At 52.1% G+C, this 69273-nt stretch overlaps 4 protein-coding genes and 3 long non-coding RNA genes across 7 annotated transcripts; all 7 read left to right on the forward strand.

Annotated features, from left to right (window-relative positions):
- The first annotated feature begins 225 nt into the window (after nucleotides 1-225).
- LOC112060699 (killer cell lectin-like receptor subfamily B member 1) lies at nucleotides 226-4702 on the forward strand. The gene is made up of 6 exons (XM_065563143.1): nucleotides 226-320; nucleotides 1277-1366; nucleotides 2103-2279; nucleotides 2976-3130; nucleotides 3688-3800; nucleotides 4483-4702. The coding sequence occupies exons 1-6, from the start codon at nucleotides 233-235 to the stop codon at nucleotides 4604-4606; spliced, it is 747 nt and encodes a 248-aa protein (XP_065419215.1). The 5' UTR covers nucleotides 226-232; the 3' UTR covers nucleotides 4607-4702.
- Nucleotides 4703-5715: 1013 nt separating this feature from the next.
- On the forward strand, nucleotides 5716-11197 carry LOC135974694 (uncharacterized). The gene is made up of 3 exons (XR_010591805.1): nucleotides 5716-5899; nucleotides 6639-6773; nucleotides 11102-11197. It is a non-coding gene; the product is annotated as an uncharacterized LOC135974694 (long non-coding RNA).
- A 3225-nt stretch (nucleotides 11198-14422) lies between these two features.
- On the forward strand, nucleotides 14423-16213 carry LOC135974695 (uncharacterized). The gene is made up of 3 exons (XR_010591806.1): nucleotides 14423-14574; nucleotides 15168-15280; nucleotides 15959-16213. It is a non-coding gene; the product is annotated as an uncharacterized LOC135974695 (long non-coding RNA).
- Nucleotides 16214-17114: 901 nt separating this feature from the next.
- Nucleotides 17115-24779, forward strand: LOC135974840 (killer cell lectin-like receptor subfamily B member 1C). Its single transcript, XM_065563870.1, has 5 exons — nucleotides 17115-17376; nucleotides 17951-18049; nucleotides 22478-22627; nucleotides 24433-24587; nucleotides 24756-24779. Exons 1-5 carry the CDS (start codon nucleotides 17301-17303, stop codon nucleotides 24777-24779), a joined length of 504 nt encoding a protein of 167 aa, XP_065419942.1. The 5' UTR covers nucleotides 17115-17300.
- Nucleotides 24780-25164: 385 nt separating this feature from the next.
- On the forward strand, nucleotides 25165-26143 carry LOC135974696 (uncharacterized). Its single transcript, XR_010591807.1, has 2 exons — nucleotides 25165-25281; nucleotides 25965-26143. It is a non-coding gene; the product is annotated as an uncharacterized LOC135974696 (long non-coding RNA).
- A 2012-nt stretch (nucleotides 26144-28155) lies between these two features.
- On the forward strand, nucleotides 28156-36126 carry LOC135974697 (uncharacterized). The gene has a single exon (XM_065563144.1). It carries the CDS (start codon nucleotides 29367-29369, stop codon nucleotides 34617-34619), a length of 5253 nt encoding a protein of 1750 aa, XP_065419216.1. The 5' UTR covers nucleotides 28156-29366; the 3' UTR covers nucleotides 34620-36126.
- LOC101942300 (killer cell lectin-like receptor subfamily F member 1) lies at nucleotides 34745-44768 on the forward strand. The gene is made up of 5 exons (XM_065563871.1): nucleotides 34745-34757; nucleotides 38364-38534; nucleotides 39398-39552; nucleotides 41875-41987; nucleotides 44387-44768. The coding sequence occupies exons 1-5, from the start codon at nucleotides 34745-34747 to the stop codon at nucleotides 44508-44510; spliced, it is 576 nt and encodes a 191-aa protein (XP_065419943.1). The 3' UTR covers nucleotides 44511-44768.
- Nucleotides 44769-69273: the final 24505 nt, after the last annotated feature.

Genomic DNA, 69273 nt, shown 5'->3' on the forward strand with positions numbered 1-69273 from the left:
GGGCAGCGGATCCCCCTCAGAGAGTGGAAGATGAGGGTGTCCGGGGCTGGCTGGGAGCTTTCGCTTGACCGAGCCAACATCTGCCAAAGCAGAGAGAGGAAATTCAGGACAGATCCTCTGACCGCGGCCCCCCCAACCACAGGGCTGCAGCCCAGCGGCTCAGTTTCCTGTGTGATCTCAGCCCAGCCCCTCTCCCCCTGCCCACGACTTCCCTGCATCCTCTCACTCGGGCATGATGGAGGATGAGGAAGGATATACGGCATTGAACCTGCGGCCCAAGCGGGGTGGCTCGGGTGGCCCGTCCCCAGCCGGGAACAAAGGTAGGGATTTCAACCCACTCCTCTCACCTACGGGCTCCATCTCCTGGCAGCAGGGGAAGAGCCGGGGCTGGGACCCCAGAGACAGGCCAGGGGACGGCAGAGTCTGGCCATGTGGCTATATCACAGGGTGGGGGAGCGCCGAAGACAGAGGTAAAGAGCGTGGGGGATCCCCCAAGTGACAGAGCGAGAGTGGGACCGCTCACGGGGAGCTTTCCCCTCTGGAAGCCAAAAAGGTGGGTCAAATGGGGGAAACTGAGGCACGGATCGGGGGGGAAAAAATCTTTCATAAGGACACACCCACTATACCCCATTTCCCTCCCCCAGCTGGAAATATAGCCCAGTTGTCCTGGCTCCCAGCCCCCTCCCCCAGTGCTCTGACCCACTAGACCCCACTGCTCTGCCAGGGTTGAGAATATAACATAGGAGTCCTGGCTCCCAGACACATCCTGCTGTAACCACTAAACCCCACTCCCGTCCCAGAGCCAGGGATAAAACCCAGGCATCCTGGCTCCCAGCCCCCACTGCTCTAACCCACTAATTCTCACTCCCTTCCAAGAGTAGGGGCTAGAACCCAGGCGTCCTGGCCCCCAGCCCTACTGCTCCAACCTACTAGACCTCGTTTCCTGCCCATATCTGGTAATAGAAACCAGGGTTTCAGGTGGGGTTTGCAGAGTTTCAAAAACAGTGGTTCTTGCGATTCATGGAGCACAGCCCTGCTCTCAGAGCCATCGGTGGAGGCTCTCTGCAAACTCAGGCAGCGTTGCTGTATCAGTAACACTTGGGGTCACATTTTCAATCTTTTCTCCCCAGCCGTGAGGGCTGAAAACAATCTTTCCCTTCTAAATGAAAGCTGAGACCCTGGTATAATCACCTGACTCCTGGAGCTGGAGCCTGAGGCCAGGATCTAGAGTGGCTGGGCCTTAATTCAGCCCGGCTCTGCTTGTGTTTCATTACAGGTTCCCGTCAGTGTCCTGGCTGGCTTCAGGTCACTCTAGGGGCTGGGAATCTCATCCAGGCAGTCGTTGTGCTATTGCTGGCGGTGTGTGGTGAGTCACCAAAGGCTGTAACTTTATCTGTCGGGGTGCGTCAGTCTGCAGCGTGGATCCGACACTGGGGGAGGGACGGCCAGTGACATTGAGAGGCGGCACATTGAAAACTGATGCTCTGTCACAATTAGTGTGTGGATCTCACTGGGGCCATGAGCTTAGCAGGGCTCAGTGAAGGATCTGGACACATATAAGAGGAACGAGACCAGCCAGAGGGCCAGGAAGTACCCAAGTGCTTTCTCAGGGGCTATAAACCCTCCTGCTTCAGGGCATCAATCAACCCCTAACTGATGGGCAGGAAGGGTCTGACTTCGGGGGCAAGTTCTCATTGCCCACTAGGGGGTGTCTTGCCCCTTGCTCAGGAGTAGCTGGGGCTGTCCACCCTTGGAGATGGGATACCAGGTTAGATGGGCCCCAGGCCTGCTTTAGTCTGGCCATCCCCACGCAGCCAGTTGTGGGAGGTGTTTGAGGGTGAGAATGCGTGAAACACTGGCTGGGTTTGCAAAGAAGCCCAAGGGACTTAGGCACCTAATTCCCAGTGATTTTCAATGCCAGACACTTTTTCAGACCGTGTCCCTTTAGGGCTGCTCCGAAGTCCATTGGAGTCAGTGGCGATGGGGCTGAACAGGCTTTGGGGCAGGCCCTGTGTCCCCGCAGGGCTCTGCGCTGGCGCTTTTATCAGCAACTCCCACAACATTGACCGGTCGCCCTCACTCCCACCGACGCTGCTTTGCAGTTTCCCACTTGGTGTCTGAGAAGGGACCGACCCCGGCAGCCCCTGGGAGCGACGGAGCCGGGAGCAGAGATACAGCGACAGCCCCTGGGAGCGCAGACACCTGCACGGCAGAATGCAGCACCTGCCTGGAGCGTTTCCGATCCCAGTTGTGCCACCCGGCCCCGCCCGGCCCAGCAGGTAACCCCAGCTCGTGTGTCTCTGAGCCGCCCTCCGCCCCGGGCACGGCCAGTGGGAACCCAGCTGCCGTCCCAGCCCCTGGGGATCCTGCAGGGCAGGGACACGCCGCCCCCTGCTGGCTGCACCGATCTAGCCACCAGCCCCGCTCGGTGCCAGGCCATGAATGTACCTGCCTCAACTGGGACTGTGCATGGGGCAGCGACATCTACTGGCCATTCTGGGTAATACCCAGCTATTAAGATTTTAATAACAATGTAATACAAAGCTGACCAATTTTTTTTCAATGTGTGTGTGTGTGGGGGGAGGTTTCACATGTTATTAGTGAGACTGTCTTATGGTCCCAGCCCCTCCCATTCCCTGGCATCTGGACCCCATGTCCCCTCCCAGTCCCCATCACCCCTGGGCCACAACCTCCCCCCCTGTTCCCATCTTAACACCACCCCTTCCTCCCAGTTACTTCAAGACCCTTCTAGGCCATTCTGGCCGTGTAAAGGGGCCTGAAAGTGGGTCCATACTTTAAGTATGTGCTCTAACTGAAACCAGGAGACAGGCTGGGCTGGCCCAGCCCAGATTTCATGGAGCACAAAGGGGACTCAAACCAATTTGAACCCTGTTCCTGCCCCAGTCGCAGGAAGGGAGTAGCCGGGAATGAGGCCCAGAGCGCTCAGAGCATTAATGACGCCTGTCTCTCTGCAGGGGGCCCCGGGTGCAAACTCTGCCCCACAGATTGGCAGCTGCGCGGGGACAAGTGCTACTGGTTCTCCAGAGGACGTAACACGTGGAACGCGAGCCGTGTCGACTGCTCAGCGAGGGGCTCCCAGCTGCTGGTGATCCGGGACCGGGAGGAGCTGGTAAAGGGGATGATACCTTCCTGCTGGAGCTGCCCCTGCAGGGCTGGGCCTTGGGGACAGAGTCCGAGGGCGCATAGGCTACATGATAGGGCTGGGATTTTCAAAGGGATTGGGACACCTGGTTCACACTAATTGTTGATAATGGGGTGTCCACACCCTCTAGGCAGCTTTGACAATCCCAACCTTAATCACTAGCCCAGGATCAGGGACACACAAAAGCAGCTTAAAGCTACCGGTACCCTCCCCCTTCTGGGGTGTGCCCAACACAGCTCAGCTGGAGAGAGGCGCTGGGTGTGTGTGAGGATGGGGGCTACAGAGAGACGGGGGATGGATGGATGGATGGATGGATGGATGGATGGGTGTGTATGGGGGATAGTTGAATAGATAGATGGGTGTGTATGGGGACAGATGTATGGGGATGGATAATGGGTGTGTATAGGGTTAGATGGACAGATAGACAGACGTTCTGGTCCTGAAGTTGTTGACAACCTGGATTCACAAGACAAATCCCCAACAGCCCGTCTAGTCACCATCTACCTGTCACACACTCACTGCAGGAGTTCATAAAGGACCTGACACAAGGTTCAAATCAGTTCTGGGTCGGACTGTCCGTCTCTTCCCCGGAGAAGGCCTGGATCTGGGTGGACGGCTCCTGGCTGGATCAGACCCAGTGAGTGATTCCTTGAGTCAAACACTTTCCCTCCCCTCCGTGGGCAGAAGAGGCCAGGGCCAGGGATGGGGGAGGTTTGGGGGGAAGGTCGGGAGCTCAGGGGGAGCTGTGTTCAGTGTCAGACGATGCTGAGACCCCAGGAGGGGGGCTGGGAGGCCCTGCTGAGAGGGGGGCTGGGTGGGAGCAGACAGGCATGGGGCAGGGAGAGATTTGCGCATCCCCCAGCACAGAGATGGTGGCTGGAGCCCTGGGGGCGGGGCATGTGGCCCAGAGACAGGATGTGGAGTGAGAAGAGCAAAGGGGCCAGGCCAGAGCCCTGGGGATCCCCCAGACAATGGGGCGGGGGGGGGGGGGGGACGGAGCAGCTAGAGAGGCAGGAGGGGACCAGGAGGGGGCAGCATCAGCCCAGCCTGGTGGGGAGGAGACGCGGAGTAGGGGAGGGAGGTGGACAGGGTCTAGCCCAGCAGGGAGGATGAGGCTGGAGCAGGTCCCTGGGCTCTGGGCAGGGAGAGGCTGTTCGAGACCCTGGCCAGGGCCATGACATTGGGGAGAGGGTGCAGCCCCCAGGGCAGAGCTGGGGGAGACGACGGCTGCGGATCCCGTTAGAACAGGGAAGAGCCGCTACCGACTGCGTGTGATGGACCCACACGCACTGACAGGGGCCCTCTCCTTTGTCCCGCAGGTTCCCAGTGTCAGGCCGGGGTGAGTGGAACCACTGTGGGGAGCTGTGGGGGAATCGGATTTCTTCTGAATCCTGCAGATCTGTACGTCAGTGGATTTGCCAGAGAGATGCCGTCCCGCTCTGAGTGGGGCATCCTTGGCCCGTTAACAATGGCAAGGAGCCTTTTATCAATAAAAGCATCATGAGAGATATTTGACGTTATCTAGTGCCTGTCATGTGAGGACCTCAAAGCACCACCCAGCACTCAGTCAGACTCATCATCCCCATTACATGGATGGGGAAACTGAGGCACTGATAGCAGAATTGACCCGGGTAGGGTTGCACAGACAGTCAGTTGCAGAGCTAGGAATTATGCTCCCAACACTGGACTCCCAGTCCCCCTGCTCTAACCCCCACCCTTTGCGTAGAGCTAGGAGACAACCCCGCAGTCCTGACACCCATCCCCCCAGCTCTGACTCACTAGACCCCACTCCCCTCCCGGAGCGGGGGATAGAATCCTACTGTAACAATGGGGCAGCTGCCCCCTCTCGGCGCACTTGTCTCAGGCTCTCGGCAGACTCAGGCAGCGTTGCTGGGTCAGTTCCGCTCGGGGCAGCTCACACCTGTCAGGGCGACTGGCTCAGGCTCTCCGCAGACTCAGGTGCTAATGGTCCACAGGAGCTGGGGCCCTGGGCTCGGGGCCACACGGGAGCCCTGGTTGCACCCTCCTACCTTTGGAGATCTGGGACTTGCTTTCCTGGCCACGTCAACACCCTTTTGGGGGGATCTTGTGGGGGCAGCTGCACTGAGCACAGTCAGGCTTTGGGGGCACCAGCAACCTCCGCTCCACCGTAAGGAGGTTTCTGAAAGGCGCAGGACTCGGAAAGGGCAGATCTGGGGACGTGGGGGGTTCGGGGCTGCCGTGTGACAATCTGCCTGGGGACAGAGCATGAAACAGTCCCTGCTGCTGTGTAAAGGGGACGATGACCCCCCCGGGGTGGTAGAGGTTCAGTCCATCGCTGGGGGGGATGGGCTCAGAGGCTCTAGTGACGGGGGCCAGAGAAGCCCCTGGACAGACTGTGCCCCTCACCCCGGTATCAGGGCGGCTGCAGCTGAAGGGGGTGGGGCGTCCGTGGCTGGCTGTGAGTACTGTTGTGGCTGAGTAGGGGGGCGGAGCTGAGGCCGGTGGGGCTGACCGGCCCCCTGCCGCCCACACGTGTCCGGGGGCAGTGACTCAGTTTCCTGTGAGGTCTCACACCTGGGCCTCTCTCAGAGGTGTGGAGGCTTCTGCTGCAGCAGGAGGGCAGCCCTGCCCTACCCCCGCTGCCCTGGGGAGCTCGACTGCTGCTTTGCCTGGGGACGATGCAGGACGAGGAGGGCGACACGGGGCTGGACCCGTGGCCCCAGAGGGGCAGCCTGTCCGCAGCTGGGAACCAAGGTAGTGACTGTAACCCCCTCCCCTCCTCTACCCTCCCCGCCATGGTATCAGATCTGTGTCCCAACTGGGGCAGCGCCTGTCTCTCGCTGTGTGTCTGTGCAGCGCCCGGCACAACGGGGCCCTGATCTCAGCTGGGGCAGGGACTGTCTCTCGCTGTGTGTCTGTGCAGCGCCCGGCACAACGGGGCCCTGATCTCAGCTGGGGCAGGGACTGTCTCTCGCTGTGTGTCTGTGCAGCGCCCGGCACAACGGGGCCCTGATCTCAGCTGGGGCAGGGACTGTCTCTCGCTGTGTGTCTGTGCAGCGCCCGGCACAACGGGGCCCTGATCTCAGCTGGGACAGGGACTGTCTCTCGCTGGGTGTCTGTGCAGCGCCCGGCACAACGGGGCCCGGATCTCAGCTGGGGTCTCTTGCCACTGCTGTCGCAATAATGGAGTTTGTTTTTCCCTGCAATGTCAAAGGGACAGATCTGCAACTGGTGTAAATCAGGAGAAATTCTGCTGAAATCAGTGCACTTGGAGTAATTCTCACCAGCTGGGATCTGGCCCCATGTACTGCACTGGGGCTACGGCAGATTGAGAGCGGCGGAGATCTGGCCAGGAGCAGTTAAGGATAGAAAAAGTGTGTCTGTGACAATTGATCTGCCTGATTTGAGCTCCGTGGAGCAGGGTCGGGTGACACCAGCTGAGGATCTGCCTCTAATGCTAGCAGTGAAATAACCCCTGATCCTTCCCCCGCAGCTGCTGACCCTGCGTCCCCAACTCTCCCTGTTCCAGCTCCCCCTCCTGATCTCCGCGGGTACAGACACTGCTTAGTGGCACTGGGCGCCGGGTGCATCTCTCTGATCTTGACTGTGATCGTGCTGAGCCGTGTGGGTAAGTGCCTGGGAACAGACTCCCTGCGTCCCGGTCTCTGGGACTTGAGATTACGCCAGATCCGGTGTGCCCCACGCCCCCTGCCTTGAGTTCTGCCTGAGGAACGCAGGATCGGGCCCTGTGTGTTCTGTACTCCCCCAGTGTCCCCTGTACTCACTGGTCCCACACCCACTTTCACGGCCCGGGGAAGTGTCCCATACACAGGATCCAGCCATCAGCTCCGGTGATAGACTCCGAGCATGCAGGTGTGAGATCTTTCACTCTGACATGGGCATGTTCCACACACTTCACTTCTCAGTCGGTTAATGTAGCACCAGACAGTCCTGTCTGTCTCTCCAGCTGGGTGAAATATTTTTCCAAACAAAACGTCGTGTAGTAGAAAAGTGGCCTTTTTTCTACCTTGAAATTCAACACAAAACTGTTTATCAAAATCATTTTGGAAATGTTTCTTTTCTTGTTTATCAATTCCACACACCCCCTTGCTTTCTTTTTGATCACAATTCTTTCCCCGTCCTCCTTTAAAAACAAAACAAAACCCAACAACCTTTTTCTTTCTGAAAATGATTTGCAAGAGAGGAAAGATGGGGAAGAAAAAAGTGGGGTGGGGAGAGAAGAAAAAAATGAAAACCAAAAGTCACGTTAAAACATTTTAAAAATCCAGTGGGGGGGGAAATGTATTCCCCCGCCCCCTACTTGAATGTCTCCCCCCCACATAAAACAATAAATAAATGAAAAACCTGCCCCCCCCCGTACAAGAACCCACTCGGGGCTCATCCCTCTGTGGGGCACCACACCGCCTCGCTACGCCGTTTCGGCTGGGTTGGGGAACACCCAGCCTGTGGCCCAGACCTCCAGGCAGGGCCGCACAAGGAGTACCGTATACGCCCCGGCCCTGGGTTAGGGCGGGGCAGCAAACAGATAGTCAGAGGCTCAGGCCCTCAGGCAGGGACTGAGCAAATAGTTCAAGAGCAACCCAAGGATCCTGGTTCTGAGCGTCTGGGGCGCCCCCCCCCCCCCCAAAAAAAAACAGTTAAAAACACGATGAAGGAAAAATCAAAGACAGGAAAAACACAAACAAAAACCCCAATAAATAAAGAAATCCAAACCATGGAGGAGAAACCCCAACGTTAAAGAAAAACAATGAACAATTTAAAAAAAAATAAAAAAAAATAAAATTAATGGAGCTATCCTATCTCCTAGAACTGGAAGGGACCTTGAAAGGTCATCAAGTCCAGCCCCCTGCCTTCACTAGCAGGACCAGGTACTGATTTTGCCCCAGATCCTTAAGTGGCCCCCTCAAGGATTGAACTCACAACCCTGGGTTTAGCAGGCCAATGCTCAAAGCACTGAGCTATCCCTCCCCCCATTTACAAAAAATGATAAAAATTTTTAAAAAATGTAAAAACCCCCCAACAGCTCAGTCCCATGACCCCCCTCCCCGCCGCAATCTCCCCCCTTAAGGGTCCAAAAGGAAAAGGAAAAACGAACCATTTCCCGCCTGTGCTAGTCTGGGATGCAGGAGCCCTGTGCCCAGTTCCTGGTTCGACTATAGATTCTCTGCGTGGTCTCTTAGCACTCGATTGCCACAGGGGTTACGGTGCAGAGAGGGGTCAGGTGAGTTTTTTCTTAAAGCGCCCAGGTGCCTAAGGCCCTTGAGGCCAATGGGAATTAGGCACCTAGGGCCCAGGGAGTTAGACACCCTCAATAGCTTTGAGGAGCTGGGCCTACGTGCGTCTCTGCAGCTTTTGGTAGGGTGAGCACCTTTGCAGAAGGGAAAAGCAGGACACATGCAGGATCCCCTCCCCCTCCATGGCCCCGTCCCCCGGCCAGGCTGCGTAAGAGCCATCCAGGGAGCACAGGCTGCTGCAGGGATCCACCCAAGAGCAGCCCCCAGCCCGTGTCCCCACCCTGGGGTACATTGCCCGGGGCAGGTGGAGGGACGGGGCCTCGTGCGGGATGAGGCGGAGCAGAGGGTGGGGACTCATGGCCATGGGGTGGGGCTAAGGCCCCCCTCCCTCCAAAGAGGCTAGTGCTGTCCCTGAGCCTCAAGTGACACTGCAGGGAATCCAGGCCCGGGACTTGAACTTGCATTTCGGGAGTGTCCAGCCCCATTCAGGGCGGCCAGTCACTCTTGCTTTAGGTGCAGCCTAAACACCTTGACTAACCTGCCCTGTCTTCCTTCCCTGCCTCACAGGGACTGTGGGTGAGGGACACAGATCACAAGTTGGCCGGACAGTCCCCTCGATAGACAGGCTGTGCCCCTCCCCCTGGTCTCAGGGCAGCTGTAGGCTGCAGTGGAGGGGGAAGGGGGCCCATGGCTGGCTGGGAGCCCTTTCCTGACTGCGTCAACCTCTGTAGCAGCAGAGAGCCCCTGAGGCCGGATGCTCTGACCCCCTCCTGACACCTACAGGGCTGCAGCCCAGCCTCTCGGCTTCCTGTGCGTTCTCATATCCCAGCCCGAGCCTCCAATCTCTATGGCAGGACGCAGGGTGAGGAGGGGTACATGGTACTGAACATGCAGCCCCAGAGGGGCAGCTCAGGTGGCCTGTCCCCAGCCTGGAACCCAGGCTGGTCCTCTCCAGCTCAAGGTGCTCTGTGCCTCAGTTTCCCCACCTGCACAATGGGGATAACAGCCCTGTGCCCTGCCTCATGGTGTTGGGAGGCTAAATCCAGTACAGACTGTGAGGTACTGTGATACTGCCATGATGGGGGCTGGGTAACTTAAATAGATGCACACACTGGCTGGGTTTGCAAACAGGCCCAAGGGATTTAGGCACCAAACTCCCACAGACTTTCAATTTGCACGTTTTTAGACCCTGGCCCTTTGGGGCTGCTCCAAATCCCATTGGAATCAGCGTCTGAACAGGCTTTGGGTCAGGCCCTGTGTCTCTGCTGGTGATTTTACCCAGCAACCTCCTGTAACTTGTGCAACAGAGGTTGGTCCTGGCAGAAGTCACCAGACTCGGAGACCTCCTGGACCGTACGACGGAGGAGACTGGGCGGATCCCCTGACGCTCGCTCAGAGCATGGGGCTCTCCAGCCTCCGTACTCCCCGGCGTGTGCTTCAGGAGGTGAGGGCAGCTTTATCGTCCGCTTCTTGGGCTTACCTACAGCGAGTCCTGTGGGAGGGCGCTCCCCGCCCACTCTGCACCCCAGGCCCTCCGGAGCTTTTCATCAGGCCCCCGCCCCGTGGACCCACCCAGCCTTCCCACCCCTTCACCGTGAGCCAGCTGGTTCTACCACTGATTCCCCGAGTGACCCTGGGCTGGTCCCTTAAGGCTGGAATTCCACAGGGGTTTCGGTACCTAACAATGCATCTAGGCGCCTAAAACCAACCCACTAGGTGCCTAACGCCTATTGAAGTCAATGGGAATTGGGCTCCTAGGGCCCAGGTTCTCAAATGTATTTCGGTGCCCAACACCCAAGGGAGTTAAGTATTTAAATCCTGTCGAGGATCTGGGCCTAGGTGCTTCTGAAAACCCCACTTGGGGCCCCTCTTCAGCTTTAAGTGCCTAAACCCCTTGAATAATCTGTCCCCATGAGCCTCCCCTTCTTCACAGGGAATGTGGGTGAGGGACAGAGACAGCAAGTGACAGGGGCCAGATAAACACCACAACAGACAGGCTGTGCCCCTCACCTTGGGATCAGGGTGGCTGCATCGGAGGGGGAGGCGTCTGGGAGCCCGGTTTTGTCTGAATCAACTTCCGTAGCAGCAGAGAGCCCCTGAGGCCGGACGCTGTGACCACCACCCTGATGCCCACGTGGCTGCAGCCCAGAGTCTTGGCTTCCTGTGTGATCTCACACCCCCGCCCACGTTGGTCCCGGCACCTTCGCTCACCAGGGCAGGACACACAGTGAGGAGGGCTACACTGTATTGAACCTGCAGCCCCAGAGGAGCAGGTCAGGTGGCCTGTGCCTAGCCCAGAACCCAGGCTGGTCCTCGCCACTGTGAGGAACTCTGTGCCTCAGTTTCCCCACCTGTACAATGGGGATAACAGCCCTGTGCCCTGCCTCACAGAGTGGGGTTGGGAGGAGAATCTAGCAAAGACTCTGAGGTTCTGATACTGTTTGATGGAGGCTGGATAACTTAGATACAAACACTGGCTGGGTTTGTAAAAGGCCCAATGGATTTAGGCACCCCCCATTTTCAATCCCAGCCACATTTTTAGACCATGTCCCTTTGGGGTTGCTCCGAAGCCCACAGGAGTCAGAGGAGATGGAGCTAAACGGGCTTTAGGTCAGGCCCTGTGTCTCCATGGGGCTCTGTGCCGGTGCTTTTACCAAGCAACCCCCCATCACATTGACCTCCCACCGACACTGCTTTGCAGCTTCCCACTTGGTATCAAAGAAGGGACAGACCCCGGCAGCCCCTGATTGCGAAGGAGCCGGGAGCAGAGATACAGCGACAGCCCCTGGGAGCGAAGGAGCCGGGAGCAGAGACCCCAGCACAGCAGAATGCAGCACCTGCCTGGAGCGTTTCCGATCCCAGCTGTGCCACCCGGCCCCGCCCAGCCCAGCAGGTAACCCCAGCTCGTGTGTCTCTGAGCCGCCCTCCACCCCGGGCACGGCCAGTGGGAACCCAGCTGCCGTCCCAGCCCCTGGGGATCCTGCAGGGCAGGGACACGCCGCCCCCTGCTGGCTGCACCGATCTAGCCACCAGCCCCGCTCGGTGCCAGGCCATGAATGTACCTGCCTCAACTGGGACTGTGCATGGGGCAGCGACATCTAGTGGCCGTTCAGGGTAATACGCAGCCATGAAGATTTTAATAACAATGTCATACAGAAAACTACAAGGAGTCCGGTGGTAGTAGGGTTACCATACGTCCGGATTTCCCCGGACATGTCCTCCTTTTGTGTGCTAAAAATAGCGTCCGGGGGGAATTTGTAAAGCACTCACAATGTCCGGGATTAGCAGAGAGTGGCTGGGAGGGCTGCAGGGAAGTCCCGGGCTGGACTCGGGAGCAGCTGTAGAGGAGCCGGATCTGCCCTGCATTCTGAGCCAGCAGCTGCCTTGCAGCCCAGTCCGGCAACACTGTGCAGGGCCAGACCGGGTTTTGTTGTGCAGGGCCAGACCGGGTTTTGTTGTGCTCGGGAGCTCAGCCACGTGTCCGGCTCGGCTGCACAGAGCCCAACTCTGTTCTGAGCAGCAGGGTAAGGAGGTCAGGGGGCAGGAAGGTTCTGGAGGTGGAGGTCAAGAAACAGGGGGGGCTTTTTGGGGGCAGTGGAGAAAGTTTTGGGCAGTCAGGGTACAGGTAGGGGGTAGGGTCCTGGGGGGCAGTTGGGGGGGGTCTTAGGAGGGGGCAGTTAGGGGACAAGGAGCGGGGGGGGGGGTAGGGGGCTGGGAGTTCTGGGGGGGAGCTGTCAGGGGGCAGGAGTGGGGAGATGGATCGGAGCAGTCAGGGGACAGGGAGCAGAGGGGTTTAGATGGGTTGGGAGTTCTGGGGGGGGCTGTCAGGGGGCAGGAGTGGGGAGAGGGATCGGAGCAGTCAGGGGACAGGGAGCAGAGGGGTTTAGATGGGTTGGGAGTTCTGGGGGGAGCTGTCAGGGGGCAGGAGTGGGGAGAGGGATCGGAGCAGTCAGGGGACAAGGAGCGGGGGGGGTAGGGGGCTGGGAGTTCTGGGGGGGAGCTGTCAGGGGGCAGGAGTGGGGAGAGGGATCGGAGCAGTCAGGGGACAGGGAGCAGAGGGGTTTAGATGGGTTGGGAGTTCTGGGGGGGGGCTGTCAGGGGGCAGGAGTGCGGAGAGGGATCGGAGCAGTCAGGGGACAGGGAGCAGAGGGGTTTAGATGGGTTGGGAGTTCTGGGGGGGGGCTGTCAGTGGGTGGGGAGTGGTTGGATGGGGCGTGGGAGTCCCAGGGGTCTGTCTGGGGGTGGGGGTGTGGATAAAGGTTGGGGCAGTCAGGGGACAAGAGGCAGGGAGGCTTAGATAGTCCTGGGGGGCAGTTAGGGGCAGGGGTCCCAGGAGGGGGTAGTCAGGGGACAAGGAACGGGGGGAGGGTTGGGAGGTCAGGGGGGGGGCGGGAAGTGGGAGGGGCAGGGGCGGGGCTAGGGCGGGGCTCCTCCCGTCCTCTTTTTTGCTCGCTGAAATATGGTAACCCTAGGTGGTAGGGTGACCAGATGACCCGATTTTATAGGGACTGTCCTGATTTTTGGGTCTTTTTCTTCTATAGACTCCTATTACCCCCCCCCCCACCCCCTGTCCTGATTTTTCACACTTACTGTCTGGTCACCCTAACCGGTGGAACCTTAAAGATTAACAGATTTTTTGGGGCAAAAGCTTTTGTGGGTAAAAACCCCACTTCTTCAGATGCATGGAGTAAAAATTACAGATGTAGCATTATTATACTGACACATGGAGAGAAGGGAGTTACCACACAAGTGGAGAACCAGTGTCGACAGGGCCAATTCAATCAGGCCCTGTCTGATACAACCGAATTTAGCCAAGCTCTAAGATACAACCACATTTGCTCCAACCCCTCAGACAGAGACAAACACCTACAGGATCTCTATCAAGCATTCTTAAAACTACAATACCCACCTGGGGAAGTGAGGAAACAGATTGACAGAGCGAGACGGGTACCCAGAAGTCACCTACTACAGGACAGGCCCAACAAGGAAAATAACAGAACATCATTGGCCGTCACCTACAGCCCCCAGCAAAAACCTCTCCAGCGAATAGGGACTGGGAGTGGCTGGCTCATTACAAGAACAACTTTGCCTCTCCTGGAATTGACACCTCCTCATCTATTATTGGGAATGGACCAAATCCACCCTGATTGAATTGGCCCTGTCAGCACTGGTTCTCCACTTGTGAGGTAACTCCCTTCTCTTCAAGTGCCTGTATAATAATTCCTGCATTCGTAATTTTCACTCCATGCATCTGAAGAAGGGGGTTTTTTACCCACGAAAGTTTATCCCTAAATAAATCTGTTAGTCTTTAAGGTGCCACCGGACTCTGCATTGTTTTTGTGGAAACAGACTAACACAGCTACACCCTGATACTTGACACAATGTAATACAAAGCTGGCCAATTTTTTTCTGTGTGTGTGTGTGTGTGAGGGGGGCGGGGGTTTCACATCTTATTAGTGAGATTGTCTTATGGTCCCACCCCCTCCCGTTCCCTGGCATCTGGGCCCCATGTCCCCTCCCATTCCCCATCACCCCTGGGCCACAACCTCCCCCCGTTCCCAGCTTAACACCATCCCTTCCTCCCAGTTCCTCCAAGACCGTTCTAGGCCATTCTGGCAGTGTAAAGGGGCTTTAAAGTAGGTACATAGGCTACTGAGAATCTCCCCTGTCCTGGGGGGGGGGGGGGGCTCTCCAGCTGGTGTGGAGCTGGGGTAAGGGCCCTCACCCACCCTGTTCTCAACTCCTAAAATGGGGGGCAGATTGGTAGTGTGGCTAGAGTGCAGTGCCCTGTGGGTGTTCCCTGCTCCCCAGGGCCCATATGGGAGCACTGGATAAGGCAGAGCAGCCCCGAGGCTGCTGTAGCTGACATGAGGAGCCAGGCAGGGCCTGACCCAGCCCCAGGGAGCACAAAGGGGACTCAAACCCATTTTACCCCATCCCTGCCCCAGTCGCAGGAAGGGAGTAGCCGGGAACGAGGCCCAGAGCGCTCAGACAATTAATGACGCCTGTCTCTCTGCAGGGGGCTCCGGGTGCAAACTCTGCCCCACGGACTGGCAGCTGCGTGGGGACAAGTGCTACTGGGTCTCCAGAATAGGTAAAACGTGGAGCGAGAGCCGCGCCGACTGCTCAGAGAGGGGCTCCCAGCTGCTGGTGATCCGGGACCAGGAGGAGCTGGTAAAGGGGATGATACCTTCCTGCTGGAGCTGCCCCTGCAGGGCTGGGCCCTGGGTACAGAGTCCAAGGGCGCATAGGCTACATGGTAGGACATGGATTTTCAAAGCTGCTTGGGGGATTTGGACATTCTGTTAGCATTGTTAATAATGGGGTGTCCAAACCCCCTAGGCAGCTTTCACAATCCCAGCCTAAATCACTAGCCCCAGGATCAGGGGCACACAAAGGTGGCTTAAAGCCACCCGGTACCCTCCCCGCTCTGGGGTGTGCCCAGCACAGCTCAGCTGGAGAGAGGGGCTGGGTGTGTGAGGATGGGTGGCTACAGAGAGACGGGGGATGGCTGGGGATGGATGGATGGAGAGAGGGGTGTCTATGGTGGATAGTTGGATGGATAGATGGGTGTGTATGGGGGATAGTTGGATAGATAGATGGGTGTGTATGGGGATAGATAAATGGGGTGGATAATGGATGTGTATAGGGATAGATGGACAGACAGACAGACGTTCTGCTCCTGAAGTTGTCAACAACCTGGATTCACAAGAAAAGAGCCCGACAGCACGTCTGGTCACCAGCTGCCTGTCACACACTCACTGCAGGAGTTCCTAAAGGACCTGACACAAGGTTCACATCTGTTCTGGATTGGACTGTCCGTCCCTTCCCCGGAGAAGGCCTGGACCTGGCTGTACGGCTCCCGGCTGGATCAGAGCCTGTGAGTGATTCCTTGAATCAAACACTTTCCCTCCCCTCTGTGGGCAGAAGGGGCCAGGGCCAGGGGAGGTTTGGGGGGAAGGTCAGGAGCTCAGGGGGAGCCGTGTTCAGTGTCAGACGATGCTGAGACCCCAGGAGGGGGGCTGGGAGGCCCTGCTGAGAGGGGGGCTGGGTGAGAGCAGACAGGGCCATGGGGCAGGGAGGGATTTGCGCAGCGTCCAGCACAGAGATGGTGGCTGGAGCTCTGGGGGCATGAGAGGTGGCCCAGAGACGGGATGTGGAGGGAGAAGAGCAAAGGGGCCAGGCCAGAGCCCTGGGGATCCCCCAGATAATGGGGCGGGGGGAGGGGGGCAAACGGAGCAGCCGGAGAGACAGGAGGGGACCAGGAGGGGGCAGCGTCGGCCCAGCCCGGTGGGGAGGAGACCCAGAGCAGGGGAGGGAGTTGGACAGGGTCTAGCCCAGCAGGGAGGATGAGGCTGGAGCAGGTCCCTGGGCTCTGGGCAGGGACAGGCCATTCAAGACCCTGGCCACGGCCCTGATAATGGGGAGAGGGGGCAGCCCCAGGGCAGAGCTGGAGGAGACAACAGCTGCGGATCCCGTTAGAACAGGGAAGAGCCGCTACCGACTGCGTGTGATGGACCCACACGCGCTGACAGGGCCCCTCTCCTTTGTCCCGCAGGTTCCCGGTGTCAGGCCCGGCTGAGGGGAACAGCTGTGGGGCGGTGAAGGGGAATCGGATTCATTCTGACCTCTGCGGCTCTGCACTTCGGTGGATTTGCCAGAGAGACGCAGTTGCACTCTGAACGGGGCATCCGTGGCCCTTTAATAATGGCAAGGAGCCTTTCATCAATAAAAGCATCATGAGAGATCTTTGGCACGTTATCTAGCGCCTGTCATGTGAGGATCTCAAAGCACCTCCCAGGCTCAGTCAGATTCATCATCCCCATAACATGGATGGGGAAACTGAGGCACTGATAACAGAATTGACCCGGGTAGAGTTGCACAGAGCGTCAGTTGCAGAGCTAGGAATTATTGTCCCAACACTGGAATCCCTGTCCCCCTGCTCTAACCACGCCCCTAGCATAGAGCTAGGAGACAACCCCGCAGTCCTGACACCCATCCCCCCAGCTCTGACTCACTAGACCCCAGTCCCCTCCCGGAGCAGAGGATCGACTCCTACAGTAACAATGGGGCAGCTGCCCCCTCTCGGCGCATTTGTCTCAGGCTCTCGGCAGACTCAGGCAGCGTTGCTGGGTCAGTTCCGCTCGGGGCAGCTCACACCTGTCAGGGCGACTGGCTCAGGCTCTCTGCAGACTCAGGTGCTAATGGCCCACAGGAGCTGGGGCCCTGGGCTCGGGGCCACACGGGAGCCCTGGTTGCACCCTCCTACCTTTGGCGATCTGGGCCTTGCTTTCCTGGCCACGTCAACACCCTTTTGGGGGGATCTTGTGGGGGCAGCTGCACTGAGCACGGTCAGGCTTTGGGGGCACCAGCAACCTCCGCTCCACCGTAAGGAGGTTTCTGAAAGGCGCAGGACTCGGAAAGGGCAGATCTGGGGACGTGGGGGGTGGGGGGGGGCTGCCGTGTGACAATCTGCCTGGGGACAGAGCATGAAACAGTCCCTGCTGCTGTGTAAAGGGGATGATGATCCCCCCTGGGTGGCAGAGGTTCAGTCCATCGCTGTGGGGGATGGGCTCAGAGGCTCTAGTGATGGGGGCCAGAGAAGCCCCTGGACAGACTGTGCCCCTCACCCCGGTATCAGGGCGGCTGCAGCTGAAGGGGGTGGGGCGTCCGTGGCTGGCTGTGAGTACTGTTGTGGCTGAGTAGGGGGGCGGAGCTGAGGCCGGTGGGGCTGACCGGCCCCCTGCCGCCCACACGTGTCCGGGGCAGTGACTCAGTTTCCTGTGAGGTCTCACGCCTGGGCCCCTCTCAGAGGTGTGGAGGCTTCTGCTGCAGCAGGAGGGCAGCCCTGCCCCACCCCCGCTACCCTGGGGAGCTCGACTGCTGCTTTGCTGGGGACGATGCAGGACGAGGAGGACGACACGGGGCTGGTCCCGCGGCCCCAGAGGGGCAGCCTGTCCGCAGCTGGGAACCAAGGTAGTGACTGTAACCCCCTCCCCTCCTCTACCCTCCCCGCCATGGGATCAGATCTGTGTCCCAACTGGGGCAGCGCCTGTCTCTCGCTGAGTGTCTGTGCAGCGCCCGGCACGACGGGGCCCTGATCTCAGCTGGGGCAGGGACTGTCTCTCGCTGGGTGTCTGTGCAGCGCCCGGCACAACGGGGCCCGGATCTCAGCTGGGGTCTCTTGCCACTGCTGTCGCAATAATGGAGTTTGTTTTTCCCTGCAATGTCAAAGGGACAGATCTGCAACTGGTGTAAATCAGGATAAATTCTGCTGAAATCGATGCACTTGGAGTAATTCTCACCAGCTGGGATCTGGCCCCATGGACTGCACTGGGGCTACGGCCGATTGAGAGCGGCGGAGATCTGGCCAGGAGCATTTAAGGATAGAAAAAGTGTGTCTGTGACAATTGATCTTCCTGATTTGAGCTCCGTGGAGCAGGGTCGGGTGACACCAGCTGAGGATCTGCCTCTAATGCTAGCAGTGAAATAACCCCTGATCCTTCCCCCGCAGCTGCTGACCCTAAGCCCCCAACTGTCCCTGTTCCAGCTCCCCCTCCTGATCTCCGCGGGCACAGACACTGCTTAGTGGCACTGGGCGCCGGGTGCATCTCTCTGATCTTGACTGTGATCGTGCTGAGCCGTGTGGGTAAGTGCCTGGGAACAGACTCCCTGCGTCCCGGTCTCTGGGACTTGAGATTACGCCAGATCCGGTGTGCCCCACGCCCCCTGCCTTGAGTTCTGCCTGAGGAACGCAGGATCGGGCCCTGTGTGTTCTGTACTCCCCCAGTGTCCCCTGTACTCACTGGTCCCACACCCACTTTCACGGCCCGGGGAAGTATCCCATACACAGGATCCAGCCATCAGCTCCGGTGATAGACTCCGAGCATGCAGGTGTGAGATCTTTCACTCTGACATGGGCATGTTCCACACACTTCACTTCTCAGTCGGTTAATGTAGCACCAGACAGTCCTGTCTGTCTCTCCAGCTGGGTGAAATATTTTTCCAAACAAAACGTCGTGTAGTAGAAAAGTGGCCTTTTTTCTACCTTGAAATTCAACGCAAAATTGTTTATCAAAATCATTTTGGAAATGTTTCTTTTCTTGTTTATCAATTCCACACACCCCCTTGCTTTCTTTTTGATCACAATTCTTTCCCAGTCCTCCTTTAAAAAAAAAAAAAACCCAACAACCTTTTTCTTTCTGAAAATGATTTGCAAGAGAGGAAAGATGGGGAAGAAAAAAGTGGGGTGGGGAGAGAAGAAAAAAATGAAAACCAAAAGTCACGTTAAAACATTTTAAAAATCCAGTGGGGGGGGGAATGTATTCCCCCGCCCCCTACTTGAATGTCTCCCCCCCACATAAAACAATAAATAAATGAAAAACCTGCCCCCCCCCGTACAAGAACCCACTCGGGGCTCATCCCTCTGTGGGGCACCACACCGCCTCGCTACGCCGTTTCGGCTGGGTTGGGGAACACCCAGCCTGTGGCCCAGACCTCCAGGCAGGGCCGCACAAGGAGTACCGTATACGCCCCGGCCCTGGGTTAGGGCGGGGCAGCAAACAGATAGTCAGAGGCTCAGGCCCTCAGGCAGGGACTGAGCAAATAGTTCAATAGCAACCCAAGGATCCTGGTTCTGAGCGTCTGGGGCGCCCCCCCCCCCAAAAAAAACAGTTAAAAACACGATGAAGGAAAAATCAAAGAGAGGAAAAACACAAACAAAAACCCCAATAAATAAAGAAATCCAAACCATGGAGGAGAAACCCCAACGTTAAAGAAAAACAATGAACAATTTAAAAAAAAATAAAATAAAATAAAATTAATGGAGATATCCTATCTCCTAGAACTGGAAGGGACCTTGAAAGGTCATCAAGTCCAGCCCCCTGCCTTCACTAGCAGGACCAAGTACTGATTTTGCCCCAGATCCTTAAGTGGCCCCCTCAAGGATTGAACTCACAACCCTGGGTTTAGCAGGCCAATGCTCAAACCACTGAGCTATCCCTCCCCCCATTTACAAAAAATGATAAAAAATTTTTAAAAATGTAAAAACCCCCCAACAGCTCAGTCCCATGACCCCCCTCCCCGCCGCAATCTCCCCCCTTAAGGGTCTAAAAGGAAAAGGAAAAACGAAACATTTCCCGCATGTGCTAGTCTGGGATGCAGGAGCCCTGGGCCCAGTTCCTGGTTCGACTATAGATTCTCTGCGTGGTCCCTTAGCACTCGATTGCCACAGGGGTTACGGTGCAGAGAGGGGTCAGGTGGGTTTTTTCTTAAAGCGCCCAGGTGCCTAAGGCCCTTGAGGCCAATGGGAATTAGGCACCTAGGACCCAGGGAGTTAGACACCCTCAATAGCTTTGAGGAGCTGGGCATACGTGCGTCTCTGCAGCTTTTGAATGCATCCGGAGAAGTGAGGTTTTTACTCACGAAAGCTCATGCCCAAATAAATCTGTTAGTCTTTAAGGTACCACCAGACTCCTTGTTGTTTCTGCAGCTTTTGGTAGGGTGAGCACCTTTGCAGAAGGGAAAAGCAGGACACATGCAGGATCCCCTCCCCCTCCATGGTCCCACCCCCCGGGCAGACTGCATAAGAGCTATCCAGGGAGCCCAGGCTGCTGCAGGGATCCACCCAAGAGCAGCCCCCAGCCCGTGTCCCCACCCTCGGGTACATTGCCCGGGGCAGGTGGAGGGACGGGGCCTCGTGCGGGATGAGGCGGAGCAGAGAGTGGGGACTCATGGCCATGGGGTGGGGCTAAGGCCCCCCTCCCCCCAAAGAGGCTGGTGCTGCCCCTGAGCCTCAAGTGACACTGCAGGGAATCCAGGCCCGGGACTTGAACTTGCATTTCGGGAGTGTCCAGCCCCATTCAGGTCGGCCGGTCACTCTTGCTTTAGGTGCAGCCTAAACACCTTGACTAACCTGCCCTGTCTTCCTTCCCTGCCTCACAGGGACTGTGGGTGAGGGACACAGATCACAAGTTGGCTGGACAATCCCCTCGACAGACAGGCTGTGCCCCTCCCCCTGGTCTCAGGGCAGCTGCAGGCTGCAGTGGAGGGGGATGGGGGCCCATGGCTGGCTGGGAGCCCTTTCCTGACTGCGTCAACCTCTGTAGCAGCAGAGAGCCCCTGAGGCCGGATGCTCTGACCCCCTCCTGACACCTACAGGGCTGCAGCCCAGCCTCTCGGCTTCCTGTGCGTTCTCATATCCCAGCCCGAGCCTCCAATCTCTATGGCAGGACGCAAGGCGAGGAGGGGTACACGGTACTGAACATGCAGCCCCAGAGGGGCAGCTCAGGTGGCCTGTCCCCAGCCTGGAACCCAGGCTGGTCCTCTCCAGCTCAAGGTGCTCTGTGCCTCAGTTTCCCCACCTGCACAATGGGGATAACAGCCCTGTGCCCTGCCTCATGGTGTTGGGAGGCTAAATCCAGTACAGACTGTGAGGTACTGTGATACTGCCATGATGGGGGCTGGGTAACTTAAATAGATGTAAACACTGGCTGGGTTTGCAAACAGGCCCAAGGGATTTAGGCACCAAACTCCCACAGACTTTCAATTGCAGCACATTTTTAGACCCTGGCCCTTTGGGGCTGCTCCAAATCCCATTGGAATCAGCGGCTGAACAGGCTTTGGGTCAGGCCCTGTGTCTCTGCTGGTGATTTTACCCAGCAACCTCCTGTAACTTGTGCAACAGAGATTGGTCCTGGCAGAAGTCACCAGACTCGGAGACCTCCTGGACTACGACGGAGGAGACTGGGCGGATCCCCGACGCTCGCTCAGAGCATGGGGCTCTCCAGCCTTCGTACTCCCCGGCGTGTGCTTCAGGAGGTGAGGGCAGCCTTATCCTCCGCTTCTTGGGCTTACCTACAGCAAGTCCTGTGGGAGGGCGCTCCCCGCGCACCCTGCACCCCAGGCCCTCCGGAGCTTTTCATCAGGCCCCTGCCCTGTGGACCCACCCAGCCTTTCCACCCCTTCACCATGAGCCAGCTGGTTCTACCACTGATTCCCCGTGTGACCCTGGGCTGGTCCCTTAAGGCTGGAATTCCACAGGGGTTTAGGTATCTAACAATGCATCTAGGCACCTAAAACCAACCCACTAGGTACCTAACGCCTATTGAAGTCAATGGGAATTGGGCTCCTAGGGCCCAGGTTCTCAAATGTATTTAGGTGCCCAACACCCAAGGGAGTTAGGCACCTAAATCCTGTTGAGGATCTGGGCCTTGGTGCTTCTGAAAACCCCACTCGGGGCCTCTCTTCAGCTTTAACTGCCTAAACCTCTTGAATAATCTGTCCCCATGAGTCTCCCCTGCATCACAGGGAATGTGGGTGAGGGACAGAGACAGCAAGTGACAGGGGCCAGATAAACACCACAACAGACAGGCTGTGCCCCTCACCTTGGGATCAGGGTGGCTGCATCGGAGGGGGAGGTGTCTGGGAGCCCGGTTTTGACTGAATCAACTTCCGTAGCAGCAGAGAGCCCCTGAGGCCGGACGCTGTGACCACCGCCCTGATGCCCACGTGGCTGCAGCCCAGCGTCTTGGCTTCCTGTGTGATCTCACACCCCCGCCCACGTTGGTCCCGGCACCTTCGCTCACCAGGGCAGGACACACAGTGAGGAGGGCTACACTGTATTGAACCTGCAGTCCCAGAGGAGCGGGTCAGGTGGCCTGTGCCTAGCCCGGAACCGAGGCTGGTCCTCGCCACTGTGAGGAGCTCTGTGCCTCAGTTTCCCCAATTGTACAATGGGGATAACAGCCCTGTGGCCTGCCTCACAGAGTGCGGTTGGGAGGCAAAATCTAGCAAAGACTCTGAGGTTCTGATACTGCTTTGATGGGGGCTGGATAACTTAGATACAAACACTGGCTGGGTTTGTAAAAGGCCCAAAGGATTTAGGCACCCCCCATTTTCAATCCCAGCCACATTTTTAGACCATGTCCCTTTGGGGTTGCTCCGAAGCCCACGGGAGTCAGAGGAGATGGAGCTAAACGGGCTTTAGGTCAGGCCCTGTGTCTCCGTGGGGCTCTGTGCTGTGCTTTTACCCAGCAACCCCCCATCACATTGACCTCCCACCGACACTGCTTTGCAGCTTCCCACTTGGCATCAAAGAAGGGACAGACCCCGGCAGCCCCTGATTGCGAAGGAGCTGGGAGCAGAGACCCCAGCACAGCAGAATGCAGCGCCCGCCTGGAGCGTTTCCGATCCCAGCTGTGCCACCCGGCCCTGCCCGGCCCAGCAGGTAACCCCAGCTCGTGTGTCTCTGAGCCGCCCTCCGCCCCGGGCACGGCCAGTGGGAACCCAGCTGCCGTCCCAGCCCCTGGGGATCCTGCAGGGCAGGGACACGGCGCCCCCTGCTGGCTGCACCGATCTAGCCACCAGCCCCGCTCGGTGCCAGGCCATGAATGTACCTGCCTCAACTGGGACTGGGCCTGGGGCAGCGACATCTAGTGGCCGTTCAGGGTAATACCCAGCCTTGAAGATTTTAATAACAATGTCATACAATGTAATACAAAAAAACCAACAAGGAGTCTGGTGGTAGGGTGACCACATGTCCCGATTTTATAGGGACAGTCCCGATTTTGGGGTATTTTTCTTGTATAGGATCCTATTACCCCCAACCCCCGTCCTGATTTTTCACACTTACTGTCTGGTCACCCTAACCGGTGGCACCTTAAAGATTAACAGATTTATTTTGGCAAAAGCTTTTGTGGGTAAAAACCCCACTTCTTCAGATGCATGGAGTGAAAATTACAGATGGCGGCATTATTATACTGACACATGAAGAGAAGGGAGTTACCACACAAGTGGAGAACCAGTGTCGACAGGGCCAATTCAATCAGGCCCTGTCTGATACAACCGAATTTAGCCCAGCTCTAAGATACAACCACATTTGCTCCAATCCGTCAGACAGAGACAAACACCTACAGGATCTCTATCAAGCATTCTTAAAACTACAATACCCACCTGGGGAAGTGAGGAAACAGATTGACAGAGCGAGACGGGTACCCAGAAGTCACCTACTACAGGACAGGCCCAACAAGGAAAATAACAGAGCGACTAGGGACTGGGAGTGGCTGGCTCATTACAAGAACAACTTTGCCTCTCCTGGAATTGACACCTCCTCATCTATTATTGGGAATGGACCAAATCCACCCTGATTGAATTGGCCTTGTCAGTACTGGTTCTCCACTTGTGAGGTAATTCCCTTCTCTTCAAGTGCCTGTATAATAATTCCTGCATTCGTAATTTTCACTCCATGCATCTGAAGAAGTGGGTTTTTTACCCACGAAAGTTTATCCCCAAATAAATCTGTTAGTCTTTAAGGTGCCACCGGACTCCGCGTTGTTTTTGTGGATACAGACTAACACAGCTACACCCTGATACTTGACACAATGTAATACAAAGCTGGCCAATTTTTTTCTGAGTGTGTGTGTGTGTGTGAGGGGGGCGGGGGTTTCACATCTTATTAGTGAGATTGTCTTATGGTCCCACCCCCTCCCGTTCCCTGGCATCTGGGCCCCATGTCCCCTCCCATTCCCCATCACCCCTGGGTCCCAGCCTCCCCTCCTGTTCCCAGCTTAACACCATCCATTCCCCCCAGTTCCTCCAAGACCGTTCTAGGCCATTCTGGCAGTGTAAAGGGGCTTTAAAGTAGGTACATAGGCTACTGAGAATCTCCCCTGTCCTGGGGGGGGGAGGTGGGGCTCTCCAGCTGGTGTGGAGCTGGGGTAAGGGCCCTCACCCACCCTGTTCTCAACTCCCAAAATGGGGGGCAGATTGGCAGTGTGGCTGGAGTGCAGTGCACTATGGGTATTCTCTGCTCCCCAGGGCCCATACGGGAGCACTGGATAAGGCAGAGCAGCCCCGAGGTTGCTGTAACTGACACCACGAGCCAGGCAAGGCCTGGCCCAGCCCCAGATTTCAGTGAGCACAAAGGGGACTCAAACCCATTTGAACCCTGTTCCTGCCCCAGTCGCAGGAAGGGAGTAGCCGGGAATGAGGCCCAGAGCGCTCAGAGCATTAATGACGCCTGTCTCTCTGCAGGGGGCTCCGGGTGCAAACTCTGCCCCACGGACTGGCGGCTGCGCGGGGACAAGTGCTACTGGGTCTCCAGAGTAGGTAAAACATGGAGCGAGAGCCGCACCGACTGCTCAGAGAGGGGTTCCCAGCTGCTGGTGCTCCGGGACCAGGAGGAGCTGGTAAAGGGGATGATACCTTCCTGCTGGAGCTGCCCCTGCAGGGCTGGGCCCTGGGTATAGAGTCCAAGGGCGCATAGGCTACATGGTAGGATAGGGATTTTCAAAGCTGCTTGGGGGATTTGGACATTCTGTTAGCATTGTTAATAATGGGGTGTCCAAACCCCCTAGGCAGCTTTCACAATCCCAGCCTAAATCACTAGCCCCAGGATCAGGGGCACACAAAGGTGGCTTAAAGCCACCAGCACCCTCCCCCTTCTCGGGTGTGCCCAGCACAGCTCAGCTGGAGAGAGGGGCTGGGTGTGTGAGGATGGGTGGCTACAGAGAGACGGGGGATGGCTGGAGACAGATGGATGGAGAGAGGGGTGTCTATGGTGGATAGTTCGGATGGATATATGGGTGTGTATGGGGGATAGTTGGGTGTGTATGGGGGTAGATAAATGGGGTGGATAATGGATGTGTATAGGGATAGATGGACAGACAGACAGACGTTCTGCTCCTGAAGTTGTTGACAACCTGGATTCACAAGAAAAGAGCCCGACAGCACGTCTGGTCACCAGCTGCCTGTCACACACTCACTGCAGGAGTCCCTACTGGACCCGACACAAGGTTCACATCTGTTCTGGATTGGACTGTCCATCTCCTCCTCGGAGAAGGCCTGGACCTGGCTGGACGGCTCCCGGCTGGATCAGAGCCTGTGAGTGATTCCTTGAGTCAAACCCTTTCCCTCCCCTCCGTGGGCAGAAGGGGCCAGGGCTAGGGATGGGGGAGGTTTGGGGGGAAGGTCGGGAGCTCAGGGGGAGCCGTGTTCAGTGTCAGACGATGTTGAGACCCCAGGATGGGGGCTGGGGGGCCCGGCTGAGAGGGGGGCTGGGTGAGAGCAGACAGGGCCATGGGGCAGGGAGGGATTTGCGCAGCGTCCAGCACAGAGATGGTGGTTGGAGCCCTGGAGCGGGGAAGGTGGCCCAGAGACGGGATGTGGAGTGAGAAGAGCAAAGGGGCCAGGCCAGAGCCCTGGGGATCCCCCAGACAATGGGGTGGGGGGAGGTGGAGACACAGAGCAGCCAGAGAGGCAGGAGGGGACCAGGAGGGGGCAGCGTCGGCCCAGCCCGGTGGGGAGGAGACGCGGAACAGGGGAGGGAGTTGGACAGGGTCTAGCCCAGCACGGAGGATGAGGCTGGAGCAGGTCCCTGGGCTCTGGGCAGGGAGAGGCCGTTCGAGACCCCGGCCAGGGCTCTGACAGTGGGGAGAGGGGGCAGCCCCAGGGCAGAGCTGGAGGAGACGACGGCTGCGGATCCCGTTAGAACAGGGAAGAGCCGCTACCGACTGCGTGTGATGGACCCACACGCGCTGACAGGGGCCCTCTCCTTTGTCCCGCAGGTTCCCGGTGTCAGGCCCGGCTGAGGGGAAGAGCTGTGGGGCGGTGAAGGGGAATCGGATTCATTCTGACCTCTGCGGCTCTGTACTTCGGTGGATTTGCCAGAGAGACGCAGTTGCACTCTGAACGGGGCATCCGTGGCCCTTTAATAATGGCAAGGAGCCTTTCATCAATAAAAGCATCATGAGAGATATTTGACGTTATCTAGTGCCTGTCATGTGAGGATCTCAAAGCACCTCCCAGGCTCAGTCAGATTCATCATCCCCATAACATGGATGGGGAAACTGAGGCACTGATAACAGAATTGACTCGGGTAGGGTTGCACAGAGCGTCAGTTGCAGAGCTAGGAATTATTGTCCCAACACTGGAATCCCTGTCCCCCTGCTCTAACCCACGCCCCTAGCATAGAGCTAGGAGACAACCCCGCAGTCCTGACACCCATCCTCCCAGCTCTGACTCACTAGACCCCACTCCCCTCCCGGAGCGGGGGATCGACTCCTACTGTAACAATGGGGCAGCTGCCCCCTCTCGGCCCAGTTGTCTCAGGCTCTCGGCAGACTCAAGCAGCGTTGCTGGGTCAGTTCCGCTCGGGACAGCTCACACCTGTCAGGGCGACTGGCTCAGGCTCTCCGCAGACTCAGGTGCTAATGGCCCACTGGGCTCGGGGCCACACGGGAGCCCTGGTTGCACCCTCCTACCTTTGGAGATCTGGGACTTGCTTTCCTGGCCACGTTAACACCCTTTTGGGGGGATCTTGTGAGGGCAGCCGCACTGAGCACGGTCAGGCTTTGGGGGCACCAGCAACCTCCGCTCCACCGTAAGGAGGTTTCTGAAAGGCGCAGGACTCGGAAAGGGCAGATCTGGGGACATGGGGGGTTCGGGGCTGCCGTGTGACAATCTGCCTGGGGACAGAGCATGAAACAGTCCCTGCTGCTGTGTAAAGGGGACGATGACCCCCCCGGGGTGGCAGAGGTTCAGTCCATCGCTGTGGGGGATGGGCTCAGAGGCTCTAGTGACGGGGGCCAGAGAAGCCCCTGGACAGACTGTGCCCCTCACCCCGGTATCAGGGCGGCTGCAGCTGAAGGGGGTGGGGCGTCCGTGGCTGGCTGTGAGTACTGTTGTGGCTGAGTAGGGGGGCGGAGCTGAGGCCGGTGGGGCTGACCGGCCCCCTGCCGCCCACACGTGTCCGGGGCAGTGACTCAGTTTCCTGTGAGGTCTCATGCCTGGGCCCCTCTCAGAGGTGTGGAGGCTTCTGCTCCAGCAGGAGCGCAGCCCTGCCCCACCCCCGCTGCCCTGGGGAGCTCGACTGCTGCTCTGCCTGGGGACGATGCAGGACGAGGAGGGCGACACGGGGCTGGTCCCGCAGCCCCAGAGGGGCAGCCTGTCCACAGCTGGGAACCAAGGTAGTGACTGTAACCCCCTCCTCTCCCCTGCCCTCCCCGCCATGTTATCCATGTCCCAGCAGCAGGGTCAGGGCTGGGCTGCCACCCCAGGGAGGGGCCGGGGGCAGGGTCCGCATGGAGCTGGGATATTATGGGCATATGACAGACTAGAGGGTTTGATCCTACTGATCCCAGCTCCCCTCTGAGCACCTGACTCCCAGCCCTCCCTGCTCTAACCCACTGCACCCCACTCTTCCCCCACAGGTGGGATAAAACCCAGCTCCCCCAATTCTACCCCCTAGATCCCACTTCTCCCACCAACTCTCACTATTGAAATTAGCGGGATCACTCCCAGGAGTCAGGGCTGCGGGATCAGCCCCTACGGGTGCAGGGACCAGGCAGAGGTGTGAGACTTCGGGGGCTGTTTATTGGTGGGGACTGCAGAACTAGCCTGAGCTCATGACTGATGAGCAGCTGTGTGTGTGGAAGGGCTGACTAGTGGTTAGAGCACAAGGCCGGGACTTACGGGTCCCTTCCTGGCTGAGCCACACAGCCCGGGTGACTTGGGCCAAGTCTCTTCATTTCTCAGGGCTGCAGCTCCCAATCTGTAAAATGAGAGTAAAGATCCTTCCTTCATCTAGCCAGTTTGTGCGCGGCCAGGGGCAGGGACTGTCTCTCCCTGTGTGTCTATGCAGCACCCGGCCCAACGAGGCCCTGATCTCAGCTGGGGCAGGGACTGTCTCTCCCTGTGTGTCTGTGTAAGGGGACTGTTGCCCCCTTACTAACATTCAGTGGGGGTGTTTGGGTTGCTAGCTCCCAGCACTAAAAGGGGAAGGGTCGAGGGCAAATCAGGAGCCTGAGACTGACAGTCCCCAGGAACCATGGGGAGAGGCCAATGCTCCAGATGAGCCTGATTGACAGGGCGGGCAGGCTAATCAGGGAGTCAGGAGGCCAGAGGGGGTCCCGTCCTCCGTGTGAACTGGAATGGCCTGAGTCAGACTGAGTGGGGCTGAGCTAAGGAGAGAGCAGGGGCCCAAGCTGAGCTGGAGAGCAGAACCGTGCCAGATCCAGAGCCAGAGACGCAGCCCAGGGAGAGCAGATCCTGTGCTGGGAGCAGAGCTGCAGCCGCAGAGCCAGAGACGCAGCCCAGGGAGAGCAGATCCTGTGCTGGGAGCAGAGCTGCAGCCGCAGAGCCAGGTGTGGTGAGCAAGTGGGGCCAGCCAAGGGGGAACCTGGGCAAAGGGCCCAGCACAGAAAGACACCCCCAGACAAGGGCCCTTGCAGGCCAGACCGGGAGGGGGACCTTAACCCTACGGGGGGCTGACGCTGGGAAGAAGGGTCCCACCACTCAAAGCCCGGAGGTGTGTGGCCACCACCATTGCAAGTGTCCAACCCGCAGCGTCTCTGCAGCACGGCCAGGGCCTGAGAAGGAGGCCTGGGACCTACAAGAAGCAGACTGTGACCTGCCCTGACATTCCAGAGACACTGGTTGTGATGTTCCCTGCCACAGAGCAGGGTGATGTGTTTTCCTTTAACCTTTCCCATTTTTCCTTGTTCTTTTCTTTAGATTAATTGTTAATTAAACAACTTGTATTTGCTTTAAATTGTATGGAATAATCAGTGGGTCAGGGAGGTGCCCAGTGTAAAGAAAGTACCCCGGAGTGGGGACACCCTAGCCCCTGTCCTAGGTGACCACAGCAGGGTTGGGGGTCAAGCCCCCCAGGAATCCTGGGCCCAGCCTTGTTGGGGTTACGAGGACTCAGCCAGACAGGAGAGTGGAAGGGGAGCCCTCAAGGGCAGGGAGGCCTCTGGGTAAAGGAAGTGGGAGCGGGGACTCAAATCCTTTCGCTTGCCCACCTCACCGGGGTAGTGCAGAAGTCAGGAAATTTCCCCACAATAGCGGGACCATTCCCCCGCTTACATAATTGGCGTCACGAACAGGATCCTATCCACAGGGTCCATCCCATTGGTTTTCTGGTTAAGTTCTAGTAGCATGGTCCGGGCCTAGTTGAGCACCCTACCATGGCTGGAATTGAAGAACTACGAACCCAGTTTGCTGAACTTCAGCGCAGATTATCAGACCAAGCGGAGGCATTACAGCAAGCTAGAACTGAACAGAGAGAAGCCTTATCGCTGGCCAAGGCAGTAATAGAGCAACAGACAGCAGAAGCTAAGAAACCCCCTACTATTTATGTCCCACGGGAGCGGAAGGTCACGGAGTTTGGTGGCTTCCCGACTAGACCAGGAGACATTACAGTAGAGGAGTGGGTCAAGTCTGTGAAGGCGGCTCTGCGTGTGCTAAGAGTACCTGAAGAAGATCATGTGGACTTCATAGAGGAGCACCTCAAGGGCCAGGCCAAGGCCACAGTAAAGTTCATGGCAGTGGCAGACAAAAAAAATGTGGAAAAGATATTTGAACTCCTCCTAGATGTGTATGGGGACAAGGTACCTATTGGAACCCGACTAAAGGAGTTCTTTGAGAGAAAGCAGGAGCCCGGTGAAACTATCCGGGCATATGCATATGACCTCCAGGAGAAAATGAGCAGAGTGGAGCGGCGAGACCCTCAGCGAGTTCCAGACCCAGATACGGTTCTGAAAGAGCAGTTAGTGCTGGGGCTCCAGGATGATTCCCTCCGCCGTGAAATGAAAAGGAGGTTTAAGGAAGAGCCCAGTAAGAAGTTCCATGAACTCATGCAGGCTGCTATTATGTGGTCAGAAGAAGAGGAAGTTCCTGTGGCAGAGACAGCAAAGACTAACCCCCGTACACGAAGTGGCGGCCTTGTGAATGCAGCTGCTGGGGAAAAGGCCCCGCCCCAAACACAGCTAACATTGGAAAGCTTGAGTGAAGCTGTCCAAAAACTGGCGGTCCAGCAGGGGGAGATGCTGAAAGTGATGACTGAGGTGATGAAAGGAAAACCTCCCACTAATATGCCAAGATATCCAAGGGCCCCAGGATCCCGAAGATCTCCACTGAAGGACGAGCTGGGAAGATACATTTGTTATACTTGCGAAAGGCCAGGACATACTAGCCGATATTGTACACTGAGAAGGAGACTGGAGTCCCAGGCGCCTGAAATTCAAAAGGCACCGGGAGCAAGCAGCCAACCATCAGAAGGCCAAGTGGGGACTGAAGGGTTTCTACGGCTGTCCCTAGGAAAAGGGCAGTGTGTCAGCAGCAAGGAAAAGGACCCTGATGATGTTAGTGTATTCAACGACTTCTGTGGCCGAGCTTTCGGGGACTGCTTGACAGTGGATATAACCATAGCAGGGGTGAGAACCCGCTGTTTGATAGACACTGGCTCAGAAGTCACCACTATTTCTGAATCATATTTCCGAAACTACTTAAAAGAGAGAGATCTGACCATGCATAATACCCGATTTGTACAGCTAACGGCAGCTAATGGACTTGCCATCCCTGTGGTGGGGTGTCTTGAAGCTGATGTAGGGTACATGGGTCGAACAATCCCTGGGAAATGCATTTTTATCCTAAAGGACACAGCTTCAGGAAAGACTTTAATGGAGAACAGAGTACCGGGAATTCTCGGGATGAATATTATAAGAGAGCTGAAAGAATTACTGTTGGTAGGAGAAGGAACCCTGGAGATGAACCGTCACGGGCAGCCTAGGAAGGATGCTACACTGAAGCGGGTACTAGCCCAAGTGGAGAGACATGGACGTTTCCCGGGTCCAACGGGACAAATTGGCTATGTTAAGGTGGCAGGGAGACAGAAGGTGGTTATACCTCCCTGGAGTGAGAAGATTATTGATGGGCGCTGCCGGGTGCCAAGCGACTTTGACGGATACAGAGTGCTTGTCGAGCCAACACCTGGGGCCAGTCTCCCTAATGGGCTCCTGGTTGCAAATGTACTTGCTAATGCCAGCAAAGGAAAAGTGCCAGTCAGGCTGTTAAACTCAAGTAAGAAGGCCATAAAATTGTACCCCCGAACCAGAGTGGCAGAGGTACACCGTCCTGAAGGAGTGGTGCCCCCATTGGGGGTGGCCTTGGAAGAAAATGGGGATGAGCTGCGGGTGACAGAAGTAAAAAAAGGCACACAGGTTACCACATCGCAAGTGGCACCTGATGGAGAGCTACCCATTCCAGTCCAAGTGGACCTCCAACAGCTAACCCCTACACAGGTTGGCCGTTTGCGGGCGCTACTGGAGAAACATCAAGAGGTCTTTTCCAGGGATGAGCGGGACTTTGGTTACACCACCACAGTGACACACCAAATAGCCACTGGAGATGCTGTCCCGATAAAACAGAGACACCGGCGGATCTCACCACGAGTGTTCCAGAAGGTAAAAAAACACATTCTGGACCTAGTGACTCAAGGTGTCCTTAAAGAAAGCCACAGTCCGTGGGCATCACCCGCAGTGATTGTAATAAAAAAAAATGGTGGGGTGCGATTTTGCTGTGACTACAGGAAACTGAATGAGGTAACGCACAAGGATGCCTACCCGCTACCCCGGGTGGAAGAGTCACTGGATGCATTAGGAAGTGCAAGAGTGTTTTCAACCCTCGATTTAACTTCTGGTTATTTCCAGGTTGCAGTGGAAGAACAAGACCGGGAAAAGACAGCAGTGACGACTCCGTTTGGGCTGTTTGAATGGACACGTATGCCATTCGGCTTGTGTAATGCACCTGCTACGTTCCAGAGACTAATGGAGGGGGTGTTAGGAGACTATATCTTAGACACTTTGCTGATATACCTGGACGATGTTATTGTGTTTTCCAAGGATTTTGAGAGTCATATGGAAAAATTGGACTTGGTTTTCACACGATTGAAGGAACATGGATTGAAGCTGAAGCCAAGTAAGTGCTGCCTCCTACGTGAAAAAGTCAAATTCTTGGGCCATGTGATTTCAAAGGATGGAATCCAGGTAGATGAAGAGAAGACCAGGGCGCTGGAAAATTGGCCGGTCCCCAAGAATGCCAAGCAAGTGCGGCAGGCTCTAGGTTTCATGAGCTATTACAGACGATTTGTTCCAAAGTTTGCACACATTGCTGCACCACTATATGGACTAGTGGGCCAGCCTGCCCAAAGGAAGGGAAGGGACCAATGTTTTGTGTGGGATGATGCCTGTCAGACAGCTTTTGACAAATTAAGACATCGGCTGATGTCACCACCTGTGCTTGCATATCCTGACTTTAGCCTGCCATTTATAGTGACAACAGACGGGAGCCTGCACGGCCTAGGTGCGGTGCTCAGCCAGAAGCAAGAGGGGGCCGAGCGTGTGATCGCATATGCGAGCCGAGGGCTGAGGAGGTCAGAAAGAAATGACAAAAACTACAGTGCTTTTAAACTAGAACTGTTGGCCTTGAAGTGGGCTATCACTGAAAAATTTAAGGATTATTTAGTGTACTCTAAATTCACGGTAATCTCAGACCACAATCCACTCCGATACCTGGCAACGGCTAACTTAGGTGCAATTGAACACCGCTGGGTGGCCCAACTCGCTGAGTTCACTTTTGAAGTACAGTATAAACCTGGAAGGCAGAACATCAATGCTGACACCCTGTCTAGATTGCCTCTGGAGGAGGAGTCAGAAGAGGGCGAGGATCTGGAGAAAGACTTCCTAGTCATTCCTGCAGATGTCGTGCGTACGTGTTTGTGGCTAGAGAATCCAAAGCCCGAGGACGAAGTGACGGTAAAGGATGCAGTACAAAACCTGGTAAGAGGGGAGAGCGCAATAATCTCGGGGTACTCATGGGAGGAGATTCAAACTCTGCAACGAGAAGGTGATGTTGGACCTGTCTTAGTGGCAGTCATGAGCCAAACGAGGCCAGACCGGAGATTTGGGGCCAGATACCCCCAGTCTAAGAAGCTAGCCAGACAGTGGGAAGGACTTAGATTACATCGTGGAGTGCTGTTCCGGGTAACATATCATCCCCGAGATGGTGAAGAAGTGTGGCAGTTAGTGGTGCCTGTGTCACTCCGCCGTCAAGTTTATGAAGCCAGGCATGATCATGGGGGGCATTTTGGAGACAGGAGCACTCTGGAGGTAATGAGGAGAAACTATTACTGGCCCACGATGGGTAGCGACGTGCAAGTGTGGATCCGTCAGTGCAAACGGTGTGCCTTAGCCAAGGATGTGTTTCCTCCCAACCGAGCCCCTTTGACCTGTACTAATGTGACTGCCCCAATGGAGGTCCTAGCGATGGATTACACACGGCTAGAGAGATCTTCAGAGGGGTATGAGAACATACTGGTTCTCACGGACATGTTAACCCGATTCACTGTTGCAGTTCCAACTAGAAACCAGACAGCGCCGACAACGGCTGAAGCCCTCATAAAACACTGGTTTGTGTACTATGGTTGTCCGGCACGGTTACACTCGGATCAGGGGAGGAATTTTGAATCAGAGGTGATATCTGAATTGTGTAAATTGTATGGCATAGCCAAAAGCCGAACAACACCCTATCACCCGCAAGGAAATGCTCAGTGCGAGAGATTTAACCGGACAATGCATGACATGCTAAGAACGCTCCCGCCAGAAAAGAAGCGAGCCTGGCAGGAACATCTTCCTGAGCTGGTGTTGGCCTATAACAGCCATGTCCATTCGTCGACAGGTTACGCTCCTTTTTATCTCATGTTTGGGAGGGATCCCAGGTTGCCATTGGATATTCTGGACAGAGAGGGCCCTGAGGAGGATGAGGTGACCAATTTGGATGACTGGGTCAAAGGTCACCATGACAGGCTGAAGATAGCCTGTGACGTTGCTCTCAATACAACTAAAGACACAGCCCGGAGTAGGAAAAGGACTTATGATCGCAAGTCCAGTGGGGCTCTCATCAGGCCTGGTGACCGTGTACTAGTTCGTAACCATAGACACCGGGGGCGTAATAAAATACAGGACAAATGGGAGTCAAATCCCCACATTGTAGTCGCTCACAACAATCCTGAGCTACCAGTTTACACCATCCGGCCTGAACGAGGAGGTCCTGAGAGAGTAGTACATAGGGACCAGTTGAAACATTGCACCCTTAGTCCAGACAGGGACCATAGGAGGCGTAGATCAGTACACCCCGAGGAGGCTGAAACCAATTGGGAAATGGTTCTAGTCCCACAAACCGAATATAGAGAGGGACCGAGTGGGGCAAACCCAAACCCTAACAAGAATGGCCAGATCCTTCAAACTGACCCAGTATTACCCGAGGATAGGGAAATAGAAAATATGGGTAACGAACCACCAGTCTTAAGAAGGTCCCAGAGGGCTAATAAGGGTGTACTTCCTGTTAGGCTTAGAGATAATTATGTTATTGGTTCTATGTAGTGTTTTAATGAATATTGTTATGTGTGGTATTAAGAAGTAGATGTGGAATGTTAAATATGTTAAATGTTCTTTTGATAATTGTTAATGGGTTGTTGATATACAATGACAGGGGTTATGTTGTTACCATGGGGCCCGGATGTACCGGTGTAAATATTGTGGATGTGGCAGTATTTTAGCAAGGGGGAATGTAAGGGGACTGTTGCCCCCTTACTAACATTCAGTGGGGGTGTTTTGGTTGGCTAGCTCCCAGCACTAAAAGGGGAAGGGTCGAGGGCAAATCAGGAGCCTGAGACTGACAGTCCCCAGGAACCATGGGGAGAGGCCAATGCTCCAGATCAGCCTGATTGACAGGGCGGGCAGGCTAATCAGGGAGTCAGGAGGCCAGAGGGGGTCCCGTCCTCCGTGTGAACTGGAATGGCCTGAGTCAGACTGAGTGGGGCTGAGCTAAGGAGAGAGCAGGGGCCCAAGCTGAGCTGGAGAGCAGAACCGTGCCAGATCCAGAGCCAGAGACGCAGCCCAGGGAGAGCAAATCCTGTGCTGGGAGCAGAGCTGCAGCCGCAGAGCCAGAGACGCAGCCCAGGGAGAGCAGATCCTGTGCTGGGAGCAGAGGTGCAGCCACAGAGCCAGAGACGCAGCCCGGGGAGGGCAGATCCTGTGCTGGGAGCAGAGCTGCAGCCGCAGAGCCAGAGACGCAGCCCGGGGAGAGCAGATCCTGTGCTGGGAGCAGAGGTGCAGCCACAGAGCCAGAGACACAGCCCAGGGAGAGCAGATCCTGTGCTGGGAGCAGAGGTGCAGCCACAGAGCCAGGTGTGGTGAGCAAGTGGGGCCAGCCAAGGGGGAACCTGGGCAAAGGGCCCAGCACAGAAAGACACCCCCAGACAAGGGCCCTTGCAGGCCAGACCGGGAGGGGGACCTTAACCCTACGGGGGGCTGACGCTGGGAAGAAGGGTCCCACCACTCAAAGCCCGGAGGTGTGTGGCCACCACCATTGCAAGTGTCCAACCCGCAGTGTCTCTGCAGCACGGCCAGGGCCTGAGAAGGAGGCCTGGGACCTACAAGAAGCAGACTGTGACCTGCCCTGACATTCCAGAGACACTGGTTGTGATGTTCCCTGCCACAGAGCGGGGTGATGTGTTTTCCTTTAACCTTTCCCATTTTTCCTTGTTCTTTTCTTTAGATTAATTGTTAATTAAACAACTTGTATTTGCTTTAAATTGTATGAAATAATCAGTGGGTCAGGAAGGTGCCCAGTGTAAAGAAAGTACCCCGGAGTGGGGACACCCTAGCCCCTGTCCTAGGTGACCACAGCAGGGTTGGGGGTCAAGCCCCCCAGGAATCCTGGGCCCAGCCTTGTTGGGGTTACGAGGACTCAGCCAGACAGGAGAGTGGAAGGGAAGCCCTCAAGGGCAGGGAGGCCTCTGGGTAAAGGAAGTGGGAGCGGGGACTCAAATCCTTTCGCTTGCCCACCTCACCGGGGTAGTGCAGAAGTCAGGAAATTTCCCCACAATAGCGGGACCATTCCCCCGCTTACATCTGTGCAGCGCCCGGCACAACGGGGCCCTGATCTCAGCTGGGGCAGGGACTGTCTCTCCCTGTGTGTCTGTGCAGCGCCCGGCACAACGGGGCCCTGATCTCAGCTGGGGCAGGGACTGTCTCTCCCTGTGTGTCTGTGCAGCGCCCGGCACAACAGGGCCTGATCTCAGCTGGGGCAGGGACTGTCTCTCCCTGTGTGTCTGTGCAGCGCCCAGCACAACGGGGCCCTGATCTCAGCTGGGGTCTCTCACCACTACTGTTGTAAGAATGGAATTTGTTTCCCCCCTGCAATTTAAAAGAGACAGATCTGCCAGTGGTGTCAATCAGGCTAAATTCTCTTGAAGTCAATGCACTTGGAGTATTTCTCACAGCTGGGATCTGGCCCCATGGACTGCAGTGGGGCTACGGCTGGTTGACAGCTACTGGGATCTGGCCAGGAGCGTTTAAGGCTAGAAAACGTGTATCTGTGGAGCATGGTCGGTTGACAGCAGCTGAGGATCTGCCTCTAATGCCAGCGGTGAAATAACCCCTGATCCTTCCCCCGCAGCTGCTGACCCTGCGTCCCCAACTCTCCCTGTTCCAGCTCCCTGCAGGCACAGACACTGCTTAGTGGCACTGGGCGCCGGGTGCATCTCTCTGGCCTTGGCTGTGATCGTGCTGAGCCGTGTGGGTAAGTGCCTGGGACCAGACTCCCTGCGTCCCGGTCTCTGGGCCTAGAGATTACTGACAGATCCAGTGTTTCCCGCGTCTTGCTGCCCTGAGTGCTGCCGAAGGAACGCAGGATCGGGCCCTGTGTGATCTGTTCTCCCCCAGTGTTCCCTGTAGTCACTGGTCCCACGCCCCCGTCACGGCCTGGGGAAGTGTCCCATACACCGGATCCAGCCACCAGCTCCAGTGAGATTTTTCACTCTGACAGGGGCACGTTCCACATACTTCACTTCTCAGTCGGTTAATGCAGCACCCAGCAGGATTGTCGTTGGTGCTCTCTGGTTTACATGTTTCCAGGCAAAAAGTATTTTAAGAGAAAAATGGCCTGTTTTCTAAATTGAAAATGTTGGCAAAACTTTTTAGCAAAATATTTTTGGAAATTTTTCTTTGATCGTTTATCGCTTTTTCCTTATTTTCCTTTTTAATATAATTTCTCAATACCTCCCGTTTTTTAAAATCCCTGTTTCTTTTTGGAAATGACGTGCAAAAAAGGAAAAATGGGGAATAAAATACACAGGGAAAAAGAAAAACAAAAGCACCAAAATAAAAAATGGCAAATTAAAATAAAACCACAAAAGCCCTTTAAAAACACTTTCAAATCAATAGCATGAAAAAAAACCAACCCTCCAAGCAACTGGACCCCTCCACCCTATATAACACAAAACACAAATCAACCCTCTCTCAAAAAATGAAGTAAAACAAAAATCCTTGACCCTCTCCAAATCTCCCTCAAAATATCCAAAAACAAAGGGGAAAAAAATGAACCAAACGGAAAAAACGAGTAACAACAAATCCCAAAATACAGGAAACCCCAGCGAAAACAAAGGAAGACCTTTGCCCCTCAAAACCCCAAGAAACTACAAGGAAGAAACATTTAATAAAAACTTGAAAATTGGGTCCATTTTGTACCCTGCAAAAATGGAAACAACTTCAAAATTTTTGCCCAGCTGTTGCTTTGCTATTCCACATCCCGGCAGCAGGGGAGCCCAAGTTAACTAAGGGCTTGTCTAGCACAGAGGTGCAAATTTCCCTGCTCTTGAGAACAACCCTCTTGCGGGAGATGGGCTGCTACAGCGTGAACGATTCCTGGCTATCGGGGCAGGTTTGCCTGAGCAGTGACGATCCTTCCACTAGAGCTGGTGGCACGTTTTGTTAGTGGCAGGAATGGGAACAGGACGGGGACGTGGGTGCAGAATTTGCCTGCAACAGAAAAGATTGAACATGGAATTTTCTACAGGGACGTGACAATTCCTCACCGTGAAACCCCGTTGGCTTGCAACTTGTGCAATGTGTTGGGGAATCCAGATCCCTCCGCATCCCCATCTGCCCTTGAGTCATGGAATCAGAGAATATCAGGGTTGGAAGAGACCTCAGGAGGTCATCTAGTCCAACCCCCTGCTCAAAGAGTCCCCTGCATCTGAACTGTGTCGTCCCATGCTGTGTCCCCCTCAGACACTGCCAGATTGGTGACTAACTCCCATTAACGCAGATACTCTTTGGAAGGTTTCCAGGGCTGCTGCCAGGAACATCAGACCACGCCGGCCTCGCGTGGCCCAGAGGATGTTGGTGATGCCCAGAGCTCAGGAAACGGAGCTGAAGGCTGCTGCAGCCTGCAGGATTTCCGCTCTCACCTGAGACAGAGTCTGTGTGAGCTGCCGCAGAGCAGCTCAGCAGGTAACCTCAGCTCCCCCTGCCTCTGAGCTGCTGTGCACGTTTGCGGATGTCGAGAAACAGCCGTGGTTTTGCAGCAGCAGCATCTAGTGACCAGCCCGGGAAGGTCTAAGCTGAACTAGCGTCATCGTGACACAGTATAATAATCTCCTACTCAGGCCGAAGTACCTGCCAAACTGCCTGTGGGGATCAAGCCACCCAGCACTGAAATGCAGCCAGCTCTGGGGTGGGTAGCAGCATCTGCTCAACAGTGCACAGGTTTAGGCCAGGATGTGAAGGATTCATCACCCAATTGAAGCTTCCCGGGGGGATTTTTGGAGGCAAAATGGAATCACCTGAGGTTGGATTTAGCCAGGAGATCGGGGTTACCATTTCCAGCTCACGGGGAAACTGCTAGGGGATCTCTCGTTACTAGGAGGGGTTAGGACCTTGGTTTTACATCCTGAGAGAGATGAAACATCCAGCAGCACTGGGCCCTCTAGTGCCATGCTGGGGCATTGGGGTCAGTCCTGACTGCCAGGGGAAAGAGAGCCCCCTACTGAGCCCCCCCCCACTGTTCCTTGCAGCACAGCACCCCCTAGTGCCATGCTGGGGCATCAGGGCCAGCATTAACTGTAGGGACGAGACCCCCTATGGAGCCCCCTACCCACTCCCAGCAGCACAGTGCCCCCTAGCGGCATACTGGGGTATCAGTGTCATCGAGGCAGAGCACCCTTTTGTATTCCAGTCCTGCCCACCCGAGGCCAATGCACTGCCCTTCATCTCACTGACCGAGTGTGAAGTCTCTGGTATCTCTGTAGTGGGGGTCAGTCCTGTTCAGAACAATCAGCCCCTTAACGATGTCTTTGTTCCATTTCCCCGTCCAGAGGGCTCCGGGTGCAAACTCTGCCCCAGGCACTGGGTGCTGCACAGGGACAAGTGCTACTGGCTTTCTGAAGAGGACCAATACTGGAGCAGGGGCCGGGATGACTGCTCACGGAGGAGATCTCACCTGCTAGTGATCCAGGACCGGGAGGAGCTGGTAAAGAACGTGCTAAACTTCACCATAGTTGTGTCCTTGTTAATGAGGGCAGGTCAAGAAGCCCTCTTTTCTTTTTCTATCAACAAACTTTTGAAAGCAACATTTTCATTCACAATTTTTCTATTTTTCACTGGAAAATTTGAAAGTGAAATGAGATGTCCGTTTTGATTTTCAGAAACCAAACTTCTTTTTAAAACTTCAAACTTTTCTCTCCCCCCTTTTTTTGACCACTGAATCGGATGGGATGAATAATGATATTTTTCCACTTATTCCATATTCTCAGCAGAAAAAAAGGGAACTTTTCAAAATGTCCTCGACTTTGGGATAGTTAGAGAGGCAAAAGGAAATATTTTGTTCTAAATTATCTGTTTCCATTCAAGAGAGAGATCTTGGAGTCATTGTGGGTATTCCTCTGAAAACATCCACTCAATGAGCAGCGGCAGTCAAAAAGTTAATAGCATGATAGGAACCATTAGGAAAGTGTTAGATAATAAAACAGAAAATATTATAATGCCACTATGTAAATCCATGGTACGCCCACATCTTAAATACTGCCTGCAGTTCTGGTTGCCTCATCTCAAAAAAGATATATTAAAATTGGAAATGGTTCAGAGATGGTCAATGAAAACGATTAGGGGTATGGAACAGCTTCCATAAAAGGATAGATTAAAAAGACTGAGATTGTTCAGTTTAGAAAAGAGACAACTAAGGATGGATATGATAGAGGTCTATAAAATCATGCAGAGAAAGCGAATAGAGAAGTGTTATTTACTCCTTCTCCTAACACAAGAACTAGGGGTCACCCAATGAAATGAATAGGCAGCAGGTTTACAACAAACAAAAGGGAGTATTTCTTCACACAACGCACAGTCAACCTGTGGAACTCTTTGCCAGAGGATGTTGTGAAGGTGAAACGTATAACTGGGTTCAAAAAAGAATTAGGTAAATTCATGGAGGATAGGTCCAGCAATGGCTATTAGTCAAGATGGTCAGGGATGCAACCGCATGCTGTGGGCATCCCTTAACTTCCAAACACCAGAAGCATTGGGCACTGGCCAGTGTTGGAAGACGGGATACTGGGCTAGATGGACCCTTGGTCTGACCCAGTATGGCTGTTCTTATGTTCTAAACAAGGAGGAGGAAAATCCCTCTGAAAAAAAATAAGTTTTGACTGAAATTTTTCTGCTGGCTTTACTGTTAATATTATCTTTATTTTCTGAGGCCATTATCATGAACTCTAGCTGGATTAACATTAGGTGTAGTGATATCACAGAGACCGAATACAAAAACCTAGATAATAGACAAAACTCCATAAAAATATAGATTTAGGCTTATATATTTTTAAATAATTTTGACAGACATTATCTGTTTACTCTAAAGCATTTTTAAAAATTATCTATTAAAATGTTCAGTTGTGCAAAATTATGAGTTTTAAGCATTTGTTATCAATTTTTATGTATTTAAATTTTCATAGTTGTGGGAAATCATGGGGTGAGGTCCGACCATAATTATTTATTACCAGTAGAAGCTGAGATTCAAAAAGTTAAAGCTTTATAACTATCAAAATATACACATTAAGAATCCTTAAATCAAACTCCAAGTTCTCAAGCAGCATTTTTCTGACTTTGCCTATCGGTAAATTTCGATTATTGTCAGTGGAAATATTTTTTCACCCGGTTATGTGTGTACGGTGAAGTCGACATTTACCGATAAAAATCTAATCTTTCCAAGCCTAAGTATATTGAAATAAATACATTAATAGTAGATCCCAAAGCATTTTATGATCTTAAAATGATGAAGTACAAACTAGAGACAGGGATTGTTCAGCTATCACTGGGATGCGGCTACCTCTGGGGTGGGGCAGCTGGGTAACAGCTGTATAGCAACGTTGCACAGGGTTTGTTCACTCCGTACAGAATCATGCCCTATGTGGAAAGAGGTGCAGCAGCTGGATAACAGCGGAGAGTTTGCCCAGAGCTGAAATGTTACTAATTATTTATTAGAGCTGTGTTAAAAATAAAAAACAGCACCAAAAAAAATGTAAAAAATTTTCATTCAAAAATTCACTGAAGTTCATTGAAAATTTTAAATAAAATTCATCAAAATCTTGGTGGAGGGGAACAGGACTGACTCAGTTATTAATTAGTAATGTAAATTATTTGTTATGTTTACTTTCAATTGGAATTTCATCTGGTTCTGACTTGTCACCAATATTAATGATCAAAACCCAAACTAGAGATCAGGTCTCATTTGCATTGTGAGTAAAGCAGCCAGAGAATTCTACCATGTTCTGTTCTCTCTGACACCGTGTCCATGTCACAGGAGTTCACACAGAATCTTACAGGAAATCAAAATCCGGTGTGGATTGGACTCAACATCACATCCCCAGGGAAGAAGTGGACCTGGGTGGATGGTTCCCCGTTAAATCAAACGCTGTGAGTGTTTCTTGATGAGTATTTGACATGAGTCTGCAATAAATACATAGTGTGAAATACTGGGCCCCATTAAAGTCAATGGCAAATCTGCTGTTGACCTCCATGGGGCAAGGATTTCATCCATTAAATCTTACAGTGTAAGGGCCTCAATCCTGCAAACACACATGGGGTTAATTTTAAGTCTCATGGCAGTGAATGGCAGTATGCATGGGAGGAAATCGAAGCAAGTACATAAATGTTTGCGGGATCAGGGTCTCTGTTTGCATGGCCCCACACTCCTGGGCAGAACTAGTTACAAAATGGGGAGAAACACGATTTTTTCAATCTTTTCTTGTTTTTTGTCAACATCTGGGATTTCAAAATTCAAAAGCTGTTCAGTTTCAAAACAGAGAATGTCCCAAATGCCTCCATAGTTGGTCAAAAATCTAGTTCAAAAAGCCGCTCAAAATTCATCAAAACTTCCCTGTTTTTTCACTGAAATTTTAAATTGACTCAACTTTTCATGTAAGTTTCAAAAGCAGAACATTTGCATCCATTCTAAAGATTGGCCTCTCGGCGCTAGCCCTCTGATTAATCACTTTGCTTAGGGTTACCATTCGTCCGGATTTACCCGGACATGTCCTCCTTTTTGTGCTAAAAATAGCATCCGGGGGGAATTTGTAAAGCACTCAAAATGTCCGGGATTTCCCCCCTCCCCCGGCAGAGCAGAGCGAGCGGCTGGGAGGGCTGCAGGGAAGTCCCGGGCTGGACTCCGGAGCAGCTGTAGAGGAGCCGGATCTGCCCTGCATTCTGAGCCAGCAGCTCCCTTGCAGCCCAGTCCAGCAGCACTGTGCAGGGCCAGACCGGGTTTTGTTGTGCAGGGCCAGGGACCAGGTTTTGTTGTGCTGGGGAGCTCAGCCACGTGTCTGGCTCGGCTGCACAGAGCCCAACACCCTGTTCTGAGCAGCAGGGTAAGGGGGCCAGGGGGCAGGAGAAGGGGCAGGGAGGTTCTGGAGGGGGCAGTCAAGAAACGGGGGGGTTCGGGAGTTCAGGGGGGGGCTTTTTGGGGGGAGTGGAGAAAGTTTTGGGCAGTCAGGGTACAGGTAGGGGGTAGGGTCCTGGGGGGCAGTTGGGGGGGGTCTTAGGAGGGGGCAGTTAGGGGACAATGCACAGGGAGTCTTAGGTAGGGGTGGGGTTCTGGAGGGCAGTTAGGAGCAGGGGTCCCAGGAGGGGGCAGTCAGGGGACAAGGAGCGGGGGATGGGGTGGGGGGTTGGGAGTTCTGGGGGGGAGCTGTCAGGGGGCAGGAGTGGGGAGAGGGATCGGAGCAGTCAGGGGACAGGGAGCAGAGGGGTTTAGATGGGTTGGGAGTTCTGGGGGGGGCTGTCAGGAGGTGAGGAGTGGTTGGATGGGGCGTGGGAGTCCCAGGGGTCTGTCTGGGGGTGGGGGTGTGGATAAGGGTTGGGGCAGTCAGGGGACAAGGAACGGGGGGAGGGTTGGGGGTTCTGGGGGGGGCGGGGCTCCTCCCGTCCTCTTTTTTGCTTGCTGAAATATGGTAACCCTAACTTTGCTGCAAGTTTCGGTACCATGTGCCCCTCTCCACCAGCTCTGGACTTAAACATACCAGCTTGTTTCATGTATTAGCCTACCTGGGTGTGGGAAAACAGGCCTGGCCGACTCCATCTGCCCCCACCATGGACTTGCCTTACAGGCCGCAAGCCTGAACCAGACTAAGTGTCATGTTCTCTGCCAATATCGGTCAAGGGTTATGACCAGAGGAGGGAGGGGGGAGGCCAAGGAGGGAAACATGGAAAGCCCCAGCAATAATAATGGCCTGTGTGTTTACGGCTGGTGAAATATAATAACCGCGTGTGTGAAGCAATAAGTAACTTTACAGTAACTAATCAGGTCTCTTCAATTGGGCGCTCTATGCCCCCCCCATTGTATTAACAATAACACCCCATTGTGAAACATGCACCCTGCCGAGAATACACCCCAAATGGTGCCAAGTTCTGACCGTATCGGGAAACCACCAAGAAGCCCTCCAACCAATCTGCACCCTATTCTTGGAAAATTGCAAGGGGGGTGCCGGGAAAAGCGGAAAGACCCTAACTCTCCTATTCTCGTAAATGACGTATAATTTGTGATATGCTTGTGGTTTTCGGCTTTAAAAATGCTCAGTGTACTCCCAATCGGGGGGTGGTTTCTGACTGCTACCCCCAACGCGCTGGTATGTATTCAATAAACGGGCCTCAGGCTTGAGTCTGCGAACTAAAATCAGTGCGTGGGTGACTTTCTCCACAACATGGGGAAGGACTAGAGATGATGCTGGAATCCCAGCATCCTGGAAGAAAGGAGAATAGCTGCTCTTCTCCACCTCTAAACCCACTGATAGTGACTGTCTCCTTCACTTCTTTCACAGATTCACGGTATCGGGTCCTGCGGAAGAGAACAGCTGTTCTGCAGTAAAGAAGAATCAGATCAAGTCTGAAATCTGCAACACTCACTATAAATGGATTTGCCAGAAGGAAGCTGTGCGCATTTAACCGGGTGGATTGGCGACCTCTGGCTGCATCTATAGAATGCAGAACATCCTGTGTTCTCAGCTCTATTGCAGCTAACAAAGCCTCAGGCAGCGTAAATCTGAGTAATGCTGATAAAGTGAATGGCACAATGCTGATTTACACCCATTGGGGGTCTGGGCCCATTGACTCCGATGGAGTTACGGCCAGTTCACACCAGCTGGGAATCTAGCCCATGGATTATTTTTTTTAAAAAAATAAATCTATCATTTTTTCACAGTGCTTCTAATATTGTCTTCAGAGTATTAAAAGATTCCTGGGACATTATTGTAATGCCTAGAGGCCCCAGCTGAGATCAGGTCCCCGTTGTGCCAGGCGCTGCCCAGACACACAGCGAGAGACAGTCACTGCCACAGCTGAGATCAGGGCCCCGTTGTGCCGGGCGCTGCACAGACACACAGGGAGAGACAGTCCCTGCCCCAGCTGAGATCAGGGCCCCGTTGTGCCAGGTGCTGCCCAGACACACAGGGAGAGACAGTCCCTGCCCCAGCTGAGATCAGGGTCCCGTTGTGCCGGGCGCTGCACAGACACACAGGGAGAGACAGTCCCTGCCCCAGCTGAGATCAGGGCCCCGTTGTGCCAGGCGCTGCACAGACACACAGCGAGAGACAGGCCCTGCTCAGGAACAGAAATTTTTTTCTGTAAAAATGCTTTCCATTTTCAGAAAACAGCATTGATTCTCTTCAGTTTTCAAAATCTGAACTTTTTTTGTAACAGAAAATGGAAAAGTTTCCCCCAAAATGTCTGATTTCCACTTTTTTAAGGGAAAAACAATTTTTGTGGGAAACTTTTGTTTTTTGTCGTTTCAAGGAAAAGCCAGAAAATTTTGACCAAAGCAAAACTTTGCTGGGAACATGTTTGATTTGGTTGAGAAGCTGTTCTTTACTGGAAAAAAAAATTAGGCCAAACATTTTTTAAAAAGGTCTACTATTTATAGCGGCGTCATTTCAAACCTCGGTTAATGTCGTTCCATTTCTCCATCCCTTACCCTCCTCCCCACCCCCAGCAGTGTGCTAATGTGACAAGAAAATTCACTAATCACATTGTATAGCACAGGGGTAGGCAACCTATGGCATGTGTGCCGAAGGCGGCACACGAGCTGATTTTCAGTGGCACTCACACTGCCCGGGTCCTGGCCACCAGTCCGGGAGGCTCTGCATTTTAATTTAATTTTAAGTGAAGCTTCTTAAACATTTTAAAAATCTTGTTTACTTTACATACAACAATAGTTTAGTTATATATTATAGACTTAGAGAAAGAGACCTTCTAAAAACATTAAAATGTATGACTGGCACGCAAAACCTTAAATTAGAGTGAATAAATGAAGAGTCGGCACACGGCTTCTGAAAGGTTGTCGATCCCTGGGATAGCACAAAACTCAGAGCCGCACAATTCAGCTTTACATCTGCTGGAGAGAATCATTGCAGGATTCATTCACTGTTTTATCTGCTTGTCACCCCTAGGCAGTGATGAGCTGCCAAAATATTAACAACAGGTTCCCTCCTCCTCACCCCACAAGAGGGTCATGACCCCCCCGCGGGGCTCCTGCCCCATCCAACCCGCCACATTCCTTGACACACACACACACCAGGACTCCTGCCCCATCCACCCCTCTTCCCTGTCCCTTGACTGCCCCCTGTCGCCCCATCCAACCCCTCCTCTCATTCCTGATGGTCCCCCGAGACCCCTGCCCCATCCAACCACCCCTTCTCTCTGTCCCCTGACTATCCCTGGAACTCCTGCCCCTGACTGCCCCCCACCACCCCATCCAACCCCTGCTCCTTCCTGACTGCCCCCCCAGGACCCCTGTCCACATTCAATCTCCCTGTTCCCTGCCCTCTGACTGCCCCGACCCCTATCCACCCTCCCCCCACAACCCCCCAAATTCCCCAGCTCTCTTCCAACACCCCCTCCCTGCTCTGTTACCGCACTGCCTGGATATGCTTGGCCGGGGCCAGAGTCGGGTCCGCTGGGCCGGGACCAGCGCTGTGGGGCCCAAGCCAGGTCGGGGCCGCTCGGCTGGGACCGGGACCAGGACCGGCGCCGCAGGGCCTGAGCCAGGCCAGGGCTGGGCTGGAGCCACTCATCCGGGACGCGCACCAATGGAGGGAGCGTGGTCAGCGTTGTAATAAAATACACAACCATAGTCGTGTGTAAACAGAAGCAGCTATGATCTATTTAACCCTTTTACTCTGTGCAATGACTGGAACTCCTGAAGCCAGCATCAGGTCACTCTCCCCAGTTCGACTCCTCTTTTGTTCATGGAGAGCGCGATTTAACAGATTTAAGAACAACACCAACAGTCATATCCTTGCATTTCAGGGTAATTTCTTACCTACGTGCCTCCATCTTTCATCCGGACCACACCACATGATCCATTGTCTACAGCCAAGCTCTAACATACAACCGCATTTGCTCCAATCCCTCAGACAGAGACAAACACCTACAAGATCTCTATCAAGTATTCTTACAACTACAATACTCACCTGCTGAAATGAAGAAACAGATTGACAGAGCCAGAAGGGTACCCAGAAGTCACCTACTACAGGACAGGCCCAACAAAGAAAGTAACAGACCACCACTGGCTGTCACCTTCAGCCCCCAACTAAAACCTCTCCAGCGCATCATCAAGGATCTACAACCTATCCTGAAGGATGTTCCCTCACTCTCACAGACCTTGGGAGACAGGCCAGTCCTTGCTTACAGACAGCCCCCCAACCTGCACCAAATACTCACCTGCAACCACACACCACACAACAAAAACACTAACCCAGGAACCAATCCCTCCAGCAAACCTCGATGCCAACTCTGTCTGCATATCTATTCAAGTGACACCATCATAGGACCTAATCACATCAGCCACGCCATCAGGGGCTCATTCACCTGCACGTCTGCCAATGTGATCTATGCCATCATGTGCCAGCAATGCCCCTCTGCCATGTACTTTGGCCAGACCGGACAGTCTCTACACAAAAGAATAAATGGACACAAATCAGACGTCAAGAATTATAACATTCAAAAACCAGTCGGAGAACACTTCAACCTCCCTGGTCACTCGATTACAGACCTCAAAGTCGCAATACTCCAACAAAAAAAACTTCAAAAACAGACTCCAACGAGAAACTGCAGAATTGGAATTAATTTGCAAACTGGACACCATTAAATTAGGCTTGAATAAAGACTGGGAGTGGATTACACAAAGTTAAAAACTATTTCCTCATGCTTATTTTTCCCCCTACTGTTACTCACACCTTCTTGTCAGCTGTTGGAAATGGGCCGTCCTGATTATCACTACAAAAGTTATTTTGTTTGTTTGTTGTTTTTATTTCTCCTGCTGCTAATAGCTCACTTTAATTGATTACTCGCATTACAGTTGGTATGGCAACACCCATTGTTTCATGTTCTCTGTGTATATATATCTTCCTACTGTATTTTCCACTGCATGCATCCGATGAAGTGGGTTTTAGCCCACAAAAACTTATGCTCAAATAAATGTGTTAGTCTCTAAGGTGCTACAAATACTCCTCATTCTTTTGGGGTATTGAAAGGTGCTTTAATGTAGCCAAGGAAGGCAGAACACGAGCCAACTCCCAGTTAGGAACAAGGCACAAATGAGGGGGATTAATCATTGGAAGAAACCCCCAAGGGAAGTGGTGGATGCTCCATCTCTTGATGCCTTTTGGGAAGAGGCTTTTAGTGAGACGCAAGTCACTGGGCTCGGTACAGGGGTAACATCGTGAGAGTCTCTGGCCTGTGTTATCTGGAGTGGTTTCTTGTTAACTCCTTATGCTTCACCATCTCTTCCACCTTGTTTTGAGCTGTGACACGCTGAGCTTTCCCAGACAGGCAGCAGAGCTCTGTGGACCTCGAAGGCTTGTCTCTCTCTCTCTCCAACAGATCCAATAAAAGATATGACCAGAGGTGATGCATAGGGGCAGGGGGGAGGATGCGGGGTCACGTGCCCCCATCCCCAGATTTGCTGCTTGGTTTGTACTGAGCATGCTCATACGGACTGGGGATGGATCACTGGATAATTACCAGTTCTGTTCATTCCCTCTGAAGCACCTGGCACTGGCCACTGTCGGAGACAGGATACTGGCCTAGATGGACCTTTGGTCTGACCCAGTATGGCCGTTCTTATGTTCTGATGACTGAGCATGCTCAGTCACGTCTGTCGAAGCCGCCGCCCTCTCTCTGCTCCTCCCACTATCGGCAGGTCTCTGGATATGTCAGGATGTCAGGCTAGATGGCCTAGTGGTCCCGAGTGGCCCTAAACGACACGTCTCCAGGAAACTGGCCTGCAGCCCCATCCCAGCAGCTGAGGAAGTGGGATGCAGCAGGGGAAGAACAGGTGTGGACTGATGAGCCAAAGCTGATAACGTGTGGGTGCGAAGGGCTGCTGAAAGCTGCTCGCCTAGCAGAGACATTCTTGCCTGAAGACGGTTTCCTGCAAGGCCCCCAGACACCGAGGCTGCTAGCGGAGGTGTGACGGGCTGCAGCTCAGTTTGCAAGTCCTGATGCTGCCGGGGCGAGTACCAGCAGCCCCCGTTTTGTCTGCGTAAGTAACAATGTGACAGTCACGCTCCCTGGTGATGGCTACACTTCCATCCAACTTGGGGAACTGTTGGACTTCTCCCACAATCCTGAGCAAGAATGACCCACAATGCAATGGGACTAGGATCAGTTTGCGTGATAAGGGCTTACGGCTGGTTGTGAAAAAATGGACGAAAGCTTCCAAATTCTTGCCTCAAGACTGGATCTTTTTCTGAAAGCCCGGCTGTAGTTCAAAGAGGCATGAACTCGGCGGAGTTCACTGGCTTGTGTTATATGGTCAGATTAAATCGGGGGAGTCAATAAACGGAGCGCAGGCCAGAGCCGCACCACCAGATGCTTTTGAATGAACACTGACATCTTTTTATTTACTTATTTCTTATCATTATTGGGGTTTTTTAAATTCTTTTCGCTGGAGTCTGGACATCGACTAGACCTTGACCAAGAAATTCTGGCCTTAGAATCTATGGACCCTTTTTCATTTTTAAAGTTTTTAAATGTTTCATTTATTCAATTTTTTTGTGTGTTTGGAAAGTTTGACTTTTTTTTCTTTTTTCGGGTGGGGGGTGTTTGTGGGTTATTTCCTTTTTCCACCCCTCCCCCTGATCTTTTCCCTTTTGCCACTGGGAGAAAAAAAAAAGGGGGGGGGTGTCATGGACTCACAGGACTTGTGCTCCAGGTCACCAGTCGCTAGGGTACCCCATCTCCAGGCTGCCGTCTGGGGTCCTGGCTTCTAGGCGAGGTCACGGCTGGAGGGTCCTCTGCAACAACACACCCTCTCCCACCACCCTGTTAAACATGACACACACAGGGGAAACTGAGGCACACACTGTATTCCTGTGAAACACTAAAAAATTCCCCAATTTTGTCACAGGAGGGAAGGGAAAAATGCCAAATAACTCAATATTTTGTTTTTTAAAAAACCCATCAAAAGTACATTTTTGGGTGGAAATGTCTGGTTTTGAAAAGGCTCTTTTTTGGGGGATGGAAAATTTAGGGGCGGCCTTAGGACTCTGGTCAAGCTTACAGGCCTAAAGAGTTGACCGAGCCTATTTTTGTATGGAAAGTCCCCAAAGCAGAACAATGGCGTTGTGTGTATAAAGGGCATGAGGGGGCAGAGTGAAAAAGTCCCCAATTAATACGGAAGTATGGGTAAGTCTGTCTAGCTACACATAGAATGAAACAACTGCCCCAACGCAAATAATTAAAAAAAAAAACCCACCAACTTCAACGATTGATTTTGGATCAGATCAGCCTCAAGCACCTTTATTGATTACAAGCGCAGGGAGGTAACAGCGCTAATTAGCTGCCCCCCGAGTCCAGGAACACACAAGCTTTTTAAAGCTTAAAACCACAGACGAATTGCACATACTTCCGTATTAATTAATTACCTTATTTGGAATACATCGCAAAATCAATACAGGCCAAAAGCAAAGACAAGCGTCTCCCCCACTAGGCCCCTCCTATTACTCACTGTCTGTTCTTTTGCAGTCAGCGACTTTTCTAACACAACTGTTGCGGTTATATATTTCATAAGCCTGGCCATTGCAAATTATGCTACTTGGGGACTTTTTCACTCTGCCCCCTCATGCCCCTTATACACACACACAACGCCATTGTTCTGCTTTGGGGACTTTCCATACAGAAACAGGCTCGGTCAGCTCTTTAGGCCTGTAAGCTTGACCAGAGTCCTAAGGCCCTCCCTAAATTTTCCTTTACAAACGCTCCTTTGATGCCTCTTCAGCATCACCTTGGCTTACACCTTTATATTCATTAGTCTATTAATTTCCTCGCTTTTTTCTTCACCCTCTACCTGCATTTTTTATAAATGTTCATTACTGTTTCCGGCTTTCTGTTATTATAAAGTTCATTGACAACTAGTAACGCTACTTTTCTTTTACATTAAGCTTAACAGTCTAGAGCTGGGCAGGCAATGATACATACCTTTATAACATATTCCTACACTAAACAATAAAAACACTAACATTCCTATGATAACAAAGTACTGAAGTTGAGATTGTTGAATAGCTTTAGTCACAAAACACACTGCATCATATTTAGAACATAATGTAGATACTTTATGGGTGGCATGAAAAGTATTTTTTTTTTCAATTTGATCGGTATTTTGGAGGATGTGTATTTGTCCCTGTAGGTTGGACATTTTTTGGACTTTTGGTAAAATTGAAAGCAGATTTTGGAACTGGTCAGGTACTAGGGTACTTCAATTTGAGGTTGAAGGGCCAATTGCAAAATTCTATCTGCAGGCCAATATATGATATGGCTTCCTGCAGAAGTGGTAAGATTTAAATATACATTCTGCAAAACGGTAGCCTTGACAAACACACAGCTGTTATTAGCTTTAAAGAGAAGGTGTCCTGTCATGGTAGTGTCTTGTTTTACACCCTCCCAACAAATGCTGTTATAAATTGAGACAACTTTTCCTGGCTTCAGTTTACGTATACACCGAAGCTGTGGGGGTTTTAACGACCAGAGTGTCCTTTGATTTTTTTATTCCTATCCAGATATCGGGCGTTATTTCAGGAGCACTGACTATAAATTGGTTAGACCTACCGGGTGGTTTAATTTCCCAAATGTCTTGGTGAATTACCCAATTCCACATGCATCCTCCTTACAGACCTGGCAGGATTTGGTATGTGGGAGCCCACATCCCTCCGACCGGCCTGTATGCTTGGAAGGAGCACTGCGAACATCTGCACTCCCACCCAGAAAATTTCCAAGTATGTTTTCATGACCACAGATTAGATGGTACTTCTGAAGAGTCTAAGGGCAGCATGCCACACCTGATGTTTAAGATTGCTCTGAATGGCCGTGAGCTGGTCATTCAGAAAATCCCAAATCTCTGAACAAGTCAGATCCCACTGCAATGCCTTCACACACTTGCTGGTATTTAATACCATCTCTGCCAGCAGCTTGCGAGTCAGTGGACTAAGGGCAGAAACAACATGTAATTCACCAACACCAGCCTGGACTTCGGTCAACTGTGCTCCAGTAATAAGACCAGTGGCTTTTTCCAACTGTCCTAATTTCTTTGCATGTTGCTGGCCTTTATGGATATTCCAGATTGCAGCTACGCCATTTGCACCATCCCATAGGTGTCCAGCCAAGTCTCTTCTCTTTTTAGGGGAAATCCAGGTCTTTTGCTGAGCTTGCCGAATGGCAGCTCCTTTAGAGCAATTTGGATATGTAGAGGTAATTTAAAAACTGGATAAGGACAGTGTAAATTTAATGTAGCATTAATTACAGTCCACCAATGGCCTAACACATCTCTCCTCTGTGAAGTATTATACCACATCTGTTGGCCAAACACCTTCACAAAGGGCAGAGAAGCATCAATGGCAAAGGGAGGGGTATACTGTCATAGGGTACAGGATAAATCATTAGTTACGGGAATAATTTTCAGTACAGGTAAAATTTCCAGTGGCAGAACAGACTCTATGTTTGATTATTCACTAGTGAGGCTACTGATTGGCTAAGATTTAGAAAAATATTACTTTCCCATTTCCACCCTAAGTTCGTTAAGAAGGAGAGGCTGAGGGATATTAAAAGTTTCATTTTCAGGTAGTTTTGGCCAACTTCCGCAAGCTATTCTTCGAGATTTCATAGTCTTAATTTACTTAGCTGTTCGGCAGTGAGGCATCAAGAGAGAGGTTACTAGCACAATCATCTTGATTGGTTGGGGGCTTTATTATGTCCTCATGTGGAGAGGTTGTTTTCTTAGCAAGATCCAAAGGCACAGTGGGTCTGTCAGCGGACAAAGGAGAGGTTACCAGCTCTTTACCTAGTCCTTCACTCCTGCTGTCCAGAAGGAAAGCTAGACCGATCATCAGTCGGAGAGCCATTACAGTGAGAAACACGGGCAGGTAGTCAATTCTCGGCACTTCACAGCGGTGTTGATAATTAACAGGACTTGAGAAGGGTCTTTCAGCATGGGGCCAGGGCAGTTCCTCGCTGATGGACTTCTATATAGATCCAGTCTCCTGGTTTCACCGAGTGGCAGGGCTGCTGTATGTAAAAAGACCTAACACATTTCATTAGTGCCTGGCAATAATTAAGCATTGTGTTATTTATTAAATGAATGTCCCTCTGAGTCAGGGCCAGCAGGGCACTGCCGGTAGTTGCATCGGGCGCCCTGGTAGAAATTTTATGACGTCCGAGTCAGTTTTTCGATTGGGAGTGACCTTCATATTCATTAATGCTAATGGGAGGGCATTTGGCCACTTTAAATTCGTTTTAGCACAGATCTTGGCCAGTTTGTTTTTCAAAATCCCATTTTGACGTTTTACTGTCCCAGCAGACGGCGGGTGGTGGGGCAGTGGAGATTGTGTTGATCTGCAAAGCTGCACATAACTTGTTATAATTTGCCCAGATATGCCAGATTGTGATACAAAATCCTTAAGAAGAAGTTTTACAACGGTTTTGGCATCTGCCTTTTTACAAGGAAATACATTACTAAAACTAACACATACTTACAATTACAACATTTAAACATTTGATTAAAATTAATCTGAATATTTACAAAAGGGTCCCCCGGGAGGGGGATGTGCTGCCTGCCTAACCTCGACAGCTTTACCAACATTATGTTGCTGACAGTAGTGCTGGACCACAGAGGAAAAGTCTCATTTAACGTCAGCAATTAACCTCCCCTTTGCACACGCGTGCCATCCGGTGATGCACGCGAGAAATAGGGTCAGAGCACCTGAGGCGCAACCAGGCGGCCGTCCGGGGAGCGCCAAAGGTGATCAGGATGTTAGGTGTACCCAGCAACACTTCAAGAACAATTTGCGGCTTTTCAGTTTGTATCCTATTTTCCTATTTTTTTTTCTGAAAGACAAAGAAAGCATATTTTTACCCCCTTGGGGTTGGCAGTTTATTGCTTAAAATATTCCTTTCTTTACAAATACCCTTGCTGATTGCGGGCAAAACTGAGGAATGCTCCCATATTTTCCTGTATTTGTTTTATAGGCAGGTCAGGTTTTAATGGCTTCTGTCTTTTAGCTTCTGCTTTCAAACACATGTTGATTTGAAAAGGAAAACACAACCAACTTTGGCTTCCCTTTGGCAAAGTGACCGTTGATTACACAGAGCCACCTTAAGGCTTAGTGTGGGGCATTTATTACAGCTTTTATTTGCTATTTGTTACCAAAACAGTTTTAAAATCTTTTTCCATTCTCCTGGCCTTGACTGCCCTGCCGCACCACAACTTTGGTTTTTTATTCAAAAACAACAATTTAAATCTTGTAACGCATTAGGTTACCTTAAGGATTAAATGCTAAATACCAAAATTAAACAACACTAGTTTCTTTTGTTTGGCAAAAGTATGTCTCGGTTTTACAACCCTAAAACAATTTATTTTAAACTTATAAACCAAAGATTGTACACACGCTCTCTTTTAACATTTGTACAAAATTTTACTGCTTGATTCCTTCCAGTAAGTACACAGTTAACTTCTCACTTTCTTTCAACTTCCTCAAACTGTGGTTGCCTGCTTGTCTGGGCCCGATCCTTTTTTCCCTTGTTGCATTATTTCTTTCCATGGGCACAGGCATTGTTTCACTACCAATTTAGCAAGGCTTTTTGACTAACCCCCCTTTTATTTATTCATACACACCTATTTACATACACAGATTACATTTAGATGCATCTTATTTAATAATAACCTTAATTCTTTAAGTCTGGACTTAATACAATCTTTCCGTGAGGCGGTAACAACCCCTCAGCACTGGTGCATTGTAAGAAAGGATTGTAGCAGGGCTAGGGACAACGGGAAAGGTAGGGAGAACAGCCGCATTAACAGTACTAGTGGCACCTTAGAGACTAACAAATTTATTAGAGCATAAGCTTTCGTGGACTACAGCCCACTTCTTCGGATGCAAGTGGGCTGTAGTCCACGAAAGCTTATGCTCTAATAAATTTGTTAGTTTCTAAGGTGCCGCAAGTACTCCTGTTCTTTTTGCAGATACAGACTAACACGGCTGCTACTCTGAAACCTGTCATTAACAGCACTGTAAAATGGGGGAGTTACACTTACTGACCGTAGGAATAATGACTTCTTGTTGAATTAAGGAGGTAATTACAGGTTAAATTCCTTCCTCGGTCTAGTTTGAGAGAGGGTTTTACTGTACTTTGGGAAGGGGTTTTGCTGGGTTTAGGCGAATTTCAGCCGGTTGGGCAGACCCAATGTGCCCAACCGGGTTGGCATGATCAACCCACAATGAAGCGGGGGCATTAGCCAGCAGTTCCTGTTGCAACGAGGAAGGGCTGGGGTCTGTCTCCTCCTTTAGAGTGTCCTTCTGCAAAACTGCCAGGACTTCACTGTGAGCGGGATCAGGCACGTCCAGATACACACCATTTGGGGTACAGCAGATTATACAATTTCATTTACACAGCAAGTCTTTTCCCAAAAGGTCATCAAATAAACAAGAACTGAGGAGGAAAGCATGATAGCTAGATAGAGGACCAACAGAAATGGTCAGAGATGAAAAGACGGGGTGGGGCACAAGAATGTTGCCCACCTCTACCGCATGGGGAGCAGCCAGGGTGGTAGGGACATTCCCTTTTCCAATGGCCCATCTGTTTGCAATAGTGACACGTCCCATCACTGGGTCCCTGGGGAGGTGGACGGTGGGGACCTTGGTTTGGCCTTTTTCCTCTTCCCCGCAATGGGCGGCTATTGCGGGGTCCCTGCATGTCCTGGAGCTGGAGGGTTATTCATTTAGTTTCAATGTGGTGGTGATAGCGTGGGGGTTTATTTAAATTCTTATTTTTACTTTGTTTACAGGTGCTAATTTTGGCCCAATTTGCTTTCTTTAGGCAGACTGTGAGAACTGCTTCCCACAGCCTGTTTCTAACCCTATTTATTGTGTCCTGGTCACGGCCTGGGTCCTCCATGGGCCACCGGGCTGCCTGATAAAGGCGATTGAATGTTTTCCTGGGCAGGACTCCCCTTAGGAGTAGGTTTACGTCTGTCCAGGTAGGGTTATACCAATGCATGACAGTTTTTAATTTCTTTTGGAATTTAACAGGGTCTTTTTATTTTCGGAAAATTTTTAATTACATTATACATTTCCGTGGGAGACCAAGGTGCATGCACAGACACCAAGGTCTCCTGACCTGAAGTGCCAATGCCCAGGAATTGGCACAAGGGGAACATTTCCTCAGTACGGGGAGACACAGTCTGAGGGGTACATGTAAGGGCTTTTGATACTTAAGGTGCTTAATATTTCTTGCCCTGCCTAGTTCTGTCTGGGCGAGGTATTCCAGTAGCTGCCTGCGTTCTAGGAACAGGTCTATAAGATTGTCAGGAGGTGTGGAGGAGATACTTCAAAGGGGCTTTGCCGCCCGAAGGGGTCTAGATGGGTAGAGGGATATCTGCTGGCCAGCGGGGTTACGGGAAAGAGTCAATTTCCTTTTTGTCTTTTTTAATTGGGTTTTAAGCTTTTCTTGGGAGCCCTTGGGACTCCCTACTTGAGAATTATGGCACCGTTTTACTGTTTCCTTACACCAATAAAAGTATGCATCAAACTGACCTTGTCCGACTTTGTTGGCAAGAAGCGAGCCTTTGAGATGCACAATCTTGGTCCTGCTGGTGAAGGCAGGGGGCTGGACTCGATGACCTTTCAAGGTCCCTTCCAGTTCTAGGAGATGGGATATCTCCATTAATTTAATTTAATTTGTCAAGGTCAAAGCTTCCTTCTAAGGGAAATTGTAATTTTGGATTATCCCTGGTATACCAATTCCATTTTTTCAGAAACTTGCAAGTAAAAGGACTACAATTTAGGTACATGTACACTGCTGGTGTATCTTTTGGCGGGATGGTGATTCCTTTTGACTCACCGGCCCCCATATTTTTATGGACAATTTATACGCAGACCGACACAGACAGACAAACAAAAACCAGGTGTGCCCTTTTGGCGAGACGGTGATCCCATATCGCCCCCCTTTTTTACAGCTTTCCTGGCAAGACGAGGATCACCTTGAATCCTCCAGCCCCCAGTATCCTGACTTTCCTGGTGGGGTGGCACCCCCATTGAGCCCGCCACCCCAGGACCCCAATACTTTCACACAGGAAAGGCTTGTTTAGGTACATCCATGACTGTCTACACCCCCGTCCAGCAAAGAGCGTCGGCTAGCCTCAGAGAGAACGACGCCGCTTACTCTATTGCTTTGGTGGGGTGTTTGGACCCATCAGTGGTTCTTCAGACCACCTTTTACCGGCTGAGGAGGGGAACCAGAGGGAAAGAGGGCGAGGAAACCAGACCGTTCAAAGATGGTATCCTGGTCAGGGCCTTTTACCGACCCACCAAGGTGCGGTCACAGGGCTTGCGTTCGAGGAACCTCCAGTCACAAGCTCAGGGCTTCGCAGAGGGCTCGGGGCATCTTCCTGTGACCCGCACTCTACTGACCTTCACTTTCACACTGGCACACAGAAACAGTATAGAGACCTATATAGCCACACCCAGTGGCTCTTCCCGGGGAACAGAACAGAAGGGCGTCAGGCAAAAAGGTTCGGATCCAGCGTGCAACTCACCCAAACCCAGAGCCTATTGGCAGTCCTCCACCAGAACCCAATATAGAGATTTTTAAAGGAACTCTTACCTTTCAGATGGGCCCGGGTACGGTGGGGGAACGGTCCATGGTCCTCCGGTCCGGGGAAGTCTTCTGTGCATACCGGATGAGCCCCCAAATTGTTGTGGAAAATCGACCACACGATTGATTTTGGATCAGATCAGCCTGAGGTACCTTTATTGATTACAAGCGCAGGGGGATGACAGCTCTAAGTAGCTGCCCCCCGAGTCCAGGAACACACAAGCTTTTTAAAGCTTAAAACCACAGACAAATTACACATACTTCCATATTAATTACCTTATTTGGACTACACTGAAAATCAATACAGGTCAAAAGCAAAGACAAGCATCTCCCCCACTAGGCCCCTCCTATTACTCACTGTCTGTTCTTTTGCCGTCAGCAACTTTTCTAACACAACTGTTGTGGTTATATATTTCATAAGCCTGGTGTGACAAAGTTCCTCCTCTATCTTGGTGGGTCCTGCACTTATTGGTGGATTTTCTTGCCTCAGAGATTCACCATGGGGTTGGGGAACAGCCCAGAGACCTTCCCCTCTGGAAGAACCCACAGTCCAGGTCAATTGGGAGGTTTGGGGGGAACCCAGGCCCGACCTCTACTCCGGGTTCCAGCCCAGGGTCCTCTGGACTGCAGCTGTCTATAGTGCCTCCTGTAACAGCTGCAGGACAGCTACAACTCCCTGGGCTACTTCCCCATGGCCTCCTCCAAACACCTTCCTTATTCTCACCATAGGACCTTCCTCCTGGTGTCTGATAACGCTTGTGCTCCTCAGTCCTCCAGCAGCACACTCTCAGCTCCTTGCACCTCTTGCTCCCAGCTCCTCACACCACAAACTGAAGTGAGCTCCTTTTAAAACCCAGATGCCCTGATTAGCCTTCCTTAATTGATTCTAGCAGCTTCTTCTTAATTGGCTCCAGGTGTCCTAATTAGCCTGCCAGTGACCAATATATTTGCCTTCTACCAGACTCCTGTACCCCACTGGTCTGCGTCTGTCACACTGGCCATTGCAAATTATGCTACTTGGGGACTTTTTCACTCTGCCCCCTCATGCCCTTTATACACACAACACCATTGTTCTGCTTTGGGGACTTTCCATACAAAAACAGGCTCGATCAACTCTTTAGGCCTGTAAGCTTGACCAGAGTCCTAAGGCCCTCCCTAAATTTTCCTTTACACCACGCTCTGCTCCCACGTAGCAGGGCTACTTGTAAAAAGATTCGGGCTACCTTCGCCGGAGCTAGCATGCAAAAACTGGCAGGGTGACTGGTACGGTGCTAGTGACTTGGGCTAGTCCCCTGAGCTCAGACCGGGGGGAAGGCAGGCGGGCCTGGCCGTGAGCTGCGAACCTGAGACAACATCCACGCTGCTATTTTTAGGGTGCTAAGGGAGGGCAGGTCTGTCTAGCTACACATAGAATGAAACAACTGCCCCAAGGCAAATAATTAATCATAAAAACACCAACTTCCTGCCCCTTGGACCATGCAGTTAAACCAGGCCAGAGAAGTTGGATTTCAAACATTGGGAAATGCTGGTTCCCTCCCCCGCCCCAGAAAATGTTGATGGGAAGTGATTTTTTTCCACCATTTTAATCAACATTTTCAGTGGAAACTTTCCTCTTCTTGTGCCTCCTCCCCACACAAAATCTTTTGCCGCCCCCGCTCCCCATGGCAACCTTTTCTTTCTGGGTGGGGGATTTTTAGTTGGGGGACGAACATTCCAAACTTTTCAAGGAAAAATTCATGTTACTGAAACATTGTGATGGAAAACTGTCCCCCCACCCTCTTTTCGAGCTCATTTCCGCCTCTTGAGCTAAAATAGCTACACAGGCTTTTGACGGCTGGCTGCTGTGGGCAGCCCCCACAAAGACCATTGATTCTCGGAGCCCAGACAAAAGCGGAGGGTCAGGATCTAGGCACAAGACCACTTGCACTGGCTCTGTTTGGCTCCAGATTGGAATTTTCTGCCTAACTGAGTTAGGATCTGCATTGAATCGGAGTTGGGTCGAGCACCCAACTCTCCTGGCCCTTTTCCAAAAGAAGATCGCAGCTGGGGCAGAAGGTACAAATTATTCAGCCGTTCGCCAAAGCCCAGGCCGTGGTCAGAAGTGGGGATATTTCAATACAGACAATATTTCCTGATAGAAGAGGTGTCGGTCATCTGAGCTCAGACACAAGGACGGTGCTTTCACACCCAGCTCCCTGCCGGTCACCTTTGCTGGCTATGGCGGAGGAGGGAGTAATCTACACGTATCTAACCCACCCGGCAGGCTCCCTGCCCAGCGACACATCAGCCCCGGTGCAGCATCACAGTGAGTGCATTTCACTTTGTGGCGGTGTTTCAGGGGGGTGGATTTTGGGAGGCTGGGATTCCATTTTTGCGACTGTAATGTTGATAAATAGCAGGTCTAGCGATGCACTAGGGGCCAGATCCCCATCTGGGGTAAGCGAGCACAGCTTCATTGACTTCAGTGCATTAACTCCGGATTTACATCAGGGTCACAGAGAGCAGAATTTGGTCCTCACTCCACTGACTTCAGTGGGGCTGCTCTGGATTTACCTCTGGTCACTGAGATCAAAATCCAGCCCTGACACAATTCATTGCAGTGGAGTCACTCTGGATTTGGAACAAAGTCACTGAGATCTGAATCCAGTCCTGACATAATTCATTGCAGTGGAGTCACTCTGGATTTGGAACAAGGTCACTGAGATCTGAATCCAGCCCTGACACAATTCATCGCAGTGGAGTCACTCCGGATTTGGAACAGGGTCACTGAGATCTGAATTCAGCCCTGACACAATTCATCGCAGTGGAGTCACTCCGGATTTGGAACAGGGTCACTAAGATCTGAATCCAGCCCTGACCCCATTCATTGCAGTGGAGTCACTCTGGATTTGGAACAAGGTAACTGAGATCTGAATCCAGTCCTGACCCCATTCACTGCAGTGGAGTCACTCCGGATTTGGAGCAAGGTAACTGAGATCTGAATCCAGCCCTGACCCCATTCATTGCAGTGGAGTCACTCTGGATTTGGAACAAGGTCACTGAGATCTGAATCCAGCCCTGACACAATTCATCGCAGTGGAGTCACTCCGGATTTGGAACAGGGTCACTAAGATCTGAATCCAGCCCTGACCCCATTCATTGCAGTGGAGTCACTCTGGATTTGGAACAAGGTAACTGAGATCTGAATCCAGTCCTGACCCCATTCACTGCAGTGGAGTCACTCCGGATTTGGAGCAAGGTAACTGAGATCTGAATCCAGCCCTGACCCCATTCATTGCAGTGGAGTCACTCTGGATTTGGAACAAGGTCACTGAGATCTGAATCCAGCCCTGACCCCATTCATTGCAGTGGAGTCACTCCGGATTTGGAACAGGGTCACTGAGATCTGAATCCAGCCCTGACCCCATTCATTGCAGTGGAGTCACTCCGGATTTGGAACAGGGTCACTGAGATCTGAATCCAGCCCTGACTCTACGAAAGAAAATAACCTGAAGACAATCTAATGTCTCTTTCAAATCAGCTTCATCAAACCCAGCATCCAAAACGCTAAAATGTGTTCATCCTAATTGTATATGTATCTCATGGCATCACTACAGGGCAGAGTTAAGTTGTGTGGCTGCCTTAATTGTGAATTTCCAGTCTTGGATTCCTTTTCAGGGTAACCTCAACTCTCAATTTTGGGGCAGTGCTTGGTGGTAGGATGATTATAACACCCCTGGAATGCTTTTACTATTAAATTAGGGATAAAATATACACTCCACCTTCGCTCCATCTTCACATAGATTTTTGTCTGGGCATCACTATGCTGGGCCAGATAATCAACAGGTGCAAATCAGCTCTGAAGACTATGGTGGCATTTCAGCTAGGGTGACCAGATGTCCCTATTTTATAGGGACAGTCCTGATTTTGGGGTCTTTTTCTTATATAGGCTCCTATTACCCTCCACCCCCTGTCCCGATTTTTCACACTGGCTGTCTGGTCACTCCAGTTTCAGCTGATTTGCACCAGCTCGGGGTCCGGGTTTAGGTTCCTTTAGCCCATTGTTTCCCAAACTGGGGCTTGTGAACCCCTGGGAGTTCACGAAATGTTACAGGGGGTTCTTGGGGGGAAAAAATCCCTAATGGCGGACAGAGCTGTCCCTAGGGACCCTGAGCAGCACGGGGCCAGCAGTGAGGAGCTGTGGTGGCTGCACCCTCAGCCTAGCCATTGTCAAGTTTTTTTGTGGGCGTCACAACCAAGGAGAATGTTGGTGTCTCTGCGCTGGGTCTGACAGCTCCTCCCCCCCCCTAAACCAGGATCTCAGCACAAAGGGATCCCTTAGGAGATGATGCCTCCTGCAAGGTGTGTCACTGAGCGATGTATGCTGTGACTCGCTTTCATCCCACCACCTATTGCCGGGCTGGAGGCAGGAAATACTGGGTGAAATTCCCAGCCCCGTCTGTTGAGGAGATGAGTTGAGATGATTGGAATAATCCCGTCCAGCCTCAGTTTAGAGATCCACTCAGAGCTGATGGGTTACACCAGTTTACTGTATCTCTGTATGATCATTAACACCTGGGTTTCAGAGGGGCAGCCGTGTTAGTCTGTATAAGCAAAAACAAGGGGTCCTTGTGGAACCTTAGAGACTAACACATTTATTTGGGCATAAGCTTTCGTGGGCTAAAACCCACTTCATCAGCTGCATTAACACACATTCACCTCCCCCCCCCCTACACACTTCCAACAGTGGGTTTCCTGATCTGCTGAGCTGAGAAGAGCAGTGTCTTCTCCACCTCCTTCTCAGAGACTTTTGCTGCAATTTGCTCAGCTAGCCACAGCCAAACAAGGGGGCTTGTTTCCACTGACAGGCGAGAACTGCAAACAGGCCAGGCCAGCGCGCTAAAGGGCAGAGACGTCGCCTTGCAGATGTCAATGGGTGTGGGTGCACCACAGGCAGTTATCTCCCCTGGTGCATGCAAACCGGCTCTGCATTTCCCCCCTTGACTCTTGCAGCTTGTCCGCAGTGCCCGCTTTGGCATCGGATCGCTCTGCGGGTGAGCTGGGCCGGGAACATCGTCCTGCTGGGAGCAGTGATAGTGCTGGCTGTCCTGGGTGAGTAGCCCCCGGCTGCGGGTTTTGTGCTGCGGCCCAAACCTTGTTGGGGCTCAATGCCAGAATCGCTGAGCGGCGGCCTCTGGCCTGGGGGATACAGGAGGTCAGACTAGATGATCCAAATGGTCTCTTCTAGCCTTGAAATTTGTGATTCTGGGACAACTGTGCCAGATTCTCAGTTGCTATAAATTGCCTTAGTGTCATTGATTTACACTGCCTGGGGATCTGCCCATTGACTGCAATGGAGCTACGGACGAGTCACACCAGCTGGGATCCGGCCCATTGACTCCAATGGAGCCATAGGCACCTACACCAGGGGTGTAAATAATAGGGGTTCAGCACCCACCAGCCACAGTGGTTCGGTGTGGCCCTAGGGCTGGCTGCCGATCAGCTGTTCGGAGGGCAGGGGGAGGGGGATGGGACAGGGGGAAGAGAAGGGAATGGGGCAGGGGACAGTGGGGAGAGGAAGGGGGAGGGGATAGGGAAGGAGGATCTCGGGGAAGGGGGTGGAGCAGGGGCAAGAAGAGCATAGAAAGGATGGGGCCTCGGGGGGAGAGGCGGAGTGAGGGCAGGGCCTTGGGGAAGAGGCGGAGCAATGGTGGGGCCTCAGAACGGAACGGGGGTGGAGCACCCTATGGGAAATCCAGAAATCAGCGCCTGTGGATGGAGTTTCGGCTGATCTACACCAGCTGGAATCTGGCCTTGTCTTTTCCAATTTTTTGCTTCTATTTATCTTGAAGTTGCTCAGCGCCCATCCCAGAATCCACAGACGGCAGCTGTCACGCAGACCTCTCCAAAGAGCGATTCATGTGAGATAAATGAAAACACAACAGTGTGCACCCGTACATTGGAGGCTTTCCGATCTTGCCTGAAGCGAAATTTGTGTGGGGTGGAAAACAGCTCAGCAGGTAACCCCCATGCATTCTGTATCCAACCTGTCACTCACCTTCAGTTACACACCCCCTCTCTATCCCATCCCTCCTTTCATAGAATCATAGAATATCAGGGTTGGAAGGGACCTCAGGAGGTCATCTAGTCCAACCCCCTGCTCAAAGCAGGACCAATTCCCAACTAAATCATCGCAGCCAGGGCTTTGTCAAGCCAGGCCTTAAAAACCTTTAAGGATGGAGATTCCACCACCTCCCTAGGTAACGCATTCCAGTGCTTCACCACCCTCCTAGTGAAAAAGTTTTTCCTAATATCCAACTTAGACCTTCCCCACTGCAACTTGAGACCATTACTCCTTGTTCTGTCATCTGCCACCACTGAGAACAGTCTAGATCCATCCTCTTTGCACTCCCCCTTTCAGGTAGTTGAAAGCAGCTATCAAATCCCCCCTCATTCTTCTCTTCTGCAGACTAAACAATCCCAGTTCCCTCAGCTTCTCTTCATAAGTCATGTGCTCCAGCCCCCTAATCATTTTTGTTGCCCTCCGCTGGACTCTTTCCAATTTTTCCACATGCTTCTTGTAGTGTGGGGCCCAAAACTGGACACAGTACTCCAGGTGAGGCCTCACCAGTGTCAAATACAGGGGAATTATCACGTCCCTCGATCTGCTGGCAATACCCCTACTTATACAGCCCAAAATGCCGTTAGCCTTCTTGGCAACAAGGGCACACTGTTGACTCATCTCCAGCTTCTCGTCCACTGTAACCCCTAGGTCCTTTTCTGCAGAACTGCTGCCTAGCCACTCGGTCCCTAGTCTGTAGCAGTGCAGGGGATTCTTCCGTCCTAAGTGCAGGACTCTGCACTTGTCCTTGTTGAACCTCATCAGGATACTTTTGGCTCAATCCTCTATTTTGTCTAGGTCCCTCTGTATCCTATCCCTACCCTCTAGTGTATCTATCACTCCTCCCAGTTTAGTATCATCAGCAAACTTGCTGAGAGTGCAGTCCACGCCAGCCTCCAGATCATTAGCCTCTGAGCCTTCATGAGCCTCTATAATATTGCCAGGAATCTACAGCCTCAGTGCGACAGCTAGTGGCCAGTCAGGGTGGTAAGAGCCCTGGAATATACAGGCAGCTGGAGCCATAATAGTGTAATAAGATTGTACAGTTCTTCAGCTGATACGTGTATTACATGTGTAGCACCTAAAGGCACTAACTGAGATCAGGGCCCCGTTGTGCCGGGCGCTGCACCGACACACAGCGAGAGACGGTCCCTACCCCAGCTGAGATCAGGGCCAGCATTGGCTGACATTAACATACTCCCTACTGAGCCCTGCAGCACAGCGCCCCCTAGCACTGCACTGGTGCAATGGGGTGAGCACTGGTTGCAAGGTGAGAGCGCCCCCTATTGAGCCTCCGCGCATCTCTGCAGGGGAAGCTGGTCAGAGCTGGTAGAATGATCAGACCCGTTATTGATAACTGTTCCATTTCCCCGTCCAGAGGGCTCCGGGTGCAAACTCTGCCCCAGGCACTGGGTGCCGCACAGGGACAAGTGCTACTGGCTGTCTGAAGAGAACCAATACTGGAGCAGGGGCCAGGATGACTGCTCACGGAGGAGATCTCACCTGCTAGTGATCCAGGACCGGGAGGAGCTGGTAAAGAACGTGCTAAACTTCACCATAGTTGTGTCCTTGTTAATGAGGGCAGGTCAAGAAGCCCTCTTTTTATTTTTCTGTCAACAAACTTTTGAAAGCAACATTTTCATTCACAATTTTTCTATTTTTCACTGGGAAATTTTAAAGTGAAATGAGATGTTCATCTTTTTTTAGAATTTTGACAGATATTCTCCATTTATTTTTAAGAATTTTTAAAAATTTTTATCAATGTAAATTTTCAGTGGTGCAAAATTATGGCTTATAAGTATTTTTTATGCATTTTTATTGCTTTACATTTCCACAGTTGTGGGAAATCACGGGGCGGGGGCAGGGAGGTCCGACCATAATTATTTAATGACAGTATCTGTTGAGATTCAAAACGGTAAAGTTTTGTAACCATCAAAATATACAAAGTAAGAATCCTTAAATCAACTGCTAACGTCTCAACCAGTATTTTTTTTTTTTACTTTACCTCTCTGTAAATTTTTATTATTATCCATGGAAATATTTTTCCATCCGTTTGTGTGTCTACAGTGAAGTCGACATTTACCGATAGAAATCTAATCTTTCCAAGCCTAAATATATTGAAATAAATACATTAATAGTAGATCCCAAAGCATTTTACGGTCTTAAAATGATGAAGTACAAACTGGAGACAGGGATTGTTCAGCTATCACTGGGTTGCGGCTACCTCTGGGGTGGGGCAGTTGGGTAACAGCTGTATAGCAACGTTCCACAGGGTTTGTTCACTCAGTACAGAATCATGCCCTATTTGGAAGGACGTGCAGTAGCTGGATAACAGCGGAGAGTTTGCCCACAGCTGAAACGTTACTAATTATTTATTAGAGCTGTTAAAAAAAACAGCACAAAAAATTGTAAAAAAAAATGTCATTACAAAAATTGAGAACGTTCACTGAAGTTCACTGAAAATTTTAAAACAAAATTAATCAAAATCTTGGTGGAGGGGAACAGGACTGACTCAGTTATTAATTAGTAGTGTAAATTATTGGTTATGTTCACTTTCAATTGGAGTTTCAGCTAGTCCTGATTCGTCACCGATATTAATGATCAAAACCCAAACTAGAGATCAGGTCTCATTTGCATTGTGAGCAAAGCAGCCAGAGAATTCTACCATGTTCTGTTCTCTCTGACACCGTGTCCATGTCACAGGAGTTCACACAGAATCTTACAGGAAATCAAATTCCGGCGTGGATTGGACTCAACATCACATCCCCAGGGAGGAAGTGGACCTGGGTGGATGGTTCCCCGTTAAATCAAACACTGTGAGTGTTTCCTGATTAATATTTGACATCAGTCTGCAATAAGTATATAGAGTGAAATCCCCATTAAAGTCAATGGCAAAACTGCGCTTGAAGGATTTCATCCATTAATTTGACAGTATAAAGGTCAATCTTGCAAACACACGTGGGTTTGACTTTAATCTCATTGGAGTGAATGGCAGTACCCAGGGGAGGAAAGCTAAGCGAATACATAAACGAATCATGGTCTCTGTTTGCAAGGGTTGCCAACTTTGGTGGGCTGAATTCCTGGAGGTCTCATCACATGACATCATCTTTAATAAAAGGAAAAAAAACAGGAGTCCTTGTGGCACCTTAGAGACTAACACATTTATTTCAGCATAAGCTTTTGTGGGCTACAGCTCACTTCATCGGATGCATAGAGTGAAACACACAGACAGAAGATATTTATACATACAGAGAACATGAAAAGGTGGAAGTACACATACCAATTGTAAGAGGCCAATCAATTGAGATGAGCTATCAGCAGCAGAGGAAAAAAAACCTTTGAAGTGATAATGGAGATGACCCATACAAGGTGTGAGGAGAACTTAACATGGGGGAAAAAAATTCAATTAGTGTAATGACCCAACTATTCCCAGTCTCTGTTTAAACCTAAATTAATTGTATCTAATTTGCATATTAATTCGAGTTCAGCAGTCTCTCTTTGGAGTCTGTTTTTGAAGTTTTTTTGTTGCAAAATTGTCACCTTCAAGTCTGTCATTGTGTGGTTAGAGAGGTTAAAGTGTTCTCCCACTGGTTTTTGAATGTTATGATTCCTGATGTCTGATTTGTGTCCATTTATTCTTTTGCGGAGAGACTGTCCGGTTTGGCCAATGTACATGGCAGAGGGGCATTGCTGGCACATGATGGCATATATCACATTGGTAGATGTGCAAGTGAACGAGCCCCTGATGACATGGCTGATGTGGTTAGGTCCTATGATGTGTCACTTGAATAGATATGTGGACAGAGTTAGCATCGGGCTTTGTTGCAAGGATAGGTTCCTGGGTTAGTGTTTATGTTGTATGGTGAGTATTTGCTTCAGGTTGGGGGGCTGTCTGTAAGCGAGGACTGGTCTGTCTCCCAAGATCTGTGAAAGTGAGGGATCATCTTTCAGGATAGGTTGTAGATCTCTGATGATGCGCTGGAGAGGTTTTAGTTGGGGGCTGAAGGTGATGGCTAATGGCGTTCTGCTATTTTCTTTGTTGGGCCCGTCCTGTAGTAGGTGTCTTCTGGGTACTCTTCTGGTTCTGTCAATCTGTTTTTTCACTTCAGCAGGTGGGTATTGTAGTTTTAAGAATGCTTGATAGAGATCTTGTAGGTGTTTCTCTCTCTCTGAGGGATTGGAGCAAATGCGGTTGTATCTTAGAGCTTGGCTGTAGACAATGGATCGTGCAGTGTGTCCTGGATGGAAGCTGGAGGCATGTAGGTAAGTATAGCGATCAGTGGGTTTCTGGTATAGGGTGGTGTTTATGTGACCATCGCTTATTAGCACAGTAGTGTCTAGGAAATGGACCGCTTGTGTGGATTGGTCTAGGCTGAGGTTGATGGTGGGATGGAAACTGTTAACATCATGGTGGAATTCCTCAAGGGCTTCTTTTCCATGGGTCCAGATGATGAAGATGTCATCAATATAGCGCAAGTAGAGTAGGGGTGTTAGGGGACGAGAGCTAAGGAAGCGTTGTTCTAAGTCAGCCATAAAAATGTTGGCATACTGTGGGGCCATGCGGGTACCCATAGCAGTGCCGCTGACTTGAAGGTATAAATTGTCCCCAAATGTGAAATAGTTGTGGGTGAGGACAAAGTCACAAAGTTCACCCACCAGGTTAGCCATGATATTATTGGGGATACTATTCCTGATGGCTTGTAGTCCATCTTTGTGTGGAATGTTGGTGTAGAGGGCTTCTACATCCATAGTGGCCAGGATGGTGTTTTCTGGAAGATCACCGATGGATTGTACTTTCCTCAGGAAGTCAGTGGTGTCTCGAAGATAGCTGGGAGTGCTGGTAGCATAGGGCCTGAGGAGAGAGTCCACATAGCCAGACAATCCTGCTGTTAAGGTGCCAATCAGGAATAGTATCCCCAATAATATCACGGCTAACCTGGTGAGTGAACTTTGTATGTATAAATATCCTCTGTCTGTGTGTTCCATTCTATGCATCCGAAGAAGTGGGCTGTAGCCCACGAAAGCTTATGCTGAAATAAATTTGTTAGTCTCTAAGGTGCCACAAGTACTCCTGTTCTTTTTGCAGATACAGACTAAGACGACTGCTACTCTGAAACCTTTCATAAAAGGTTACTCTTTAATTCCTGGAGACTCCAGGGCAATCCTGGAGGGTTGGCAACCCTAGGCTCATCAGTCCTTGGCAGAACTGGTCACACAGGTGCTGACTTTCTTCTTTCTGGGTGGCTGTTCCACCATTGCTCCACCCCGAGGCCCTGCCCCCACTCTGCCCCTTCCCCCATGGCCCCACCCTCACTCCGCCCCTTCCTGCACAGGCTCCGCCCCCTCCCCACAGCGTCTCCTGCCTGCCGCTGAACAGCTGATTGGCGGGTGGCTGGTGAGTGTTGAGCACCCACTATTTTTTTTCTGTAGGTGCTCCAGCCCTGGGACTGGTTACAAAACAGGGGAAAC

The sequence above is a fragment of the Chrysemys picta genome, chromosome 12 (genome assembly GCF_011386835.1).
Source record: "Chrysemys picta bellii isolate R12L10 chromosome 12, ASM1138683v2, whole genome shotgun sequence".
Lineage (NCBI taxonomy): Eukaryota > Metazoa > Chordata > Testudines > Emydidae > Chrysemys > Chrysemys picta.

Excerpts from the sequence above, each read along its gene's own strand:
- LOC101942300 (XM_065563871.1), top strand. Across the intron at positions 39,553-41,874 it reads TCCAGGACCGGGAGGAGCTG|GAGTTCACACAGAATCTTAC; the intron begins GTAAAGAACGTG and ends TCCATGTCACAG. Across the intron at positions 41,988-44,386 it reads TCCCCGTTAAATCAAACGCT|ATTCACGGTATCGGGTCCTG; the intron begins GTGAGTGTTTCT and ends CTTCTTTCACAG.
- LOC135974697 (XM_065563144.1), top strand. The coding sequence starts at position 29,367 with ATGGCTGGAATTGAAGAACTACGAACCCAGTTTGCTGAACTTCAGCGC.
- LOC135974840 (XM_065563870.1), top strand. The coding sequence starts at position 17,301 with ATGCAGGACGAGGAGGACGACACGGGGCTGGTCCCGCGGCCCCAGAGG. Across the intron at positions 22,628-24,432 it reads GGCCCTGCCCGGCCCAGCAG|GGGGCTCCGGGTGCAAACTC; the intron begins GTAACCCCAGCT and ends GTCTCTCTGCAG. Across the intron at positions 24,588-24,755 it reads TCCGGGACCAGGAGGAGCTG|GCAGCTTTCACAATCCCAGC; the intron begins GTAAAGGGGATG and ends CAAACCCCCTAG.
- LOC112060699 (XM_065563143.1), top strand. The coding sequence starts at position 233 with ATGATGGAGGATGAGGAAGGATATACGGCATTGAACCTGCGGCCCAAG. Across the intron at positions 1,367-2,102 it reads GCTATTGCTGGCGGTGTGTG|TTTCCCACTTGGTGTCTGAG; the intron begins GTGAGTCACCAA and ends GCTGCTTTGCAG. Across the intron at positions 2,280-2,975 it reads GGCCCCGCCCGGCCCAGCAG|GGGGCCCCGGGTGCAAACTC; the intron begins GTAACCCCAGCT and ends GTCTCTCTGCAG.